Genomic DNA, 72,089 nt, shown 5'->3' with positions numbered 1-72,089 from the left:
TTTGGGCACTTGTACCCCTTTTTTTCATGCCGATGTCTCAAAAAGAGACTGTTGCGTACACCATCCAAGCTTGGGATTTTTTCTTATGTAGTTCTAAGGATATGTGAATTGGATTCCGTTCAACATGGTCCACATGGACATTTATGCTAAAATAATCTTGTTAATAATATTTTCTAATTGAGTTTATTTGTTTTAAGATACCGTATATACTCGAGTATAAGCCGACCCGAGTATAAGCCGAGACCACTAATTTTGCCACGAAAAACAGGTAAAACCTATTGACTCGAGTATAAGCCTAGGGTGGGAAATGCAGCAGCTACCGGTAAATTTCAAAAATAAAAATAGATACCAATAAAAGTAAAATTAATTGATACATCAGTAGGTTAAGTGTTTTTGAATATCCATATTGAATCAGGAGCCCCATATAATGCTCCATAAAGTTCATGATGGGCCCCATAAGATGGTCCATATTAAAATATGCCCCATATAATGCTGCATAAAAGGTTAATGATGGCCATGAAAGATGCTTCATAGAATATTATGCTCCGTAGAATGTAAGCCCGCAAGGGCAGGGTCCTCTTCCCTCTGTATCAGTCTGTCATTGTTAGTTTTGTTTACTGTGATATTTGTATGTTGAGGTAACCCCGTCTAATGTACAGCACCATGGAATTAATGGTGCTATATAATAAATAATAATAAATAATAATAATACAATGCTGCATAGTAGACATAAGTAGGTTAAGTGTTTTTGAATATCCATATTGAATCAGGAGCCCCATATCATGCTCCATAAAGTTCATGATGGGCCCCATAAGATGCTCCATATTAAAATATGTCCCTTATAATGCTGCATAAAAGGTTAATGATGGCCCCATAAGATGCTCCATAGAATATTATGCCCCATATAATGCTGCACAAAGGTTGATGGCCCCATAAGATGCTCCATAGAATATTATGCCCCATAAAATGCTGCACAAAGGTTGATGGCCCATAAGATGCTCAATAGAATAATATGCCTCATATGCTGCTCCATAAACGTTGATGGCCCCATAAGATGCTCCATAGAATATTATGCCCCATATAATGCTGTGCAAAGGTTGATGGCCCCATAAGATGCTCCATAGAATATTATGCCCCATAAAATGCTGCACAAAGGTTGATGGCCCATAAGATGCTCAATAGAATAATATGCCTCATATGCTGCTCCATAAACGTTGATGGCCCCATAAGATGCTCCATAGAATATTATGCCCCATATAATGCTGCACAAAGGTTGATGGCCCCATAAAGTGTTTCATAGAATAATATGCCCCGTATGCTGCGATTAAAAAAAAAATGACAAACTCACCTCTCATCGCTGGGTGCAAGGTGACGGTGTTGCCGTTGGCTCAGGCTACCGGCACTTGCGATATTCACGGTGGAGAGTGAGCCATGCAATATTCACCTGTCCCCGTTCCACCTCCGTGCGCCGCTGTGTCTTCAGGGTCTCTGCAGTGACTGTTCAGGCAGAGGGCACGCACTAACTATGTCATAGCGCCCTCTGACATGAACATCACAGCCAGAGGATGCGGAAGATGGAGCCCGGCGGTGGAACCGAGACAGGTGAATATCGCATGGCTCACCCTCCCCCGTCATACTAACCCCCTCCTGGCGTGGTCTCACTGTATGTCCCTGCTTCTCTGATGGTCTCCGGCGTGGGCCGGCAGCTTGTTTCTGTGTTCAGTGGTCACATGGTACCGCTCATTAAAGTAATGAATATGCACTCCACGCCTATGGGAGTGCTTACAATCTGGCTTCAGACTGCACAATTCCACTGAAACTGCCCTGACTAAAGTCACTAACGACCTAATAACCGCCAAAAGAAAGCGATGTTTGTCCTCCTCCTGGCATCTGCCATTGATACAGTGAACCATTCCTTCTTACTACTGACTTTCTGATCTGTTGACATTACGGAATTGGCCCTTTGTTGGATCTCCTCATACCTAACAGACAGGACAATCAGTGTCTCCCACACACACCACCTTCTCATCCTGCCCCCTATGTGTCGGTGTCCACCAAGGTTCAGTTGTAGGACTGGCACTATGCTTGCACTCCCTCCCTCTTAAAGGGACCACCCGCATCAACCTTAGGTTTTCCCAGTCTATAGCTTGGCAACAGCTATTTAAGGCTTCTCCTCCAATATGGAGGTGACTGAGCTACATTGTTAGTTTGCCTTGCACACTTGCTAGTTGTCAGGTTCCCCAGGTCTGCCAATCTGCTTGTCTACCCTGTACCCGTCTGCTCTTACCTGTCAGTGCTTTTCTGTTCCTCAGCCGGTCCCATCTGCACCCTTGGCTCCAGAGTCCCTACAGTGCCTGCCTGCATTCTTCATCCCTCCTTTGGGCCGTAGCAGCTTACCCACTGTAGGGGGTCAGCTGCCACCTTCTGTAGGTCAGCCATGGAGTAGCACCTGGTGCTACCTCTTTGTCCCTTCTTGGGTTTCAGTTTTTGCCTGCTGCCACTTGTCAGAGTTGGGATTTGGTCGGACACCTAGTTACGCCCCTCCAGGCTTTCAGAGGGATATGGCACAGTGGTTCCACCACCTTGTCCGTTATGGTATCCATCTGCTGGGTTGGCTGTAGTGGAAGAGGTGTCGGTCCACACTATAGTAGTTCTACTCTATTGCAATTGATGTCATTTTGTTGGTGTCTGCCATTAATTTTTGTAAATATTTATACTCCTGGTTGGGTCTCCTTCATGCGTGTTGCCTTAAGCAGTAGGCCTCCAAGACCATCCGGCCTCCTCTTCCTTGGAATCAACTACCCGTGTTACTATCCTTAGATTTTTTTGGCAATAGTAGTCTATGAAATTTATGTGATACTTGTGCCACCTGAGTGTGGCTGAGCATGAAAGCAGGTTGAGCTGTTGCATGTGGTATCAGGGCTCCTAGCACAGGAGGCCTACACTGATCCGTCACCCACCTCGTCTTACTGTGAAGTTCAAATGAAAGCTGTAAATCCTGGCCCAAACCCCCAATACCTCATGCATGGCTGGTTTCTGCAGCGCTTTGCTATAATTTGTACTGTGGGTAAATTGAGACCACTTTCCTGATGTCTGTCGCTTATTTGATGTGTTTTGACATCATTTAGGGCCATTTTAAGGTGTTTTTAAGGTGTTATGCATGGGGGGTTTTTTGCCTCCCATTGACATGAAAGGCATTTGGTTATGTTCGGCAAATATTCGACAAATTAATTGGCGAATATTGCAAATTCGGCAACTGTAATCTGAACCGAACATTAAAATACTGTATTTGCTCAGCTCTGCTCATTACTTACCCCATAGTCAAATTTAATAAAGACACAAAGAAAAGTTCTTTATTTGAAACAAAAACTTCCCTATCCTCTTTCACCCATTTATTCAACAAAATTAATAATAAAAAAGCAAAGTTATACTCACATTTGCAATGATAAGTCGATAACCCATTAAAGACCATGTCTCATGAAGATCCGGATGGTTTGGAGAGCAGTTATATCAGTGTTGTGACTGCTCACCACGTCAGCCGCAACACACTGAGCAGAGCATGAAAAGCTCTGCCTGTGACCAACAGTAATCTTAATGATGTAACTGCCGGTCACAGGCAGAGCCTCTCACCCTCTGCTTAGTTTGAGCCACTTGGCGTGGAGAGGAGTTGCATCACTGATGTGACTGCTCTCCAAACCATCCAGATGGTCTTGGGGCATGGCTATTAATGGATTATCTGCAGATAGGTGAGTATAGCTTGGCTTTTTTAATTTAATTTTTGGTGAATAAATGAGTAAAAGTGTGTTTATTTCAATTTAAGGATTTTACTCTGGGTCTTTCGTACATTTGACTACTGTATGGGGGTTAGTAATGGGGGGTGTCTTATAGATGCCTCTCCACTGCTAACCTGCGGACTTTATGTCAGCGGCCACAAAGCAGCTGACATAAATCCCACAACTATTACCTCACTTGTCACCTCACCAGGGCATGTGGGAAGAGCAAGGATAAGCACCAAAATTATCTTATCGATGCACCATTTCAGGGACTTGTGAAGAATGATTATCTCAGTCTGGGAGGGGGCCAATATCCTTGGCCCTTCCTATACTATTAATATCATCCCGCAGCTGTCTGCATAGCCTTTGCTAGTAAATATAGAGGGGACCCAAGTCATTTTTTAGGGGTTTATGTAGAAGGTGCCTGGTTCATGGCTTCCAGCAGAGAGCAAATTACCTACCAGCTCACTGCAGCAAAATAATTTGCCTTAATGCCCTCATATGCCATACACATGAACTAAATAATATGTATGGGGTCTCGCAATTCAGTTAGCATTTATCTTCCTGTAGATAAGCCAATGCTAGAGGTGTCTGTCAATGCATACTTTGTTCCCTCTACTAAAAACACATAAACACTTACCCAAGCCAGCAGGGCCGGACTGGGACTAAAATTCAGCCCTGGCATTTGAAGTCACACAGGCCCATTTGTCACATGGTGACTGTATAATATCTTTGTACACTTGTAGGTTACAAGAAGTGAGGGGAGTGTAACACGACTATATAACATATAATCACAGCTGTATACAGCATTACAGCTCAGTCCCCATAGAATGTAATACAGCGCAGCCCCCATAGAATGTAATGCAGCACAACCCCCATAGACTATAATACAGCACAGCCCCCATAGATCCAACTGTCATGTGAGGAGTAAGCTACAAGCCATGTATCTTGCAGCACAGCCCCCATAGAATGTAATGCTGCACAGCCCCCATAGAATGTAATGCTGCACAGGCCCCATAGAATGTAATACAGCACAGCCCCCATAGAATGTAATGCAGCCAGCACAGCCCCCATAGAATGTAATGCAGCCAGCACAGCCCCCATAGAATGTAATGCAGCCAGCACAGCCCCCATAGAATGTAATGCAGCCAGCACAGCCCCCATAGAATGTAATGCAGCCAGCACAGCCCCCATAGAATGTAATGCAGCCAGCACAGCCCCCATAGAATGTAATGCAGCCAGCACAGCCCCCATAAAATGTAATGCAGCCAGCACAGCCCCCATAGAATGTAATGAGGCCAGCACAGCCCCCATAGAATGTAATGAGGCCAGCACAGCCCCCATAAAATGGAATGCAGCCAGCACAGCCCCCATAGAATGGAATGCAGCCAGCACAGCCCCCATAGAATGGAATGCAGCCAGCACAGCCCCCATAGAATGGAATGCGGCCAGCACAGCCCCCATAGAATGTAATGCGGCCAGCACAGCCCCCATAGAATGTAATGAGGCCAGCACAGCCCCCATAAAATGGAATGCAGCCAGCACAGCCCCCATAAAATGGAATGCAGCCAGCACAGCCCCCATAGAATGGAATGCAGCCAGCACAGCCCCCATAGAATGGAATGCAGCCAGCACAGCCCCCATAGAATGTAATGAGGCCAGCACAGCCCCCATAAAATGGAATGCAGCCAGCACAGCCCCCATAGAATGGAATGCAGCCAGCACAGCCCCCATAGAATGGAATGCAGCCAGCACAGCCCCCATAGAATGGAATGCAGCCAGCACAGCCCCCATAGAATGTAATGAGGCCAGCACAGCCCCCATAAAATGGAATGCAGCCAGCACAGCCCCCATAGAATGGAATACAGCCAGCACAGCCCCCATAGAATGGAATGCAGCCAGCACAGCCCCCATAGAATGGAATGCAGCCAGCACAGCCCCCATAGAATGGAATGCAGCCAGCACAGCCCCCATAGAATGGAATGCAGCCAGCACAGCCCCCATAGAATGTAATGAGGCCAGCACAGCCCCCATAGAATGGAATGCAGCCAGCACAGCCCCCATAGAATGGAATACAGCCAGCACAGCCCCCATAAAATGGAATACAGCCAGCACAGCCCCCATAGAATGGAATACAGCCAGCACAGCCCCCATAGAATGGAATGCAGCCAGCACAGCCCCCATAGAATGGAATACAGCCAGCACAGCCCCCATAGCCCCACAGCCCCCCAATCCAGTCATCACTCATTGATAAAAACAAAAACAAACACTCTACTCACCTCTCTCCTCGTGCCCCGCGCTGCTCCTGGCTCCGGTCTCAGCAGCCGCAGTCTGCCCGCCCGGTCACACAGCAGGTGCGCGATGATATGATGTCATCGCGCACCCGCAGTGTCAGCGGCAGGCAGAGCGGGGAATGATGGGAGAGGGGGCGTCAGCGGACGCACTCTCCTCCATCATTGCATTCAACTGTACTGGCGTCTATGACGCCGGTATAGTTGAATGCGGGGCCGGGAGTGTGCCGCGAGAGCGGGGGGAGTGTGCCGCGAGAGCGGGGGGAGTGTGCCGCGACAGCGGGGGGAGTGTGCCGACAGCGGCACACTCGAGCGGCCCACTACTGCCATCGGCCCTTCTGGCATTTGCCAGAACTGCCCGATGGCCAGTCCGGCCCTGCAAGCCAGTCGTTCATATGCTTGGGGTAATTTTAAAAGATATTTGTTCCCGTCATCGACCCACAAACATGCACACTTGCCCATGCTGGCATGTTTATTTTCATTTCACAAGCAGCTTGGAGACAAATCTGTCAACAGCCTATCTCCAAGCAAACAAAAGAATGGTCATGATAAAATCCAACAATGTCTAATCCTAGTTTCTATCATCAGGAAAGTCAGAAAATCACTCTATTACAAGGTACATGGATCCTACCACAATTAGTATAAAGCATATGGTATAAGGGCAGCTTAGATCTTGAAACTCCCTTATCTCTATTTACTGAGAAGCAATTTTGGCACTGGAATGGCTGGCTAGTAGTAATAATATGCAATGATGCAACTCGCTTTTCTACGTAGCTTAAAGGGAACCTGTCACCCCGTTTTTTGAAGATGAGCTAAAAATAGCGTTAAATAGGGGCAGAGCTGGGCGTTACATTAGTGTCTTTTGTGTGCCTTTATTACCCACCTATGCTGCTGAAATACCTTTGTAAAGTCGCCATTTTCTGCTGTCACTCACGCTGGTCTGGTCTATGGGCGTGGTGACAGCGCTGTTTCTCCCCCAGATCAGGCTCATCATTCCGTTGGTGGCGTAGTGGTGTGCGCATGTCCAACAGAGAATATCCACTGCCCAGGAGATGCAAAAGAGCGCAGGTAAACGGCTGAATAGCGCAGATCGTGCTCTTTTGCATCTCCTGCGTGAGTGACAGCAGAAAACGGCGACTTTACAAAGGTATTTCAGCAGCATAGGTGGGTAATAAAGGCACACAAAGATACTAATGTAACGCCCAGCTCTGCCCCTATTTAACGCTTTTTTTAGCTCATCTTCAAAAAAGGGGTGACAGGTTCCCTTTAAGGCTCTCAATAACACACTAAAGTTGACTGTACCAACAGATAGTCTAATACATCTATGGGCTTTGCTACTGTCCTCTGATCAATTATGTCAGGGGAGAGAAGGATGGGCTCCATGGATTTCCAACCATTGATCCTCTTGTTTTCCTCAAACAACAGTTGCTGACAGAGAAACCTGGCATTTGTTCTCTCATAGAGAACTCAGAAATGCTAAGCCAAGCAAAGTGTTAGTCTGTGGGGGGGTTTCAGGAGACATAGCTGGCAGCTATCTAATGTATAGAGAGATCTTTGGGTACCGTCTCACAGTGGCACTTTGGTCGCTATGACGACACGATTCATGACGTTCCAGCGATATACTTACGATCTCGCTGTGTTTGACACGCTACTGCGATCAGGGACCCCGCTTTCTTTCGTCGCTGGATCACCCGCTGTCATCGCTGGATCGGTGTGTGTGACACCGATCCAGCGATGTGTTCGCTTGTAACCAGGGTAAACATCGGGTTACTAAGCGCAGGGCCGCGCTTAGTAACCCGATGTTTACACCCTGGTTACCATTGTAAATGTAAAAAAAAAAAAACACTACATACTCACATTCCGATGTCTGTCACGTCCCCCACCGTCAGCTTCCCGCACTGACTGTGAGCGCTGGCCGTAAATTAAAAGCAGAGCACAGCGGTGACGTCACCGCTGTGCTGTGCTTTACGGCCGGCACTGACATAGTCAGTGCGGGAAGCTGACGGCAGGGGACGTGACAGACACCGGTATGTGAGTATGTAGTGTTTTTTTTTTTTTACATTTACAATGGTAACCAGGGTAAACATTGGGTTACTAAGCGCGGCCCTGCGCTTAGTAACCCGATGTTTACCCTGGTTACCCGGGGACTTCGGCATCGTTGGTCGCTGGAGAGCTGTCTGTGTGACAGCTCTCCAGCGACCACACAACGACTTACCAACGATCACGGCCAGGTCGTATCGCTGGTCGTGATCGTTGGTAAATCGTTTAGTGTAACGGTACCCTTAGTCTCATGTAGTTGTCCATACCTTGCCTACACTTTTAGGTCCTGAATATCAAGTCATAACCTTGGAGCACAAAATGATGTGGGCCAGTTTCACCCTGCAAAAGACCAATACCTGTAGAAATGTTGAGTTTGTTTTTCTATAAAAAAAAAAAAAACTGTGTTGAAGCCCTTAGAACAGATGGTATAGCCCAGGTTGCATATCAAAATCCTACTAATATTAACTAATTATCTATGTTAAAAAAAAAAAAAAAGAGGATATGAGTAAACAAATGATTATAATTATATTTTCTGTCACAATCCATTTTTGGATTTGTGGCAGCTCAGGTTCCACTCTGTTTTTAAAAGTAGCTTTTTTCCTTTCAGGACCATTGGGAGTTAATGACAGTTTTTCCGCCAGCTAGCAATCTGGTGTAACTGCAGTGTTGCTAGGTCAGCTGATATGGGTATTGACCACTCCCACCATCCTTTAAATGGTCACCTGATGCATCAGCTGACTGTTGGTGATAGAGTTTCTCTATGGAGACCAGCCTTGCAGGAGCAGCTCTCTGGTGTCAGCCACTTCTGGTGTTTTGGAGTCCTGATGCTGTGCTGTCTGCGGTGTGGAGCTTGGCAGCAGTGTCTGAAAGGTAAGTGCTGTGTTTGCTCCTAGTCCCTTTTGTGTTTGTCACTATCCCCTGTGTGGTACCATCTTTAGTGGTGAGGCTAGCTCTCCTCGCCGGCCAGTGCAATAGCCAGGGCAGTGTGAGGTGACAGTGAGGGACGAGGTTCCTGATGGCGGTGGGGGGGAAGGACCCACTTAGGGCATCAGGGGAGTGCAGGGACAGGTTCAGGTTTGAGCTAAGGGGTGTCCCTTGCTTCATTTCCCTATCGATAGGGCCTTCCTCCCCCTTTTTTCATCCTATTGTTTGTGTGTGTTGCGCCGCTCGCTGACTAACCCCCTGTAGGGTTGCAATACTTATCGTGACATTTTCCCTGTCAAGAGGATTCTTTTATTTTTCTCAACTTCAAAGAATTTAAAAGTGCTGCTTCTTAAACATTTATTATGATATATGGTTAGAGATAGTCTGGAAACAGGTAAGACTGGAAAGCACACCACCAAAACCCCCAAAATCTCAATATTCTTGAATAAAACATTCCAAAAAATAGAAAAATAGAGTTGTGATGCTAGTTACTTCCCAGGGTCAAGCCATGAGTCAGGATAGTCAAGAGTTCAAGGTCAGAAGCCAGAAGGGTACATCATAAACAGAAGGAAGAGACAAAAGCATAGTCAGGTACCATTCTGAGGTCAGAATACCAGGATCGCTGATCAGAGCAGAAGGGGTTACAACAGATGGATGGTCAGAACAAGGTCCAAGGTCATGCAACGAAAAATCAACATACAGAAAACAAGGTACAGAGAAACAAACCCCACCGTATCTGAATGTACAACTGGCAGAGGTCTTTGAGAAACAACTCAGTTAAATAGCCTAGCATTCACCTGGGACAATGAAGATCTGGAGACAGCCAGCACCTCCCAGTCTTAACCCCTTGACCCCCAAGGGTGGTTTGCACGTTAATGACCAGGCCAATTTTTACAATTCTGACCACTGTCCCTTTATGAGGTTGTAACTCTGGAACCCTTCAACGGATCATGGCGATTCTGACACTGTTTTCTCGTGACATATTTTACTTCATGATAGTGGTAAAATTTCTTCAATATAATTTGCGTTTATTTGTGAAAAAAACGGATATTTGGCGAAAATTTTGAAAATTTCGCAATTTTCCAAATTTTAATTTTTATGCCCTTAAATCACAGAGATATGTCACGCAAAATACTTAATAAGTAACATTTCCCACATGTCTACTTTACATCAGCACAATTTTGGAACCAAATTTTTTTTTGTTAGGGAGTTATAAGGTTTAAAAGTTGACCAGAAATTTCTCATTTCTACAACACCATTTTTTTTTAGGGACCACATCTCATTTGAAGTCATTTTGAGGGGTATATATGACAGAAAATACCCAAGTGTGACACCATTCTAAAAACTGCACCCCTCAAGGTGCTCAAAACCACATTCAAGAAATTTATTAACCCTTCAGGTGTTTCACAGGAATTTTTGGAATGTTTAAATAAAAATGAACATTTAAATTTTTATCTCACAAAATTTATTTCAGCTCCAATTTGTTTTATTTTACCAAGGGTAACAGGAAAAAATGGACCCCAAAAGTTGTTGTACAATTTGTCTTGAGTACGCTGATACCCCATATGTGGGGGTAAACCACTGTTTGGGCGCATGGCAGAGCTTGGAAGGAAAGGAGCGCCATTTGACTTTTCAATGCAAAATTGACTGGAATTGACATGGGACGCCATGTTGCATTTGGAGAGCCCCTGATGTGCCTAAACATTGAAACCCCCCCCAAATGACACCATTTTGGAAAGTAGACCCCCTAAGGAACTTATCTAGATGTGTGGTGAGCACTTTGACCCAACAAGTGCTTCACAGAAGTTTATAATGCAGAGCCGTAAAAATAAAAAATCATATTTTTTCACAAAAATGATCTTTTCGCCCCCATTTTTTTATATTCCCAAGGGTAAGAGAAGAAATTAGACCAGAAAAGTTGTTGTGCAATTTGTCCTGAGTACGACGATACCCAATATGTGGGTGTAAACCATTGTTTTGGCGCAGGGCAGAGCTCGGAAGGGAAGGAGCGCCATTTGACTTTTCAATGCAAAATTGACTGGAATTGACATGGGACGCCATGTTGCATTTGGAGAGCCCCTGATGTGCCTAAACATTGAAACCCCCCACAAGTGACACCATTTTGGAAAGTAGACCCCCTAAGGAACTTATCTAGATGTGTGGTGAGCACTTTGACCCAACAAGTGCTTCACAGAAGTTTATAATGCAGAGCCGTAAAAATAAAAAATCATATTTTTTCACAAAAATGATCTTTTCGCCCCCATTTTTTTATTTTCCCAAGGGTAAGAGAAGAAATTAGACCACAAAAGTTGTTGTGCAATTTGTCCTGAGTACGACGATACTCCATATGTGGGGGTAAACCACAGTTTGGGGGCATAGCAGAGCTCGGAAGGGAAGGAGCGCTATTTTACTTTTAAATGCAAAATTGACTGAAATTAAGATGGGACGCCATGTTGCGTTTGGAGAGCCCCTGATGTGCCTAAACATTAAAAAACCCCACAAGTGACACCATTTTGGAAAGTAGACCCCCTACACATCTAGATGTGTTTTGAGAGCTTTGAACCCCCAAGTGTTTCACTACAGTTTATAACGCAGAGCCGTGAAAATAAAAATTCCTCTTTTTTTTCACAGAAATGATATTTTAGCCCCCAGCTTTGTATTTTTACAAGGGTAACATAATAAACTGGACCACAAATGTTGTTGCCCAATTTGTCCTGAGTACGCTGATACCCCATATGTGGGGGGGAACCACTGTTTGGGCAGATGGCAGAGCTCGGAAGGGAAGGAGCGCCGTTTGGAATGCAGACTTAGATGGATTGGTCTGCAGGCGTCACATTGCATTTGCAGAGCCCCTGATGTACCTAAACAGTAGAAACCCCCCACAAGTGACCCCATATTGGAAATTAGACCCCCCAAGGAATTTATCTAGATGTGTTGTGAAAATTTTGAACCCCCAAGTGTTTCACTACAGTTCACAACGCAGAGCCGTGAAAATAAAAAATCCTTTTTTTCCCACAAAACTTATTTTTTAGCCCCCAGTTTTGTATTTTCCCAAGGGTAACAGAAGAAATTGGACCCCAAAAGATGTTGTCCAATTTGTCCTGAGTACGCCGATACCCCATATGTTGGGGTAAACCCCTGTTTGGGCACACGGGAGAGCTCTGAAGGGAAGGAGTACTGTTTTACTTTTTCAACGCAGAATTGTCTGGAATTGAGATCGGATGCCATGTCCCGTTTGGAGAGCCCCTGATGTGCCTAAACAGTGGAAACCCCCAATTATAACTGAAACCCTAATCCAAACACACCCCTTACCCTAATCCCAACGGTAACCCTAACCACACCCCTAACCCTGACACACCCCTAACCCTAATCCCAACCCTATTCCCAACCGTAAATGTAATCCAAACCCTAACCCTAACTTTAGCCCCAACCCTAACTGTAGCCTTAACCCTAGCCCCAACCCTAGCCCTAACCCTAGCCCTAACCCTAGCAATAACCCTAGCCCTAGCCCTAACCCTAGCCCTAACCCTAGCCCTAACCCTAGCCTAACCCTAGCCATAGCAATAACCCTAGCAATAACCCTAGCCCTAACCCTAGCCCTAACCCTAGCCCTAACCCTAGCCCTAACCCTAACCCTAACCCTAATGGGAAAATGGAAATAAATACATTTTTTTTTTCCCTAACTAAGGGGGTGATGAAGGGGGGTTTGATTTACTTTTATAGCGGGTTATTTAGCGGATTTTTATGATTGGCAGCCGTCACACACTGAAAGATGCTTTTCATTGCAAAAAATATTTTTTGCGTTACCACATTTTGAGAGCTATAATTTTTCCATATTTGAGTCCACAGAGTCATGTGAGGTCTTGTTTTTTGCGGGACGAGTTGCCGTTTTTATTGGTAACATTTTCGGGCACATGACTTTTTTGATCGCTTTTTATTCTGATTTTTGTGAGGCAGAATGATCAAAAACCAGCTATTCATGAATTTCTTTTGGGGGAGGCGTTTATACCGTTCCGCGTTTGGTAAAATTGATAAAGCAGTTTTATTCTTCGGGTCAGTACGATTACAGCGATACCTCATTTATATCATTTTTTTATTTTTTGGCGCTTTTTTACGATAAAAGCTATTTTATAGAAAAAATAATTATTTTGGTATCGCTTTATTCTCAGGACTATAGCTTTTTTATTTTTTTGCTGATGATGCTGTATGGCAGCTCGTTTTTTGCAGAACAAGATGACGTTTTCAGCGGTACCATGGTTATTTATATCTGTCTTTGTGATCGCGTGTTATTCCACTTTGTGTTCGGCGGTATGGTAATAAAGCGTTGTTTTTTGCCTCGTTTTTTTTTTTCTTACGGTGTTTACTGAAGGGGTTAACTAGTGGGGCAGTTTTATAGGTGGGGTCGTTACGGACGCGGCGATACTAAATATGTGTACTTTTATTGTGTTTTTTTTTAATTTAGATAAAGAAATGTATTTATGGGAATAATATATATATTTTTTTCTTTATTTAGGAATTTATTTTTTATTTATTTTTTTAAACATGTGGAAAATTTTTTTTAACTTTTTTACTTTGTCCCAGGGGGGGACATTACAGATCGGTGATCTGACAGTGTGCACAGCACTCTGTCAGATCACCAATCTCACTAGAGTGCAACAGGCTTACCAGCGCCTGCTCTGAGCACCTCCCTCCCTGCAGGACCCGGATGCCGCGGCCATCTTGGATCTGGGACCTGCGGCGAGGAGGGAGGTAGGAGACCCTCGGAGCAAAGCGATCACATCGCGTTGCTGCGGGGGTCTCAGGGAAGCCCGCAGAGAGCCCCCTCCCTGCGCGATGCTTCCCTATACCGCCGGTACACCGCGATCATGTTTGATCGCGGTGTGCCGGGGGTTATTGTGCCGGGGGCGGTCCGTGACCGCTCCTGGCACATAGTGCCGGATGTCAGCTGCGATATGCAGCTGACACCCGGCCGCGATCGGCCGCGCTCCCCCCGTGAGCGCGGCCGATCGCGTATGACGTACTATCCCGTCGGTGGTCATACGGGTCCACCCCACCTCGACGGGATAGTACGTCAGATGTCAGAAAGGGGTTAAGGTACCATCACATTAAGCGACGCTGCAGCGATATCGACAACGATGCCGATCGCTGCAGCGTCGCTGTGTGGTCGCTGGAGAGCTGTCACACAGACAGCTCTCCAGCGACCAACGATGCCGAAGTCCCCGGGTAACCAGGGTAAACATCGGGTTACTAAGCGCAGGGCCGCGCTTAGTAACCCGATGTTTACCCTGGTTACCAGTGTAAATGTAAAAAAAAACAAACACTACATACTTACATTGCCGTGTCTATCGCGTCCCTCGCCTTTAGCTTCCCTGCACTGTGTAAGCGCCGGCCCTAAAGCACAGCAGTGACGTCACCGCTGTGCTCTGCTTTACAGCCGGCACTGACAGTCAGTGCAGGAAGCTCTGAGCAGCAGCGCGGATGCCGGGGGACGTGACAGACATCAGAGGGTGAGTATGTAGTGTTTTTTTTTTTACTTTTACAATGGTAACCAGGGTAAATATCGGGTTACTAAGCGCGGCCCTGCGCTTAGTAACTTGATATTTACCCTGGTTACCATTGTAAAACATTGCTGGCATCGTTGCTTTTGCTGTCAAACACAACGATACACGCCGATCTGACGACCAAATAAAGTTCTGGACTTTCAGCAACGACCAGCGATATCACAGCGGGATCCAGATCGCTGCTGCATGTCAAACACAACGATATCGCTATCCAGGACGCTGCAACGTCACGGATCGTTGTCGTTCTCGTTGCAAAGTCATTTAGTGTGAAGGTACCTTTAGATTGGATGACCAAGCTGTCAATAAACACACTGACAGCTCAGCATGCTCCTGCACCAGATTGGATGGCTGAGTTGTCACTAACTGCATCCCAGACACACTAAAGTGTGGAACAGTGAGAAGAATACTTACCTTTAAAATCACCAGCATAATAAATTACGGAATGTGGATTAAAGATTAAGGAGGTCAGAAACATTAGATGAATGTTGGTGAAACCTGCAGAACAGTATCAGGTTCAACAATCTTATAGATTCAGCAATGTGCTTAGCACCCACGATGTGACACTTTCCAGCTATACATATTCAATGAATGTCCATTGAACAACGACTTTTGATAGATTGTTTCACCATCTATTGTGTAAGAATATTATCTAACCAATAATGAAAGTCTTTGTGGCCTGCAGCTCCTGTGCCACTGTGGGTAAAGTGTAATTTAAAGGGAACCTGTCAGCAGGTTTCTATTATGTAATCTGAATACAGCATGAGGTAGGGGCTAAACCACAGATTTCAGCAATGCTTCTCTTATCAAGCTCCTGTTTTTGTTTGCAAACAATGATTATTTTAGCACCAAGAGCTTATCTTTGCTCTGACTAGCTAGTCTGTGATCTCTAGTCCCACACCCCCTCCTGTGTTAGGCACCTCACAGTCTATGGTCTTGTTAATGGGGAGCCTGCTGACAGATTCTCTTGAAGCCTAGTAAATGCAAAAGGTAAACAGTGGCATTAGACAAGATAAAAAATGTAAAAACATGAGAAATATTCCACTCTCTTAATTCTTACAGTTGTGTTAAGTTGGGGTAATGTTGAAATCTCTGATGACATTTTTGAAACGAACACTGGATAACCTATTTGAAGGAATGTGTATTTGGTGACTATGCTTGCAATTCAAGATTTCCCAATGTACAATATAATCTTGTCCAAAAAATACAGGAGGCGATAATAAGGTTACTTTCACACAACAGGTTTTTGCCGGCAGGCACAATCTGACGAGTTTTGAAAAAAACAGATCAGTTTTTTTTCCGCCGCATACGTTTTTTTTGTCATAGAGTTGTATTAGCCCCGGATTGCACCTGATGGCCACACGTTTCATCCGTTTCTTGCCGGATCCGTCAAGAAAGCTGTTTCCGGTGGACGGAGAAAACGTACAGAGGAACGATTTTTTTCTCTCTCTCTCCTTTTTTCCCTGGACCAGGAAGTCCAAACTCTATCCCCGGGTTAATTAAAAAAACGGATCCGTTGCATCAATTTTTCACAATTTGCAAAGAATCAATTTTTTCAAAAGTTCCCCGGATCCTGCCTGACGGCAAAAAACTGATGTGTGAGGCTATGTGCACACGCTGCAGATCCGCAGCGGATTTTATGCTGCGGATCTGCAGCAGTTTTCCATGAGTTTACAGTACCATGTAAACCTATGGAAAACAAAATCCGCAATGCACATGCTGTGGAAAAAAACACCCGGAAACGCACCGGTTTATATTCCGCAGCATGTCAATTCTTTGTGCAGATTCCGCAGCGGTTTACACCTGCTCCTCAATAGGAATCCGCATAAAAACCACTGTAAATCCACAGTGCGGTTTACCTGCGGATTTACCAAAATCAGTGCGGAAAAATCCGCACACCATTCCGAAGTGTGTGCACATATCCTAAAAGTAGCCTAAGGCTTCTTTCACACTTCCATTGTTTGGCCACCGTCGCAATGCATCGTTTTGGAGAAAAAACGCTTCCTGCAAAGTTGCCCGCAGGATGCGTTTTTTCCCCATAGACTTGCATTAGCGACGCATTGCGACGTATGGCCATACGTTGCATGCATCGTCCACTGGATGCGTCGTGTTTTGGTGGCCCGTCGTTTCGAAAAAACGTTTAAGGGAACATTTTTTCGTATGTTGCATCCTGCAATATGGACTGCGCATGCCCGGCCAGAGATCGCTATCTCCTCCCCGCGACTTTAGAATGAGCGGCGGACGCGTTGAAAAACTGCATCCGCTGCTCACGTTTGGCACAATTTCACCAACGTCCGTCGGTACGTCACGCCGATGCTTTGTGACTGCCGAGTACCGACGGAAGTGTGAAAGAAGCCTAACACCTCAATTATAGCAATTATAGCTTCAGCTGCTATTCACATTACAACAATTCAAAGTAATTTTTTTCAACTTTTGGGGTATGGATGTTTATGGGTATTTAAGCTGATAAAACAATTAAATTGCAGCACCATGAAAGAAAAACCATAAAATCATGGAAATCACAGGAACGATAGACATGTTAATGATAAAAAAATAGAAACAAAATTTTCAAAACATCTCAATTTAAAAACTTAATAAGAGCAACATTTGCTGAAATACACACACCCACACATGCTATCAATGAGGTTATTAAAAGCTGTCTGAGAAATATTCTGCAATGCTGAATGCACTAGGGCATGGTAATCATCAAGATCAGCTGCTGGTAGCTCCCTTTGCAATTTCGATGAATGATTTCCAGATGTGTGTGATGGGAGACAAACTTGGAGGCACTACAGGCCGTGATAGCTTGTTCAGGACATGCTGACTGCCCACATTAGCACAAGCAGCATGCATCCAGGTATTGTCGTGTTGAAAAACCGTTCCTGGGACAATTTGGAGAAGTAGCCATTCCACTGGTTCCAAGATTGATCCATTCTGTGCTGCAAGTGAAATTGGATGTCATATGCCAAGACTTAAAATGTAGTCATGGGCAGACCCGTGGATGTTCATGTCCATTGGGTTCGGCCAAACAGTAAAAAAAAGTTGGTTCGGGTACCAGAATGGTACTCAAATTCAAACCCGAATCCAGACCCCATTTAAATGAATGGGAGGCCCGAACATCCGGCGTTTCCCATGTTGTGATCTGTGAGTCAGTGTTTGAAACACCAACTCTGAATTGCCTGCCTGTCAGAGCGCTGTGGTTCCCACGCTGTCACACAGATCACAGCTTGTGAGCCAACAGCTGTAACCAGTAGTAAAAAAGTAATCACCTGTCACAGGCAACGGCTGATGAGAGTACTACTCTCATCATCATACACCTGGTCATTGTATGATGATGAGAGTATTCACCAGCCAGTGCCTGTGTAATAAATAAATTAAATATAAAAATGGCATAGGGTCCTTTCTAATCTTGATAACCAGTGCAGGTAAAGCTGACAGCTGCAGACTGCAGCCCCCAGCTGTCAGCTTTTTCTTGGCTGGTTATCAAAAATAGACGGGTGGCAAGGCACCAGCATAACACCTGGCATGGGGTCTACTCCATTTTTGACAACCAGCCAAACTTAACTTGGGGGCTAGTATTCTCAGACTGGGAAGGGGCCATGAATATTGGCCCTCCTCAGCCTAAAAATAGCAGCCCACAGAAGCCCCAGAATAGGTGCATCTATTAGATGCAATAATTCTGGTGCTTTGTCCATCTCTTCTCACTTGCCTTGGTGTGGTGGCAAATGAGGTAATAGTTGTGCAGTTGAGGTCAGCTGTTTTATGGACAATGACATCAAGACCAGGGATTAGTAATGGAGGAGTGTCTGATAGACTCCAGCTATGGGCTGCTATTTTTAGACTGGGGTGGACCAAAATTCAAGGCCAATTATGAGTCTGAGAATACCAGCCCCCAGCTGTCTGCTTTAGATTGGATGATGATAACCGTGAGGAACCACATGCCATTTTTTAAAATTATTTATTTAAATAATTAAAAATAATGCATGGATTGGAGATGCCTCTATTTTTGATAACCAGCCAAGATAAAACTGACATCTGAGGGATGCAACCTTGCCTGATTATCAAAGATGGAGGGGGGACCTAACGCCATTTTTTTAAATTATTTATTTAAATTAATTGAAACCGCACTCTTTGAAACCTGGCTTCTGGAAACTGAGGTAATGTCAGTAAGGTTATCTGTTGTGAATTTGGATTCTGGGCTCCCCCGGTGGCTACTGGTGGAATTGAACTGGTGTTTTCATCTTCTCTGTTCACCTGTTCCCATCAAGATGTGGGAGTCGCTATATAACCTTGCTGCTCTGTTAGTTGCTTGCCGGTCAACAATGTTATCAGAAGCCTCTCTGTGCTTGTTCCTGCTCCTAGACAACTACTAGATAAGTTGGACTCTAGTCCATGTTTGTTTTTGCATTTTTGTTCCAGTTCACAGCTGTAGTTTCGTTACTGTGTCTGGAAAGCTCTTGTGAACAGGAATTGCCACTCTGGTGTTATGAGTTAATGCCAGAGTTTTAAAGTAATTTCTGGATGGTGTTTTGATAGGGTTTTCAGCTGACCATGAAAGTGTCCTTTCTGTCTTCTGCTATGTAGTAAGTGGACCTCAAATTTGCTAAACCTATTTTCATACTACGTTTGTTATTTCATCTTAATTCACCGCCAATACATGTGGGGGGCCTCTGTCTCCTTTCGGGGTATTTCTCTAGAGGTGAGCTAGGACTAATATTTTCCTCTGCTAGCATTATTTAGTCCTCCGGCTGGTGCTGGGCATCTAGAATCAACGTAGGCATGCTACCCGGCCACTGCTAGTTGTGCGTTAGGTTTAGTTCATGGTCAGCTCAGTTCCCATCTTCCAAGAGCTAGTTCCTATATATGCTTATGCTATGTTCTCTTGCCATTGAGAACATGACAGTTTGACCGGCCCACTAAAGGGTTAAAATCCTTGGCTGAGAAAGGAGAGAAATTAGAAGTCTGCTGAGAATTTTTTTTTTTTTTTTTTTCTCTCTTTGAATGGCTCTGTGTCCACCTGTTTGTAATGGATCTTCAGAGTGTAACTGCAGGTTTGAATAATCTCGCCACGAAGGTACAAAATTTGCAAGACTTTTTTTGTCATGCACCTGTATCTGAGCCGAGAATTCCTTTGCCGGAATTTTTCTCGGGGAATAGATCTGGGTTTCAGAATTTTCGAAATAATTGCAAATTATTTTTGTCCCTGAAATTTCGCTCTGCCGGAGACCCTGCACAGCAGGTCAGGATTGTGATTTCCTTGCTCCGGGGCGACCCTCAAGACTGGGCTTTTTCATTGACACCAGGGGATCCTGCGTTGCTCAATGTGGATGCGTTTTTTCTGGCCTTGGGGTTGCTTTATGATGAACCTCATTTGGAGCTTCAGGCAGAAAAAACTTTGATGTCCCTATCTCAGGGGCAAGATGAAGCGGAAATTTACTGTCAAAGATTCCGTAAATGGTCTGTGCTTACTCAGTGGAATGAGTGCGCCCTGGCGGCGACTTTCAGAGAGGGTCTCTCTGATGCCATTAAGGATGTTATGGTGGGGTTCCCTGTGCCTGCGGGTCTGAATGAGTCCATGACAATGGCTATTCAGATCGATAGGCGTTTGCGGGAGCGCAAACCAGTGCACCATCTGGCGGTGTCCACTGAGAAGTCGCCAGAGAGTATGCAGTGTGATAGAATTCTGTCCCGAAGCGAGCGGCAGAATTTTAGACGGAAAAATGGGTTGTGTTTCTATTGTGGTGATTCTACTCATGTTATATCAGCATGCTCTAAGCGCACTAAAAAGCTTGATAAATCTGTTTCCATTTGCACCTTACCATCTAAGTTTATTCTATCTGTGACCCTGATTTGCTCTTTGTCATCTATTACCACGGACGCCTATGTCGACTCTGGCGCCGCTTTGAGTCTTATGGATTGGTCCTTTGCCAAACGCTGTGGGTATGATTTAGAGCCTTTGGAGACTCTTATTCCTCTGAAGGGGATTGACTCCACCCCATTGGCTAATAATAAACCACAATACTGGACACAAGTAACTATGCGTATTAATCCAGGTCACCAGGAGATTATTCGCTTTCTGGTGCTGTATAATCTACATGATGATTTGGTACTAGGATTGCCTTGGCTGCAATCTCACAACCCAGTCCTCGACTGGAGAGCTATGTCTGTGTTGAGCTGGGGATGTAAGGGGGCTCATGGGGATGTACCTGTGGTTTCCATTTCATCATCTATTCCCTCTGAAATTCCTGAGTTCCTGTCTGACTATCGTGACGTCTTTGAAGAATCCAAGCTTGATTCGTTACCTCCGCACCGAGAGTGCGATTGTGCCATAGATTTAATCCCGGGTAGTAAATACCCTAAGGGTCGTTTATTTAATCTGTCTGTGCCTGAACATGCTGCTATGCGAGAATATATAAAGGAGTCCTTGGAAAAGGGACATATTCGTCCATCGTCATCTCCCTTAGGAGCCGGTTTTTTCTTTGTGTCAAAAAAAGACGGCTCTTTGAGACCATGTATCGATTATCGGCTTTTGAATAAAATCACTGTAAAATATCAATACCCATTGCCGTTGCTGACTGATTTGTTTGCTCGCATAAAGGGGGCCAAGTGGTTCTCTAAGATTGACCTTCGTGGGGCGTATAATTTGGTGCGAATCAGGCAGGGGGATGAGTGGAAAACCGCATTTAATACGCCCGAGGGCCACTTTGAGTATTTAGTGATGCCTTTTGGTCTTTCAAATGCTCCGTCAGTTTTCCAGTCCTTTATGCATGATATTTTTCGCGATTATTTGGATAAATTTATGATTGTGTATCTGGATGATATTCTGATTTTTTCGGATGACTGGGACTCTCATGTCCAGCAAGTCAGGAGGGTTTTCCAGGTTTTGCGGTCTAATTCTTTGTGTGTGAAGGGTTCTAAGTGTGTTTTTGGGGTACAGAGGATTTCCTTTTTGGGATATATTTTTTCTCCCTCTTCCATTGAAATGGATCCTGTCAAGGTTCAAGCTATTTGTGATTGGACGCAGCCCTCTTCTCTTAAGAGTCTTCAGAAATTTTTGGGCTTTGCTAACTTTTATCGTCGATTTATTGCTGGTTTTTCGGATATTGCTAAGCCATTGACCGATTTGACTAAGAAGGGTGCTGATGTTGCTGATTGGTCCCCTGACGCTGTGGAGGCCTTTCGGGAGCTTAGGCTACTTTCACACTAGCGTCGGGAACAACCCGTCGCTGCGCGTCGGGCCGACGTTCCCGACGCTAGTGTGGTCTCCGCCGCACAACGGGGGCAGCGGATGCATATTTCCCACGCATCCGCTGCCCCATTGTGATGTGCGGGGAAGTGCGGGGAGGTGGGGGCGGAGTTCCGACTGCGCATGCGCGGTCGGAAAAAGCGGACCGTCGGGAGCAAAAAACGTTACATGTAACGTTTTTTTCTCCCGACGGACCGCTACCATACGCCCAAACGCCGCCAAACGCATTCACCATTTTGAAATGCGTCGCAAATGCGTCGCAAATGCGTCGCTAATGTTACTCTATGACGAAACAACGTATCCAGCAAAAACTTTTGCTGGATGCGGCGTTTCGCAAAAACGACGCATTTGCGACGTATTGCAGTTAACGCTAGTGTGAAACTAGCCTTAAGCGCCGTTTTTCCTCTGCCCCTGTGTTGCGTCAGCCTGATGTTGCTCTACCTTTTCAGGTTGAGGTCGACGCTTCTGAGATCGGAGCTGGGGCAGTGCTGTCGCAGAAAAGTTCTGACTGCTCCGTGATGAGGCCTTGTGCCTTCTTTTCCCGTAAATTTTCGCCCGCTGAGCGGAATTATGATGTTGGGAATCGGGAGCTTTTGGCCATGAAGTGGGCTTTTGAGGAGTGGCGCCATTGGCTTGAGGGGGCCAGACATCAGGTGGTGGTATTGACTGACCACAAAAACTTGATTTATCTTGAGATCGCCAGGCGCCTGAATCCTAGACAGGCGCGCTGGTCATTGTTTTTCTCTCGGTTTAATTTTGTGGTGTCATACCTGCCGGGTTCTAAGAATGTTAAGGCGGATGCCCTTTCTAGGAGTTTTGAGCCTGACTCGCCTGGTGACTCTGAGCCCACAGGTATCCTTAAGGATGGAGTGGTATTGTCAGCCGTTTTTCCAGACCTGCGGCGGGCCTTGCAGGAGTTTCAGGCGGATAGACCGGATCGTTGCCCACCTGATAAACTGTTTGTTCCTGATGATTGGACCAGTAGAGTCATCTCTGAGGTTCATTCTTCTGCGTTGGCAGGTCATCCGGGCATTTTTGGTACCAGGGATTTGGTGGCAAGGTCCTTCTGGTGGCCTTCCCTGTCACGAGATGTGCGAGGCTTTGTGCAGTCTTGTGACGTTTGTGCTCGGGCCAAGCCTTGTTGCTCTCGGGCTAGTGGATTATTGTTGCCCTTGCCTATTCCTAAGAGGCCTTGGACGCACATCTCGATGGATTTTATTTCAGATCTGCCTGTTTCTCAGAAGATGTCTGTCATCTGGGTGGTGTGTGACCGTTTCTCTAAGATGGTCCATTTGGTTCCTCTGCCCAAGTTGCCTTCTTCTTCCGAGTTGGTTCCTCTGTTTTTTCAAAATGTTGTTCGTTTGCATGGTATTCCTGAGAATATCATTTCTGACAGAGGGACCCAATTCGTGTCTAGATTTTGGCGGGCATTCTGTGCTAGGATGGGCATAGATTTATCTTTTTCGTCCGCTTTCCATCCTCAGACGAATGGCCAGACCGAGCGGACTAATCAGACCCTGGAGACATATCTGAGGTGTTTTGTGTCTGCTGACCAGGATGATTGGGTTGCTTTTTTGCCATTGGCAGAGTTCGCTCTCAATAATCGGGCCAGCTCTGCCACTTTGGTGTCCCCGTTTTTCTGTAATTCGGGGTTTCATCCTCGATTTTCCTCTGGTCAGGTGGAATCTTCGGATTGTCCTGGAGTGGATGCTGTGGTGGAGAGATTGCATCAGATCTGGGGGCAGGTGGTGGACAATTTGAGGTTGTCCCAGGAGAAGACTCAGCTTTTTGCCAACCGCCACCGTCGTGTTGGTCCTCGGCTTTGTGTTGGGGATTTGGTGTGGTTGTCTTCTCGTTTTGTCCCTATGAGGGTCTCTTCTCCTAAGTTTAAGCCTCGGTTCATCGGCCCGTATAAGATATTGGAGATTCTTAACCCTGTTTCCTTCCGTTTGGACCTCCCTGCATCCTTTTCTATTCATAACGTTTTTCATCGGTCATTATTGCGCAGGTATGAGGTACCGGTTGTGCCTTCCGTTGAGCCTCCTGCTCCGGTGTTGGTTGAGGGTGAGTTGGAGTACGTTGTGGAGAAAATCTTAGACTCTCGTGTTTCCAGACGGAGACTCCAGTATCTGGTCAAGTGGAAGGGATACGGCCAGGAGGATAATTCTTGGGTGAATGCATCTGATGTTCATGCCTCTGATCTGGTTCGTGCCTTTCATAGGGCCCATCCTGATCGCCCTGGTGGTTCTGGTGAGGGTTCGGTGCCCCCTCCTTGAGGGGGGGGTACTGTTGTGAATTTGGATTCTGGGCTCCCCCGGTGGCTACTGGTGGAATTGAACTGGTGTTTTCATCTTCTCTGTTCACCTGTTCCCATCAAGATGTGGGAGTCGCTATATAACCTTGCTGCTCTGTTAGTTGCTTGCCGGTCAACAATGTTATCAGAAGCCTCTCTGTGCTTGTTCCTGCTCCTAGACAACTACTAGATAAGTTGGACTCTAGTCCATGTTTGTTTTTGCATTTTTGTTCCAGTTCACAGCTGTAGTTTCGTTACTGTGTCTGGAAAGCTCTTGTGAACAGGAATTGCCACTCTGGTGTTATGAGTTAATGCCAGAGTTTTAAAGTAATTTCTGGATGGTGTTTTGATAGGGTTTTCAGCTGACCATGAAAGTGTCCTTTCTGTCTTCTGCTATGTAGTAAGTGGACCTCAAATTTGCTAAACCTATTTTCATACTACGTTTGTTATTTCATCTTAATTCACCGCCAATACATGTGGGGGGCCTCTGTCTCCTTTCGGGGTATTTCTCTAGAGGTGAGCTAGGACTAATATTTTCCTCTGCTAGCATTATTTAGTCCTCCGGCTGGTGCTGGGCATCTAGAATCAACGTAGGCATGCTACCCGGCCACTGCTAGTTGTGCGTTAGGTTTAGTTCATGGTCAGCTCAGTTCCCATCTTCCAAGAGCTAGTTCCTATATATGCTTATGCTATGTTCTCTTGCCATTGAGAACATGACAGTTATCTAACTTCAAAGCGCCCGGTTGTCACGAGGGCAGGGCCACTGTGAACAGAAATAACCTTAGTGTAAGGTCACCTGAGTTCATAGCAGCAGATTCTCATGCTGCTCAGCTCAAGTGCTGGACTGACGAAAGACCGATAGTCCAGCAGTCGGTATTCTGGCATTCATCAGTCCCACACTTGAGATACCATGATACCAGGTGACTGCGAACTCAGATAACCTTAAAGGCTACCAGAGTTCACAGCCACCAAGTCTCCAGACAGCTGCGAGACCTGTAAACTTCATGGGAAACTTTGAGGGACACTTTAAGCTTACTTATGTTTGCAGCTGCTGGAGCACCCGGAGGCTGTGAATTAAAGTTACCTTGGGTATGAATTTTACTATCCTTGCTAATAAATAAAAAATAAATGAAAAAAATGGCATGGGGTTCCCGTAATTTTCATAATCAGCTGAGGGAAAGGCGACGGCTGTGGGCTAATGTTAATATTTGGGAAGGGGACAATAGCCGTAAAGATTCCCAGGCTATTAATATCAGCTCATAGCTGTTTGCTTAGCCTTTACTGGTTATTACAGAGGAGACCCCCCAGCAGATTAACTCTAGCTGCCAATCAATAGTTAATGTTCAGCTATTGGCATAGGCTCTCTAACTTAACTCCTAAGGTCTCTTTTGTATTCCCTGTGTTCTGAATCTGGCTCGAACTCTAAATACTCCTGATTTTGTCTTTGACAAGACTTTTTGACTTTGTCATTGCTTGGCAACTTATCCTGCCTCTGATTGCCACTTCCAGACCACAGCCCTTTCATGGAAGCCATCAACTGGATCTCAATGTAAGATCAGATCCCTGCACAGACTGATGTCCTGGTTTCTCTGGAATCTGCCAAACGGAGTGGCTGTGTCAAGTCTGTTTGAGGTAGCCTTTTTGATCCGGTGACCTCTTACAGACGTAACAAGCAGAGGCCAGTAGATATAGTGACTATATATTAGAAATGAGTAGTCACAAATACTATAAGGGGTGGAGTGTGTTACATATATGAGTGTGTAAATGAGAACGTCATATTACAGTGAATGTACGTACAGCATTAAAAACCAGCAGTCACTCCAATATGAATCAAAACAGTTTTTGATGCCAATTTATGTTTGTGTTACCCTACTTATTAACTTCATATTTGACATACATGTAAAAAAAAAACAACTAATCTAGCTTTTTAATGAATATTACAATTTACTGTTAATTAGCGTACACCTCATATTCTATAGTGAATTCAGTTCGATGCAATGCGATGTGCTGTTACTTCAAGGAATGGAAACGATACCTACTGGGTCACTGGAATATTTATACTAATTTAGGCTTGACATGCAAATTTCTTTTTCTCCCTTTTTCTTAATAAGTCAGCATTGCTCATCTGATTTTGTACGAGCCAAAGGTTTTCTAAAGATTAACTTTCCTCTGTCACATTACATTAAAAGCATGAGGGCCTCAATTAATCAGATTCAAATTTGCGAAACAAAGAAAAGATTTTCTCAGCATAATCAGCAGAAGATCCTCAGTGCTGGAAGCATCTTTTTACATGCTAACCCCTCCTCATTTTATGGCTAGTTTGGATAAACACATAAAGAAGCGCCCTAAAAATCTGGCCTTCAAATCTGAAAGGGAGACGGCAGCGCAACGCATTATGTTGGAAAAGATAAGGGCTGAATGGCATTTGCAGCAATACTTAGTTATCTCTCTAACAATCCCGCAGCCGTGGGCCCCTTGGTAACCGCTTGGCAAATCTCAAAAAGGAATGTGACTATATAGTTTGTGTGTGGATTGTTGAGTCATTATGGCCTCCAAATTGCACAGCAGCTCATTAATCATAGACCAAGATAGGCAATCACTGCAGAAACCTGATGAAAAGGCCGAAGAATAATGCCTGCTAAATCATGTTTAACATGCAGTCATTGCCTGTGCAGATATGAAAAGGGGGGCTGGAGAAGGTAGGAAAAAAATAATTCCTCTTTTAAGAAAGAAAACTTCTACTTATCTTTGATTTGCATTCAGCCCTCCCTCAATGGTCCTTAAGCCTGTTATTTAATTCATTTTCGTACGGAGCCCTATCACAAAGCAGGAAAAAAAATAACCAGGACCTCAGCAGTCTCTGACCTCCAATCCCCTGTCTTTTCTTGTCAGTTTTGTGTCATTTGTGCAGTTGAACTCCAGCAATTTGAAACGCTGACCTCTTCCATAGACAACCTTATTCTCCTTGAGAAAAAGAAAAGGCCTAGGCCTGGTAACCACTCAAGCGAGAGATGGCAAGAATAGAGGAAAGTGGTTGACTCGTAAATCAATTTCCACAGCCCACCCAAAACCCACACACACATTGAGCTGGAATAAAAACCAAGATTAAATAAATGACTGTGCAGCCCAAAGGAAAAAAAAAAATATGATCAGCAAAGAATAGAGGACAATGGTATAGGATGATATATGCATATGGGATTCACAGTGTTGATTCTAGCGGCTCATATTTTATGGACCATTCTTTAAATGTTGCTTTATTACCCCTCGGATATTGAGACGGTGTCTACGGATGTTTGCGTTGTATACGTGAAACGTTTCGCTGTTGCTTCAGTCTATTATTTTCATGAACAGCAATAAAATCACGAAACAACCATATATAGGATAATAATATACAACTAGAATTGTGTGGGCAATTTCTTAGAAACAAAAGCATTATTCTCTCAGAAGTAAACATTTTTCTAAAAAACCCTGGAGCCAAAGATGCTTCATAGAATAGACAAAAAAAAAATAATTAGTTTAATGGCGTGAAGAGTAACCGTCATTTTCATTTTTATTACATAAATCAATAGTGCACGTGAAAATAAGCAACTTTGTAATATATCTTATCAGAGAGATCTGCTGCTTTCTCCTCCTGGGCTGATCATTTATTCTTATTTCATGGATTATATATAAATTCTATATTTAGTGAAGTCAGACTTTCCCATCAATGGGATTCAGGACGACATTTGGTTCTTTTAAAATTCTATGGATGTAGGAGGAGGAAGAGGAGCTACAGACAGACATTCTGTTGTAAGTTCTTCTGAAACAAAGTTCTCCATAGAACTTCACGGGCGCCAAATATCAACTCCTATCTCAGTAATGGGAAAATCTGTTTTCACTGAAGACACATTTTAACAGTGAATTGAGAATTTTGAGAATGATCAGTCCAGAAGGAGAAATAAGATAATGTTTCTGAGATACTAGCTTTAGGAGTAAACTACACCTATTATTTTTTTTATTTTCTATCCCCGTAGCTATAGTTATTTGCACAGTACATATATTTACCAATACAAACTTTCTTCAATTTTCAGTTTTGTTCTGGTTCTCTTCTGAGACATGTGACACCATGTTCTGGTTATCGCAAAAGAAGCTAGGGAAATGGGCAGTCACATGCTGCAAGGGGAACTGGAACTGGAACAGCATTGAGAAAGAAAGGAAAAGTGATCAGTAAGTATATAAAGGCCAAAATAACTACGGCTAAGCGACTACAAAATAAAAAAAACGCTGAAGTGCTAGTTTAAACATAAGGGGTACTGCCATCTCCAAAATCCTAGCCCACTATGCAGTAGGTGTAATAATAATAATATTGGCAAATACCTCCAATTATCTCCTGATAATCTATGTATCCTACCCCATGTGCAGGACATTGGAGTAGCTTAGGTATCCATGGTTACAATCACTAACAGCTAACTAACTAACTGTCACTATGTGAGTGCTCATAACCATGGATACCTAAGCTACTGCAATGGCCTACTACGTTGGGCAAGCAACATAGCAAATCAGAAGAACTATTCAACATTTCTAAATTGGAGGTATTTGTTAATATTATTTCACCTACTGCATATTAGCACAGGATCTTGAAGCTCAGAATACCCTTTGAGGGCCAACTGAGTGTGTTTAAAGAGTCACGTATTAAAGGGGTTTTCTAAGTATAGGTTTTTATGGGCTTGCTGTAGCGGTTAATATTAAAGTCATCTCTAGCTCACCCTCCCCTGCTCTAGAAATGCCTCTCCACTGCTGCTCTCATCTTTGTTGACAAGCTGCAGTTTTGGCATTATGATTAGATCACTCATGAAAGTTACAGCCAATCACTGCGCTCAAAGCTCTCAAGCTGACTTCCTCTACATCATTTCTGAGCCCAGTGATCGGCTGCAGTGGTCTGTAAGTGTAACGTTAGTGCTGCAGTTTATCAAAGAGAGAAGGATCACTGGGGCAGGAGAGGTCATCTGAGTTTATTATTTTCACCTTGAGCAAGCCCATAGCCATTAAAAACACAAAACATCACCACTAAGTGTCACTGGCCCCTTCCTTACTCCTTATAGAAAAATAGGAGACAAAAAAAGCGCAAATAGGGTCTTATCCTCAGCATTGCTTCTAATCAATTATGATAGAACTGCTCACCTGGTGGTACAAAGTAAAGGCGTGTAGTTTGTCAGCTGCTGCAGATCCACAGGTCGGCACTGCGACCTCTTAGAGACATTATAATAGATGAATGTGGATAAAATCCACGCTGCTATGACAAAAATTATGGATCCAGATATAGTTGTAAGGTGTTCGGGTGGTTTATTCAACGTGTTTCGAAGCTCATGGCTTCTTCTTCAGGAAGTTTCCACACAAAGATATGGTGTGGAAACATCCTGAAGAAGAAGCCATGAGCTTCGAAACGCGTTGCAAAAACCACCCGAACACCTTACAATTATATCTGGATCCATTATTTGTCACAGCAGTGCAGATTTTATCCACATTCATCTATTATAATTACTCTAATCATGAAACTCTTGATTTGGATTAATAAAATGCATTTGAGGAGCACATCACTTGCATTTTTAAGCCCTGTACATTGATTAAGAATCTAATTGATCAACAGGGTTAAACTGGCATGGGCTATGGGCCCAATGCACCAATGCCAAAATAATTAGTTCACCCTGCAATGAATGGTATTTTGAGAGTGATCATGCTCACTATTATATTTTCTTCTTAGACAAAAGCTGCTTCTTTAGATAGAAGCACTAAGTAAATAAACTATCATGTACTGCTGTACACATTTTATCCCATTTCCCATTGTTAAGGTCAAATTCAGGATTTTGACTAATGAATTAATGAAGATATGAATTCTCAGTCTCTACTGTCTCAGGTTTCACTACCCAAAATTTTTCTCCATGGTAGCGATCTGTCAACGGTGATGGTTTTAGTGTATTCTCAGTAAATAATACTGAACATTTAGCCTAAACCCTAAAGACTGGCAAGCAGCCTCTCAAACTAGAAAATCCTAGCAATGGTTTATTTGTCTCCGAAAGAAACAATTAGGTGATGTGTGTTCCTTCTTATCTGTATAGTGCAGGCATTTTTATGGCAGTGGGAGGTTCAAGAGTGTAACCTAGAAAAAGATTGATACTATATGGAGCATGATTACCTGATGGGTTTCCTGTTTGCTTAGAAATTACGGCCCCACCAGGATGGACAAAGTCAAATAAATGCAGTAAACAAGAGTTGCTAGAGCTAGAATCATTTCATCTTCTATATATTCTGCTTTGGTCAAATTTAGAGTAAGCTGCACTAATTGGGAACGGCAGCAATTGTAGATCTGTAGGCAACCTTGAGGAACCAACGTTCTCCTGATCGTAGGTGGCCTCAGAAGTAAGACATATTTCACACTTTTATGATATAGCATATGAATTTACAATACAGGGTGGGCCATGTATATGGATACACCTAAATAAAATGGGAATGGTCCACTTCAAAATGGCCACCATGGTCACCACCCATCTTGAAAAGTTTTCCCCCTCCCATATACTAAGGTGCCACAAACAGGAAGTTGATATCACCAACCATTCCCATTTTATTTAGGTGTATCCATATACATGGCCCACCCTGCACGTTTCTCATATGGGAATAGCTTTTAAATCTCTAGGGCAGTCTGCAAGCAATTCAGTAATCATTATAGTTCTCAGTTTTGATCTTGGCCTATGTTATAAGTTCTCATTTTGATATACAATAATATATTAGTGACATTGCCTGACAATTCTATACAATTCGCTTACAATAGCTCCAATCATGAGTAGGGTGCAGAGCCCAATAGAGCTTGGACACCTGTTTTATTACACCTCCACTGCTGCGTAAAGGAGAATGTGCCATCCATACAGAAAGGCTGTGTCGCGAGCATACAACGATGAAGTCCAAAATTGGCTGCATCTAAACAGCATAGCGTAGAGCTTGACTCCACTAGCTATCTCTGAGATTCTCATATGGGCCAAAGAGACCTTTTGGACCCTTTAGTCTCCAGGACTCGGTTGTTATTGTAACGCTATACCCAGTATAGACCTATGTCAGTATTTTCTTTTTTTCCTCTTCTAGTTTATAGACAGGATGAACAGGACTCCTTGATCTTTTATATTAAAAAAAAAAATGTTTGAGAGTCATCATTTTCTCCTACAAAGAATGAGAAAGGAAAGGGGTGAACAATCTATGGACTGTCCTGCTCTGGGAAGTGTGATTTGGTTTTGGTAAATGTAAATCCAGCCACTGCAATCTATATAAAATATAATAAGAAATAAGATTAGAAAAAAAGATCTACACTTTTTTACAGAAACATGGGATGGTTTTTGATGCTAGCATACTAGACTACTGCTCAGGACTCATTTCCTAGTGCACCCCATGAGCAATCTGAGTAGATCAGTAAAATTATCCATAGCATTCATTTTTGGGCAGTGTACAGTAGTATTATTTAGATACAGTATGTCAGTATTATTTGGGAAATGAGTGGCAATATTGTACTTGGAATTTTATGGCAGTTTGTGTAAAAAAAATGGAAAAAGTGTAATGATGCCTTAACCACAGAAACCCTAGCTGGGTCCCTCATTACAGAGATCTATATTTTACTGTGAAATGTTGTGGCATCATTGAGAAAACTTTAAAAAAGTCTTTAAAAAGAAGCTGGGTGGCTACTATTCTGGCTTCTCCCCACCCTGCTTTGAGTGAAATGTGTCTCCCTATTTTCACTTGAGGCTCGCTCACACGAGTGTATACATCGGACTAGGTATGCCTGATGAAGAGAACTAAGTAGTCTCGAAAGCTTGCAATTTGTTACCATCTTTTCAGTTAGCCATTAAAAAGTATCAACCACTGAGGACTCTCAATTCTAAATATTTTACATCGGGCTAGTACTGTCTGATTTATTATTGGATAGCACTCGGACTAATGTTATTTAATGGGGTATTGCTGATGCACTTTTTATACACTCCCAGAATCTGCAAGTGAAAAAATATAGCAGACTGCTGCAATTTCACTTTGATATCAGATGCCACTCATCCAATTCAAACCTATGGGTGTGTAGAAACCATCAGACTGCATTCGGTGACATCTGAATGCAGTCTGTTTTCTGCAGACTCAAAGAAAGGAGAAGATGGAGAAATTGTATTTTTCGTCTTCTCCTCACAGTGTGCTCCAATTCTCTAATGTAAGAGAATAGGATCACACTATGCCGACACTCGGATCAGAGAGTCATTTGCATAATTGGCCGGATTCTCTAGGATGAGAGTCTCTGACTGTCTGACCCTAGCCTTAGAGAGAGACCTGGTGGTAGGGAGCGCACTTACGGACTCTTTTTTCTAACTGCATTTTCTCTGAAACTTCACAGCATTTTAGCAGGGTAATTTGTAAGTACCACTCTAATTCACAGAAAGCTAGCAAAAAGTGGTAAATAATTAAAACATAACTTTTAGTATTTTTCTAAAAAATATGCCTAAAACAGTGCCCTTCTGACACAAAGTGAAAGTGCAATAGACAGTGACACGTATAACATCATAACGATCACACAGATCTAGGATATATTGCCTCACCGCCCATGTTACCTACTACTATGCTATTATGGCGGTAACCAATGACTAATAACAGTAATCCCGTCTCTGAAATAATAATACGTTAGACGGAGTCTGTCTATTGCACTTGCAATTTGTGCCGGAAGAGCACAGTTTTAGGTGTATTTGCATAGGCATCAGAGTCCTACCAAATTGGACAACAACTTTTGGGGTCCAATTTCTCCTGTTACCCTTGGGAAAATACAAAACTGGGGGCTAAAAAATAATTTGTGTGGAAAAAAATGATTTTTTATTTTCACAGCTCTGCGTTATAAACTGTAGTGAAACACTTGAGGGTTTGAAGTTCTCTCAACACATCTAGATGAGTTCCTTAGGGGGTCTAAGTTTCTAATATGGGGTCACTTGTGGGGGGTTTCTACTGTTTAGGTACATCAGGGGCCCTGCAAACGCAATGTGACGCCTGCAGACCAATCCATCTAAGTCTGCATTCCAAATGGCGCTCCTTCCCTTCCGAGCTCTGCCATGAGCCGAAACGGTGGTTCCCCCCGCATATGGGTATCAGCATACTCAGGACAAATTGGACAACATCTTTTGGGGTCCAATTTCTCCTGTTACCCTTGGGAAAATACAAAACTGGGGGCTAAAAAATAATTTTTGCGGAAAAAAAGGAATTTTTATTTTGACGGCTCTGCGTTATACACTGTAGTGAAACACTTGGAGGTTCAAAGTTCTCACAACACATCTAGATGAGTTCCTTAGGGGGTCTAGTTTCCAAAATGGTGTCAATTTTGGGGGTTTCCACTGTTTAGGCACATCAGGGGCTCTCCAAACGCAACATGGCGTCCCATCTAAATTCCAGTCAATTTTGCAATGAAAAGTCAAACGGCGCTCCTCCCTTCCGAGCTCTGACGTGCGCCCAAACACTGGTTTACCTCCCACATATGGGGTATCAGCGTACTCAGGACAAATTGGACAACAACTTTTGGGGTCCAGTTTCTTCTATTACCCTTGGGAAAATAAAATATTGGGGGGAAAGATTATTTTTGTGAAAAAATATGATTTTTTATTTTTACGGCTCTGCATTATAAACTTCTGTGAAGCACTTGGTGGTTCAAAGTGCTCACAACACATCTAGATAAGTTCCTTAGGGAGTCTATTTTCCAAAATGGTGTCACTTGTGGTGGGCTTCAATGTTTAGCCACATCAGTGGCTCTCCAAACGCAACATTGCGTCCCATCTCAATTCCAGTCAATTTTGCATTGAAAATTCAAACGGCGCTCCTTCCCTTCCGAGCTCTGCCGTGCGCCCAAACAGTTGTTTACCCCCACATATGGGGTATCAGCGTACTCAGGACAAATTGTGCAACAACTTTTGCGGTCCAATTTCTCCTGTTACCCTTGGTAAAATAAAACTAATTGGAGCTGAATTAAATTTTTTGTGAAAAAAAGTTTAATGTTCATTTTTTTAAAACATTCCAAAAATTCCTGTGAAATACCTGAAGGGTTAATAAACTTCTTGAATGTGGTTTTGAGCACCTTGAGATGTGCAGTTTTTAGAATGGTGTCACACTTGGCTATTTCCTATCATATAGACCCCTTAAAGTGACTTCAAATGTGATGTGGTCCCTAAAAAAAAAAATGGTGTTGTAAAAATGAGAAATTGCTGGTCAACTTTTAACCCTTATAACTCCCTAAGAAAAAAAAAATGTGGTTCCAAAATTGTGCTGATGTAAAGTAGACATGTGGGAAATGTTACTTATTAAGTATGTTTTGTGACATATCTCTGTGATTTAAGGGCATAAAAATTCAAAGTTGGAAAATTGCGAAATTTTCTAAATTTTCGGCAAATTTCCGTTTTTTCACAAATAAACGCAGGTAATATCAAATAAATTTTACCACTATCATGAATGACAATATGTCTCGAGAAAACAGTGTCAGAATCATCAGCATCTGTTAAAGCATTCCAGAGTTATAACCTCATAAAGTGACAGTGGTCAGAATTGTAAAAATTGGCCCGGTCATTAACGTGCAAACCACCCTTGGGGGTAAAGGGGTTAAAAGTTATGTTTAAAATTGTCTACCACTTTTTACTAGCTTTCACAGCATTTCAGTAGAAAATGTAGCTCTCTGATATGAGGGACCTTCTTGGAAACTGATAAAAAGTTTCCTCTAAAGCCAAAGCTAAAAATTTGATTTTTTGTAAACTCTTTAGTATCTAATATTAGTAACTGTTATTTTATGAGTATGTTTTTTGATCAATAAACGTAACTAAATTTCATGAAATAATAAAAATAATGTTAATCAATACCTCAAAATTTAAAAATAAGCCTTACAAAATTATTTCAAAACCATGCTACAACAAAAATCTCCAGGGTAGCTTGGGCCTAACTCTACAATTCTAGGCACGTTATATGGTTAATGTTCTTGCACTAGGTGTTTTAATACAGCAGGCACAGTCCAGACACAAATATCTCACTGAAAATAGACGCCAGGGATCAAACAGGATTACAGCCTCTGTGTCACTAAGGCCTGAACCATCTTGTCTTTCTTGACTTTCTTTATGACCCATACAGGTGGCCTTATTTTTCATTTAGAATTTTCATCACCACTTAATTAACCATGCATTGTTACCTGGATGAAATAGAAGTCTATCTGGACCATATGGTAGTGTTTAATCTATACTGTCACGGTATAATCCTGTTGAAATAGCTTCCTCTTTCAATCAAAACTGCATTTCACACTTTACCAATATGCGCCTCTTTACTCCTTTCTCTGGAATAATACAGATGTCCAAGTGGAAATTAAAATGGCTCTTTAATCCATCCCCTGGTGATGCAGGGAAAGGTCTATAATCTAATTTAAAGTTTCTTTTTTAAGTCATCACTTACTTTGTCTATGGACACATTGCGTACTTGCTGAACTTTTCAAAATATAGAACCTCATCTCTTCTACTTTATTGGATATGACAGATGGTATAAAATATTTATAGCATCAGAAAAAAATGAAAATTTGCTGAAATTGCCAAATATTGCTTTTTTATTCTCTACCTAATGCTAAAGTACACACTTGCCTTTTTTATATTCATGTGCCAGTATTTTTTGTCCATACTTTAAGAAACAATTTTACAAAGGTGTCTATGTTTAACCCCTTAACTCCTTAATGACCAGAGGTATTTTGTTTGTTTTGCATTTTCATTTTTTTCTCCCCTTCTTCCCAAAGCCATAACTTTGTATTTTTTTGGTCAAAGTGGCCATGTGAGGGATTATTTTTTTTGAACTACACCATTGGTTTTACCATGTCATGTACTAGAAAACAGGAAAAAAATTCCAAGTGCAGTGAAATTTCAAAAAAAGTGAAATCCCACAATTGTTTTTTGCTTGGGTTTTTTACTAGGTTCACTAAATGCTAAAAAATGACCTACCATTTTGATTCTCCAGGTCATTACGAGTTCATAGACACCAAACATGTCTAGGTTCTTTTTTATCTAAGTGGTTAAAAAAAATTCCAAACTTTATTAAAAAAAAGTGAGCCATTTTCCGATACCCTTAGCGTCTCCATTTTTCGTGATCTCGGGTCGGGTGAGGGCTTATTTTTTGTGCGCCGAGCTGACGTTTTTTAACTTTTTTAACTTTTTAACTAATTAATTCTAATGTATTGTCGCAGCAACCAGAAACGTAATAAAGGAGTTTTTACTTTATTTCTTGCTACACCGTTTAGCGATCAGGTTAATCCTTTTTTTATTGATAGATTGGGCGATTCTGAATGCGGCGATACCAAATATGTGTATGTTTGATTTTTTTATTGTTTTATTTTGAATGGGGCGAAGGGGGTGTTTTGAACTTTTATATATTTTCTATTTTTAAAAACTTTTTTTTTTTACTTTTGGCATGCTTCAATAGTCTCCATTGGAGACTAGAAGCTGCCACAACCCGATCGGCTCTGCTACATACAGGCGATGATCAGATCACCTGTATGTAGCAGAATACTTCATTTGCTTACAGCAAGCTGGCAGTGACAACCTTAGAGGTCTCCAGGAGACCTATGGTTGTCATGCCAAGGAACCGGTGACCCATGATCACGTGACTGGGGTCTCTGATGGGCGGATTTCCGGTCCGATGGCTGGAAGCGTGAGATTAACAGCAGCATTTAATGGGTTAATAGCTGCAGTAGATCACGATTTCACCCGCAGTTGTTCCGGGCACTTGGCAGCTGTTCAAAACAGCTGGCATGTACCGTGAACGATGTGTGCTCACTGGCACAGCCCACATCAAAGGGAGGGAGTCTGACATCTGCGTAAATGTACATCCGATGTTGGAAAGGGATTAAGGACCGAGCCAATTTTCACCTTAATGACCAGGCCAAGTTCTACAATTCTGACCACTGTCACTTTATGAGGTAATAACTCCGGAACACTTCAACGGATACCACTAATTCTGAGACAGTTTTTCTATGACTCATTGTACTTCATGATAGTGGTATCATTTCTTTGATAAGACTTGTGTTTATTTGTGGAAAAAAATGAAATTTGGTAAAAATTTTGAATTTTTTTCAATTTTCAAATTTTAATTCTTATGCCCTTAAATAAGGGAGATATATCACACAAAATGGTTAAAGGGAACCTGTCACCTGAATTTGGGGGGACCGGTTTTCGGTCATATGGGCGGGGGTTTTGGGTCTTTGATTTACCCTTTCCTTACCCGCTGGCTGTATGCTGGCCGCAATATTTGGTTGAAGTTCATGCTTTTCGGCTTTGCCCACAGATGGGCAAAGCATACTGCGCGTGCGCAAGGCAAGATTGCCTTGCGCAGGCGTGTACTACGGAGGACAGAGCATGAACTTCAATCAAATATTGCGGCCAGCATGCAGCCAGCGGGTAAGGAAAGGGTAAACACCCAAAAACCCCGACCATATGACCGCAAACCTGTCCCGCCAAATTCAGGTGACAGGTTCCCTTTAATAATTAACATTTGATACATGTCTACTTTACATCAGCACAATTTTTGAAACATAATTTTTCTTTATTAGGAAGTAAGAAGGGTTAAAAGTTGACCAGCGATTTCTCATTTTTCCAACAAAATTTATAAAACCAATTTTTTAGGGACCACATCACAATTAAAGTGACTTTGAAGGGTCCATATGACAGAAAGTACCCAAAAGTGCCGCCATTCTAAGAATTGCATCCCTCAACGTGTGCAAAACCACAATCAAGAAGTTTATTAACCCTTCAGGTGCATCACAGGAACTGAAGCAATGTGGAAGAAAAAAATTAACAATTTCATTTATTTCACAAAAAAATTAGGGTAGACCAAAATTTTTTTATTTTCACAAGGGTATCAGGAGAAAATGGACCCCAATATTTGTTGTGCAATTTTTCATGAGCACACTGATACCTTAATTATGGGGGAAATCTACTGTTTGAGTGCACTGCAGAGCTCGGAAGGGAAGGAGCGCCATTTGACTTTTTGAATGTAAAATTTGCTGGAGTAATTAGTGGACGCCATGTTGCGTTTGGAGAGCCCCTGATGTGCCTAAACAGTGGAAACCCCCGACAAATGACCCCATTTTGGAAACCACACCCTTCAAGGATTTTATCCAGGTATAGTGAGCATTTTGAGCCCACAGGTACGACACAGAATTTGATAACATTAGGTCATCATACTGAATATGTTGTCACTAGTATTGAGTGCAAGTGCTCGCTACTCCAGTTTGCATCAGGTGCTGAGATATGCACTGAATATCGCCAGGGTTCAAGTCCCTGCCCAGCATGTTTCGCTGCTGTTAGACACCCCAAAAACACAAGCAGGGTTTCACGATACTCCGCGCATATTCGAGCACCCGCTGCAAACTCGAGTACCAGGACTTGCGCTCTGAGTAACGGAGATGATGTGATCGGGCACCGGAAAATCCAGCCCTGATCATGTTCTCCTGGGTCTCAGCTACCCCGTTTGAGATTCCAGAGATGTTACAACTCTGGGGAGCGATGCTGCATTATTACTGGTCACAGTTTGAAAACGGCGATGAGGGAATAAGTACCCATAGCGGCCACAGTTTTAATGTGCATTGGCGGTCGTTAAAAAAGGGTTAAAAATGTTAACTGTTGAGAAAATCAATGAGGAAACATTAAAGCAATACTCAAACATAAAACGCTACACCTATGTAATAAAATACCATAAATTAAATATTTGAAAGGTAGGTTTTCATTGTTTAACCCCTTAAAGGGAATTTGTCAACAAGATTTCACACTCCAAACTATATATATAAGACAAGTTCAGCAATACCTTTACATGTCCAAAGCTCATGTTCCAGCCATGACTTATCTTGCCACGATGATTACTGCAGCCCTGAAAATAACAAGGTCACATATAATGTATATACATTTGTCTCCTGAATAAAAAATATCCCAGACTTTGCCCCTGAATACAAACATACGCAATCCCTGAAGTCTCATGCAGGAGTTGCTTATTTTCGCCTTGCAGTTTTACAACAGATTTAAATCTGCAGCATGTCAATTTTTGCAGCGCTTTTGCAGCAGATTCCACCCAAACTAATAAGTGGGGCAAAATCTGCAACAAAAATGAATGCAAAAAAACACAATAAAAACACTTTGTAATGAATTGTGGGGTGTGACAAGACGCTATCAGGGTCTAACAATGAATTGGCGGTGGGGGTGGATGCTATCAGGTACTTAGCATCCTCCACCACCTCCCTATTCATTGCACGACCCTGACAGCATCTTCTCCCACCCCACCATTCAATATAACGCTATCAGGGACTCAGCATCCTCCTCCACCACCACTTAATTTCAAATCCATATTAAATGGCCACCTCCCCCTCCACTTGTTTTACAAGTCACTGAAGTTCTTCTAACCCACTGACCTCTCTGTACATTCCCACAAGGTATCTGCCTTCTTCTTCTTGACAGGAATTCTGAATGACACAGGCACGCGCAGTATGCTGATGTAATCAAGTCTCGCACCTGTATTACAGAGAAAACGCTGGGCAGGAAGCGAAAGATGGGTTCCTGCAGCTCCGCTCCCATTTTCACTGCCTTTGATCAGGTAATCTGACTGGCCATATTGACCTCATTTTTATCTACCCTGCAAGGGCTCCGTGATCAAAATTGTTGGTACCCCTCGTTTAATGACAGAAAAATTTCACAGAAATAACTTGAATCTGACAAAAGTAATAATAAATAAAAGATCTATGAAAATGAACAAATAAAAGTCAGACATTGCTTTTCAACCATGCTTCCACAGAATATTTAAAAAAATAAAACTCATGAAATAGGCCTGGACAGACATGATGGTACCCCTGAAAATAACGTGACAAAAGGGACATGATAAATCATGGTGTGTCCACTAACTAGCATCACAGGTGTCTACAACTGTGGAATCAATGAGTGGGCCTGTATATAGGGCTACAGATACTCACTGTGCTGTTTGGTGACATGGTGTGTATCACACTCAATATGGACCAGAGGAAGCGAAGGAAAGAGTTGTCTCAGAAGATTAGAAAGAAAATTATAGACAAACATGTTAAAGGTAAAAGTTATAAGACCATCTCCAAGCAGCTTGATGTTCCTGTGACTACAGTTGCACATATTATTCAGAAATTTAAGATCCATGGGACTGTAGCCAACCTCCCTGGACGTTACCGCAGGAGGAAAATTGATGACTATTCAAAGAGATGGATAATACGAATGGCAACAAAAGAGCCCAGAAAAACTTCTAAACAAATCAAAGGTAAACTTCAAGCTCAAGGAACATCAATGTCAGATCGCACCATCCGTCGATGTCTGAGCCAAAGTGGACTTCATGGGAGGAAATGACCAAGGAGGACACCATTGTTGAAAAAAAATCATAAAAAAGCCAGACTGGAATTTGCCAAACTACATGTTGACAGTTAGGGTTGTCGGAACGCACCGAATATATTTATTAGGTGAGATAGGTGCGTTCGCAACCCGGGATCCACCGTGTAGGAAAGAAGCTGCTGCTAAGTAAGGCGGTGAAGTAAACTAGTATAAACGAACTCTGTTACTTCACAGAGCCCGTAGTAAAGAGAACGCTGTGCCCTGTTTAGCTCACAGGGGACACAGCTACTGAGTTGAGCCGACAGTGGTCATACAGTCCAAACCAAACACGCAGCTCCTCTCCAGTGGAGCCGGAATTCTAATGGCTATTAGCCAGCCCTGAATTCACTCATAAAAAACTCCTCGCCGGAGGTGCCAGCATTCTATGGGCTTATTTCAGCCGGTTCCCTGACCACACACACGACCACACTGGCGCTGAGCTCGCACATATTTGATACTAGTGCATGGCCGTGTGGTCATGAGAACCTTTTATAGCTGCAGCAACTTCAGGACCTTCCAAGAAGGACCAATGGAAGACTGCCACAGAACTTGATCAGGTTCAGGACCTTCCTGGAGGACCAATGGAAGTTGCTGCAGTACCTGAGCATGTGACCCTTGATCTTACCCTGGGCATGCTCAGTGTGTGCAAAGCAGGACTTAGTCCCAGAAAAGCCTGCTCGCCGCAGACCAGTGCAGGGTACAATAGCAGAGCCTGGAGAGGAAGCAGTAACCCTTTGCACAGTATCAGATTCAGTGAGACGCTGGGACCGATGTCTCCGCTGAGCAAGCTCCACTGCGGCTGATGCAGAATGGGAGACTGCAGCAGACATGGTTTGAGATTCCCCCTGTGCAGTGGTGGGAACTTGACTCCTAACATTGACAAGCCAAAAAGCTTCTGGGAAAATGTCCTATGAACAGATGAGACAAAAATTGAACTTTTTTGGCAATGCACATCAGCTCTATGTTTACAAACAGAAAAATGAAGCATATCAAGAAAATAACACTGTCCCTACTGTGAAACATGAAGGAGGCTCTGTTATGTTCTGGGGCTGCTTTGCTGCATCTGGCACAGGGTGTCTAGTATCTCTGCAGGGTACAATAAGATCTCAAGACTATCAAAGGATTCTAGAGAGAAATGTGCTGCTCAGTGTCAGAAAGCTTGGTCTCAGTCGCAAGTCATGGGTCTTGCAACAGGATAATGACCCAAAACACACAGCTAAAAACACCCAACAATGGCTGAGAGGAAAACATTGGACTATTCTGAAGTGGCCTTCTATGAGCCCTGATCTAAATCCTATTGAGCATCTTTGGAAAGAGCTGAAACATGCCGTCTGGAAAAGGCAACCTTCAAACACCAGACAACTGGAGCAGTTTGCTCTTGAGGAGTGGGCCAAAATACCTGTCGAGAGGTGCAGACGTCTCATTGACAGTTATAGGAATTGTTTGATTGTAGTGATTGCCTCAAAAGGTTGTGCAACAAAATAGTAAGTTAAGGGTATCATCATTTCTGTCCAGGCCTATTTCATGAGTTTTATTTTTTTTAATTCTGTGGAGGCATGGTTGAAAAGCAATGTCTGACTTTCATTTGTTCATTTTCATAGATTTTTATTTACTATTACTTTTGACAGATTCAAGTTATTTCTGTGACCATTGTGGGTTTTTCTGTCATTAAACGAGGGGTGCGAACAATTTTGACCACGTGTGTATATCCGCCGCTGTATTGCTGTTATCTTAATTACACAAAAAATAAAGCTGTCTTATCACTTACACTACATGGTGAACTGTGTAAAAAAAACTATACGCTATACGCTGAGCACTTACCTCAGAGTTTCAGTCTAAATCCCTCAAAAACGCAATTCAGATGAAACCCCCGATGCTACCATTCGCTGCAGTTAGATGGAGATACTTTGTACTCTGTCTGGCTTATGATCCAGTGGTGTCTGTATTTTCAGATTTCTTTTTAAAAATGTGTGGTTGCTGTGTGCAAGAAGAAGGGACACTGCTGTAACAAATGCCAGACAGAGTCCAAAGTGCATCAGCAGGAGTTCATCACTAGAGAACTAGTAAACCTGCTGCCAGCTAGTCCGCCATATTCACACATAAATCACACCCACCACTGATTGGCAGCCTTCTGTGTACATGGCACAGGGGTAGAAACCTGTCAATCAGTGGTGTGGGCGGGTTTAGACAGAGCTCCACATTCAGAGAACGCCTAAGTCTGCAGCATTGAAAACTATAACTTTATCAAAATGACAGCAAGCAGCCCAGTAAGTGATGCATTGTTGAAATCAGGGTCTCCACCTCTACATTATATTTCCCCCAGATGGGGTAGTGAAAACATGTTGACAGATTCTCTATATTAAAAAGGCCCATATCTTTTGAACCATATGACAAATTTTGAAAAAACAAAAATCATCATACTTCAGGGAGCAGCAGGTATAACACAAGAACAAAAACTGGACACTTTCAACAAATTGACAGGTCTCCTTTAAAAGAGTGTCCTGAGTTTGACTATTGATACCTTGCCCATGGGATAGGCTGGCAATATGAGATCAGTGGAGGTCCAACTCATGGCATTCCCACTGATAATCTGAAAAACGGTCGTGTGACCCTAGCCTGTCATAGATCTAATAGTAAAGGTAATGAAGCTTAAAAAAAAGTCTATATAAATTTGATGGTGTAAAAATAAAAAATATGGCTAACAATAATTTTACATATATGTGATGTAGATGTTTGAGTTTTCCTCTTTTGAGTCTTTAGACTTTGCTTAATTATTTATATTTTTTTTAGAGGCAGAGCAACAATGGCAAAAATGAATAGCAAAACTGCTAAGTTATTCAATAAAATTTCCTCTAGCAGTTTAGGAACAACAGAAGACAACCCTTGGGGAAACAATGATGGTAGCCATATCAGTTTTCAATCAGCTACAATATTTGAACAGTTTTCTAAAATGGTAGAACTCAATGGTGTTTTGCATGTGCTTTTTTTTACTAGGACATGCTATTTTACTAGTTTTACAGGACTAACACTGTGGCGCTCCATTGGGCAACCGTCCAGATGTGTAGGGAGACATTTACAATGCAAGGGTTGCACAACATTAACACAAACACTGGCTCTAAAACTGACCCATGACCATAAAAACAAACGGCCAGTAGCTAACTACATGACCCTATTGTAAGGGACAAGCAAACAGGAGGGGCAAAAACACCAAGACAGTCACAGTCCACATAGAGATTAAATAGTTACTGTAGAAGAAGTGAAACCTTAACACGCTTCATAGCCCTATAACAACAACCATCACATTAAAAAGACAGCTGATTAATTCAAGGTATACAAAAATTGAGTTACAAATGTAATCAGGACTGTAAACCTCCACCAGATACGTACTGTTCAATCCTTCTTATGCTGAGTACGCGCCTAAATTAAAACTCTGATACCTGCTTTTCACTTTGTTTTTAAATACACAAAGGGCCTGATTTGTTATTGCATCTGCTCCTGTTTTCGTCTAGTTTTCATGTTTTGAACCTTTTTTGGATTGTACCAATTTAATCTTTTCATTTGTGCCTTTTTAAATTTTTTTTATATGTGTTCACCTTTTTTCTTAGTTTACCACTGTGGGCATGGTTTAGGGTATTTTCTTTAAATATTTTTCTATCTTACTCACTTATGTAGCGCCATTAATTCCACAGTGCTTTACGGACATTATCAGCACTGTCCCAATTGGGCCTCACAATTTAGACTCCCTATCAATATGTCTTTGGAAAGTGGTAGGAAACAGGAGAACCCAGAGGAAACCCACGCAAACATGGGAGAACATACAAATGCCTTGAAGATTTTGCCCTTGGTTGGATTTGAACACAGAACCTTGGCGCTGCAAAGCTGCAGTGCTAACCAATGAGCCATTGTGCTGCCAGATGTTATCATATGTTTAATAATTTGAAGTTTTTCAAAAAGTTGCTAATTTACTGCAAATGTGAGCATTCACAATTTTAAGATTAATTTGTTGCAATAAAAATCAACAAATACCACAAGATTAAAAAAAAAATAGCAAATCATCAATTACCCTCAAAATGTTCCTTTTAACAGTGGATGAAAAATAAATAAACTTTTAACCATCGGTAATAATTCTCTTTACAGTTTTCCTACTTGTAGAACTTTAGAACTCTAGAACTTTAGAACTCTGTGACAACTATTTCAAAGTTAGTAAATTCACTTCATAGGTTGTGATTATCGGTGTTGAGCAGTGGACCACTAGAATCTAAACCTGAAATGGAGCATTGTGAATCACACTTTATTTCCCTGTCATGTGGATCATAATTAAAACAAGCATTACTGCTAACAGAGAAATTAACATTTGAAAATAAAGGGCTTTGACTTGTAATCTAAAATAAAGGCTATTTTCATTGCTTAAAATGTTTCTATGAATTATCACAATTTTCCATGCTCTCCAGTGACAACATGTAATGGTAACTATTCTTGTTCCCATAAAGGCTACATTCAGCTTGCCGTACAGCTTAAGCACTTAAGAACCAAGCCATTTTGTGGGTTAATGACAGGACCTCATTTTTTAAAATCTGACCAGTGTGCATTTTTACGAGGTAATCCTATTGATTCTGAAACTGTCTTTTCGTGACATATTGTACATTGCGATAGTGGTAAAATTTGTTTGATATGACTTCTGTCTATTTGTGGGGGTGCACGCGTCACAGAAGATAAGCGTCATGATACAGCAGTTATTTCATGGCAGTTAGTCAGGGCAGGAGTCAGGTAACCCACACTCTGTTCTCCCTTTTATCCATGTGCTTTATTCCTATCCTTCTATGCTCCCTTGCAATGCACATTCACTGCCCAATCCCCCCTCCACCACGACTCATATACATCAGCTCCTCACTGCTTCCATCTCCCATGTACAGCTCCCATGCACTTCTCACCTTCCTGAAAAACCTCAGCCCATCTTACCCAAACACACTGCACAAAAAACTTCAAACATTTCAAAAAACTACTTGCTTTTTATCTTGTTACTCCTACTGATTTCGGGGGACATATCCCTGAACCCCGGTCCCCCATCCCCCAACCTCAACCGCTACCCTACCTCATATCAAAACCATACTAACCTTATTAATATTACTTGCACTCCCTTATCTCTCTCTTTCAATTGTGCCCTTTGGAATCCATGGTCTGTATGTAACAAGCTTCCTTTCCTGCACAACTACTTTCTGAACAACTCTCTCAATCTGTTGGCCCTCACTGAAACCTGGATCCAAGACTCTGACACTGTCTCCCCTGCTGCCATTTCCCATGGTGGCTTACAATTCTCCCATTCCCCAAGACCCACTAACAGACCTGGTGGTGGAGTCGGCATACTCTTGTCCCCCCAATGCACGTTCCAGGTTATACCCCCCAGTTCCTTCACTTTCATTCCCTTCTTTTGAGGTCCACACCATCAGGCTCTTCTGTCCCCTCTCCCTCAGAGTAGCGGTTATATACCGGCCCCCAGGCTCACCCACCCACTTCCTGGACCACTTCTCAGCCTGGCTGCCGCACTTCATGTCCTCAGAACTACCAACCCATATCCTGGGAGACTTCAACAATCCCATTAACAGCCCCACTTCCACATCTGCATCCCAGCTTCTATCACTAACCACTTCCCTAGGCCTCTCACAGCTCTCAACCTCTGAAACACACAAAGACGGTAACACCCTGGACCTGGTCTTTGATCGGCTCTGTTCAATCTCTTACCTAGATAACTCACCACTCCCCCTCTCTGACCACAACATTTTCTCCTTCACATTCACAACTCCTCACCCACCCCAGCACCCTCCTACCTACCACACATTCAGAAATCTACATGCCATTAACCCTCATACACTTTCAGACTCCTTACACTCATCACTGTCCCCAATCTCCTCTTTTTCCTGTCCTGATCTGGCTGTACATCACTACAATGACACTCTTAGAAGCACCCTAGACCAAGTAGCTCCCCTCACCCTCAGAACCTCCAAACACAGAGTGAAACAGCCCTGGCTCACATCGCAAACCCAATTTCTCCAGCGATGGTCCAGGTGTGCTGAACGCTTAGGGAGGAAAACTCACACCCCAGAAGACTTCATACACTTCAAATTTATGTTAAGGACCTATAACTCTGCCCTTCACCTTGCCAAACAGACCTACTTCACCACTCTGATCTCATCACTATCCAACAACCCCAAGAAACTTTTTGACACCTTTCACTCCCTCCTCAGGCCAAAAGCACAAGACCCTATCACAGACATTTGTGCTGATGACCTGGCCTCCCACTTTATAGAGAAAATAGACAATATCCGTCAGGAAATCCGCTCCCAGACACCAAGTGCAATGACTCCCATTCCTCCCTGCATCTCCCCTGGCTCACTCTCCACATTCGATCCCATCACAGAAGAAGAAGTCTCCAAGCTCCTCTCCTCTACTCGTCCGACTACATGCACCACGACCCCATTCCCTCACACCTCCTCCAGTCTCTCTCTCCAGTCGTCACAACTCACCTAACTACAATCTTTAATCTCTCCCTCTCCTCTGGCATTTTCCCCTCCTCCTTCAAACACTCTATCATTACTCCATTACTAAAAAAACCCACCCTTGACCCATCATGCGCAAACAACTACAGACCGGTCTCCAATCTCCCCTTCATCTCAAAACTCCTGGAGCGCCTAGTCTACTCCCGCCTTACCCGTTACCTCTCCACTCATTCCCTCCTAGACCCTTCACAGTCCGGGTTCCGCCCCCTACATTCAACAGAAACTGCACTCATCAAGGTGACCAATGACCTTCTGACAGCAAAATGTAACGGTGACCACTCTCTGCTCATTCTCCTCGATCTTTCTGCAGCTTTCGACACTGTTGACCACCCTGTTGTGAATTAGACTTTTTTGGCTCCCTCTTGTGGTCACTAGTGATATGACTCTGGGATTGTCTTTCCTCAGTTTGGCACCCACCTGGGTCGTTAGTCCAGGGGTGTTGCTATATAAACTTCCTGGATTCTCAGTCCTGTGCCTGGCATCGTTGTAATCAGTTCCTTTCTGTTTGCTCCTGTCTGCTGGTCCTGGATCTTGCAAAATTAAGCTAAGTCCTGCTTCCTTGTTTTTTGGTTATTTGCACAGCTCTTATTTTTTGTCCAGCTTGTACTAAATGTGATTCCTGATTTTGCTGGAAGCTCTAGGGGGCTGGTGTTCTCCCCCCGGGCCGTTAGACGGTTCGGGGGTTCTTGAATATCCAGCGTGGAAATTTTGATAGGGTTTTTGCTGACCGTATAAGTCATCTTACTATATTCTGCTATTAGTCAGTGGGCCTCTCTTTGCTAAATATCTAGTTCATTCTTACGTTTGTCTTTTCTCCTTACCTCACCGTTATTATTTGTTGGGGGCTTGTATCCAACTTTTGGGGTCTTTTCTCTGGAGGCAAGAAAGGTCTATCTTTTCCCTTCTAGGGTTAGTTAGTTCTCCGGCTGGCGCGAGACGTCTAGAACCAACGTAGGCACGTTCCCCGGCTGCTGCTATTTGTGGTGCTAGGATTAGATATATGGTCAGCCCAGTTACCACTGCCCTAAGAGCTGTTTTTTTTGTGTTTGCAGACTTGGTATGTACTTTTGAGACCCTCTGCCATTGGGGTCATAACACCACCCTCTCCTACTCTCTAGGCTCCAGTCACTAGGCATTAAGGACACTGCTCTCTCCTGGTTCTCTTCCTATCTTTCTGAACGCTCCTTCAGTGTTCTGTTCTCCGGCTCCACTTCATCTCCTCTTCCTCTCACTGTCGGGGTACCTCAGGGCTCAGTCCTTGGCCCCCTTCTCTTCTCCCTCTACACGGCCCCAATTGGACAGACCATCAGCAGATTTGGCTTTCAGTACCATCTTTATGCTGATGACACACAACTATACACGTCAGCCCCTGACCTTACCCCCGCTATACTACAGAACGCCACTGACTGTCTGTCTGCAGTCTCTAACATCATGTCCGCTCTCTATCTGAAACTCAACCTCTCCAAAACTGAACTTCTTCTGCTCCCGCCTTCTACTAGCCTCCCTAAATCTGACATTTCCCTCTCCGTGGGTGGCACCATAATAACGCCTAGGCAGCAGGCACGCTGTCTGGGTGTTATGTTTGACTCCGATCTCTCCTTCACCTCCCGCATACAATCTCTTGCCCGCTAGTGCCACTTACACCTAAAGAACATCTCTAGAATCCACCCTTTTCTCACCATGGAGACAACAAAAACTCTCACTGTCGCCCTAATCCACTCCCGTCTGGACTACTGCAACTCTCTATTAATTGGCCTCCCCCTCACGCGACTTTCCCCTCTCCAGTCTATCCTTAATGCAGCAGCCAGGGTCGTCCATCTGGCTAATCGTTACTCGGACGTGTCCGCTCTTCGCCAGTCATTACACTGGCTGCCCATTCATTACAGGATACAATTCAAAGTACTTGTTCTCACCCACAAAGCTCTCCACAGTGCGGCACCCCCTTACATCTCCTCCCTCATTTCTGTCTATCGGCCTAGCCGACCGCTGCGCTCTGCAAACGACTTTCGACTAACCTCTGCACTAATCCATACCTCCCACTCCCGACTCCAAGACTTCTCCCGTGCTGCGCCAATCCTCTAGAATGCTCTACCCCAAGATATTAGGACCATCCACAACTTGCATAGTTTTAGGCGCTCGCTCAAAACTCATTTGTTCAGAGCGGCCTATCATGTTCCCTAATCAGTCATTTTATGTTTGTGTGTGTGTGTGTAGCCCATTCACTATCTCCATCTACCCCCCACCCCCTGAAGATGGCTGGACCATCTTTGTAAATACATCATTGTAAATACACACCTGTACTTTGTATCTCCCCACCTTGATGTGATTAAACAGTGGAAACCCCCCACAACTGACAATTTTGGAAACTAGACCCCCCAAGGAATGAATCTAGATCTGTTTTGAGTACCTTGAACCTCCGGATGCTTCACAGAAGTTATAACATAGAGCCGTGAAAATAAAAAATCACATTTTTCCAAGAAAAATGTTCTTTTAGCCTCAAATTTTTTATTTTCACAATGGTAATGTGAGGAAATGGACCCTAAAATTTATTGTGCAATTTGTCCTGAGTAAGCCTCTGCTCCATATGAGGGGGAAAACTACTGTTTGAATGCTTGGCAGGGCTCAGAAGGAAAGGAGTACTGTTTGATTTTTTAAACACAAAAATGGATGGAATCTAGAGCGGATGCCATAATGCATTTTTAAAGCCCCTAATGTGCCTAAAGAGTGGAACCCCTCCACAGATGACCCCAATTTGGACACTAGACCCCTCAAGGAATTTACCTAGATGTGTGGTGAGCACCTTGAATCCACAGGTCCTTCACAGAAGTTAAAAATGTAGAGCTGTGAAAATATATGCATGCATGACAGGGCTCGGAAGGAAAGGAGCACAGTTTTAATTTTTGAACACAGAAAAGGCTGGTATCGAGAGTAGATACCATGTCACATTTGGAGAGCCCCTGATGTGCCTAAACCATGGAAACTCCCCACAACTGACCACATTTTAAGAATTAGACCCCTCACGAAGCATATCTAAATATGTGAAGAGCACATTAATCCCCAGGTGCTTCACTGAATTTTATAGCATAGAGCAGTAGAAATGATCAATCACACTTTCTCCACATAAATGTGCTTTTAACCCCAATTTTTTTATTTTCACAAGGGAAGCAGGAGAAAATGCACAGTACATTTTTTTGTACAAGGTCTCCTGAGTGCGCCAATATCCCATATGAGGTTGAAAACTAATTTTAATGCACAGTGCAAAGTTTAGAAGGGAAGAAGCGCCATATTGGAGATCAGATTTTGCTGAAATGGTTTGAGGGAGCCATGTCACATTGGTAGGGCCCCTGAGCAGAACAGCAGAAACCCCACATAAGTTACGTCATTTTACAAACTATACCTCTCAATTAATTTATCCAGGGGTGCAGTGAGCATGTTGACACTACATGTGCCTCACAGACATTTATACCATTTGGCGGTTAAGAAAGAATAATTAAATTTTTTAGACTAAAATGTTGTTTTAGCCCTACATTTTTAAATTTTGGAAGGGCTAAAAGGAAAAAATTAACTTCTCAGTTTGTTGTGCAATTTCTCCTGATTGTGCCAATACCCTACAATACCCAAGGAGAGCCATATTATAGTGCAGATTTTACTGTTATGGTTTGTGGGTGCCATGACCCACTGGGAGAGCCTTTGAGGTGCTAGAACAACAGAATTCCCTCATAAGTGACTCCATTTTACAAACTACACCTATCAATTAATTCATCTAGGCGTGCAGTGATCATATTAACAGCACAGGTGAGTTACAGAATTTTGTACCATTGGGTAGTAAAGAAAAAATAATACATTTTTGACCACAAAGATTTTGGTTTAGCCCCAGATTTTAAATTTTCACACTGGGAAATAGGTAAAACTGTCACAAAAATGTGTCACATTACATACGTGGCTGTACAGTAGTGCTTAGCCACATGGTGGGACATGAGAGAGACAGACAGGTATTTGCCTCCTGGTGTGCATATTTGCCTAGAATAGTTTGTGGACTCCATATACAAAGCCCATAAGTGCAAGAAGAGCAGAATACCTCCTCAAATGCCCCCATTTTGGAAATGATACCCTTGCCAAACATGTGGACCATAAATGTGGTTTAGACATATTGTGGGGCTCAGAAGGGAGTGGGCATTTGGATTTGGGAGCTCAGAATTTGCAGGATTTCTTTTTGGGGGTAAGGTGCCTTAGTGCTTTCCAGAGCCTTTCAACCACCAGTAACGTGGAAGCCCACTATATTTCCATTGATAGGTAACAGATCTGAATGGGGACTTTCTTTTTTTGTGGATTGAGATTAATCTTTTATTGATAACATTTTACATAATGTTTGGGATCACATTTATCTGGCTCTCTACGCTGAGCACTTACAGTACATCAGGATTTCCATCTAAATCTCCCAATGTCGTGATTCAGATGAAACCCCTGACAGATCCATTCACTGTAATGAGACAGCAGAATTACTCTGGACTCTGTCTGGTCTCTGTTCAGCCTTGTCCTTGTTTTCAGAAGTGCACAAAACTGTGGTTGACTACGCTTTATGCACGCCCAAAAAAATTGGCACTGTCAGATCCATCTGCCTCATTATAGGGAATCTTCTGCCGGGGGATCCATCTGAATCACATTTTTCAGATATTTACATGGAAACCCTGGTGCAAGCGCTAAGCGCAGAGTGCAGGATAAATATGCACCAAGCCTTACTGCGATCCTTGGGAGGCAGCATAATTAAATCAACAGCATGTGAAGAATTGGTTTTATTTATTTGTTACACCGTTTCTCATGCAGTATAAGTGATTAGTCGACTTTATTCTTTGGGTCTGTGTGATTACAGTGATACCACATTTTTCTAATTTTTCTATGTTTGTCTACTGTCACACACTAAAAGATTCTTTTTTTGCAAAAACTAGTGTTTGCATTGCCATATTTTGAGAGCTTTAATTTTTCTATATTTCACTTTTATGTACATTTGTCTTTTTGATATCATTTTATTCCACTTTTTTCTAGCAGTATGATGAAAAAGCATAGTTTGCCACTTTTTTTATGCATTCACTGAAGGGGTTAACTAGCGTGACACTTTTATAGATCAGGTCATTCCAGACGTGGTGATACAAATATTGTGTACATTTTTGGTTTATTTTAATTTTACATGAAATGTGTATTTATTAGGGTAGTATATATATATATATACAGTATATATAATATATATATACTGTGTATCTACTATATAATTGTCTAACGGTCACTTCCGTCTTTCTGTCTGTCCTTCTGTCTGTCACGGTTATTCATTGGTCGCGGCCTCTGTCTGTCATGGAATCCAAGTCGCTGATTGGTCGTGGCAAAACGCCCACGACCACTGCCACGACCACTGCCACGACCAATCAGCGACGCGTACAGTCCGGAAAAAAATGGCGGCTCCTTACTCCCCGCACTCACTGCCGGGCGCCCACATACACCCCTCCAGTCACCGCTCACACAGGGTTAATGCCGGAGGTAACGGACCGCGTTATGCCACGGATAATGCACTCCGTTACCGCTGCTATTAACCTTGTGTGACCAAGTTTTTTACTATTGACGCATCCTATGCAGCGTCAATAGTAAAAACATCTAATGTTAAAAATAATAATTAAAAAAAAAAAAGATTATATACTCACCTACGCCGCCTTTCCCGCTCCTCGCGATGCAAGCGGCGCGTTCCGATGGCAAGGATGGTCTGGCAGAAGGACCTGCCATGACGTCACGGTCATGTGACCGCGACGTCATTACACCCTGGGACCGAAAGCTGCCGCCTGCACCCCACACAGGCGACAGAGCTACAATGCGCCTGCGGAAGGTGAGTATATGTTTATTTTTAATTTTTTTAACCTGTGTCATACGTGGCTGGGCAATATACTACATGGGCTGTGCAATATACTACGTGGCTTTGTGCTGTATACTACGTCACTGGGCAACATACTACGTGGCTGGGCAATATACTAAGTGGCTCTGTGCTGTATACTATGTCACTGGGCAATATACTACGTCACTGGGCAATATACTACGTCACTGGGCAATATACTACATCACTGGGCAATATACTATGTGGCTCTGTGCTGTATACTACGTCACTGGGCAATATACAATGTAACTGGGCAATATGCTATGTAACTGGGCAATATACTACGTGGCTGGTCAATATACTACGTGGCTGGGCAATATACTACGTGGCAATATACTACGTGGACATACATATTTTAGAATGCCCGATGCATTGGAATCGGGCCACCATCTAGTATATATATAAAAAGGTAACCTTCAGGACTCAATAAGTCACAAAAATCCGTAAGAGTTACGTGGAGTTAATAAAGAAGTCAAAGTACCCAAAGTCAGTCTATAACCATACGAGACAAAATGATAATAATCAGAGGCACAATAAGTAAGAACCACGTGGATACTTAGAAAAAGACAGTAAACCTTAAAGGAGAAATCCCTAGGGATATAAAGTCATCACACTATGAGCACATAATGTACATCAGAGTGAATAGTGGAAAACTAGGAAGTACCTGTATATTACAAAAAAGAAAAAAAAGAACAGAAAAAAGGGGAAAAAAAGGGGGAAAAATACCTGCATTTAAAAGGTTACATATGACATCATAGAATCCAAGGATACCAATGGAAAAAGTCAGTCAGGCTGAAGAAACAAGATTTAGGGAACAAAATATTATAAAACCAAAATAAAGGTATAGTGGGAATTAATACCTGTATATCAAGCGTACGTAGTATAAGATGTATTAATAGGAACACCTAAAATGCTGCAAAAAAAAAACAACCATATGCCAATTCATAATCGGAGTGGGAAGATGGAGTGATCACTTAGCAGAAGCAATAATAATGAGGGAAAAATAACGAGGGAAATAACAAGGAAAATATATATACACTGTATACTTTTTTTTTATTATTTTGTTTTTTTTTATATTTTTCAAATTTTTTTTATCTGCCTCTGTGGGACTTTCACTTTTTTTTTACTTTGATTGCAGGTATAATTCATTGTAATGCACCACCATTGCAATGCATTATACCTATACAGAAACTTCTTAGACCATGCTTAGATTAGAAACGCATCGGAGTGTTTTTCTATCTCCAGTGTATGGATTTCAATTGTTTGATACTTACGGAATAAAGTTGGAAGATTTTATCAGTTTTTTGGATGTGCCGATCAACTTTACTTTTCTTGAACATTTGCTATACTCACCTATGAATGCTCCGGCACTACCTCTCAGCTACTGCCACTCGTCTTTGCTGAGAGGCTACAGTGATGACATCACGACTACACTGCAGCCAATCACTGGGCTCAGTGGAGATGGTAATGTAAAAGGCACAAGAGCACAGGACCCAGTGATTGGATGATTGCCTACAACTTTCATTGCACTATAGTAGTGATGTCACCACTGCAACCTGCCAACAAAGATTCGCAGCAGCAAAAAGCCTTTGCTTGAGCACCAATTTGAGAATATAGCAAATGCTATTTTAAACATCCCCAAGCCCATAGGATAAAAATGTGATGACAAAAAACCCCTTGAAGAAACATTTGAAGTATAAAGATTTATTTTCAACCCAACAGAGTCTGATGGTAATACCTAGAGAAACACACGCAACAAGATGTTGGACTATTCTAATGGTGGGATGTCACTGCACAGAAGAAAAGGTGATCTTTTTGTCCTTTTCCCTCCCAGGGCAGAAAAGAGGGCGTATGTGCAATTTTCTACGGTAATTTTTTATTTTCAGACTGTTTGACAGCCTGGGTGAGGAATGCGTTAATGTTTTCTGACAGGCGACCTCTAATTGTTAAATCTTTTCTTTGGCTTTTTTTTATTATTCTGTGAAATCCCAACTCAGGCGAGCAGAAAAACAAAGTGCTGCACTATTGAAATGGGCGCCCGCACTGCTCAGAGCTAAAGGGGACAGTATTATTCATGAAGATTTCCAGCTCTTTTTGTCTTTTAACTAACCTTTGAGTTGGATCACAAGACTGGCCAGTCTCCCTTTCTCTAAAGGCGGCTCTGGCAGGCAGACAATGGAGCCAAACTGTTTTTCCTGTTAAAGAGATAACTGCCTTTGGGTTGTACATGCTGAAATTAATCTCCAGCCGCACAGAAATAATTTCTCTTTCTGTTTTTTTTCCACCTCTTTCTTACATTTCTTTATTCTAGTCACTTTCCAGAGATTATCACTAGGAAACTGAGCGGCGCAATAGGAGATTTCAGAATGGGGACAATAAAGACCTTTTCATTACGAAAGCCGTCCACACAGTGGGATTTAATTCAGCTTCTGATATACATGTATGTAATTTTTCAGGAAAATGACGGAACGGGCACATATACTGGTGCGTATATTACGCTATTGAGGTTTACCAATTTATTAAGTATGCTTGCTTGTCTACTTGGAATAATCTCAATATAGGTTTTATTATACTATTGGTATAGGTATGTTGGTGCAGATATAAAATTATTAGACATTTTTAGCATATAGATGCCCATTGGTTTATGCCTAATAGCCTAAACATTGACAAGATTAACAATAATTTTTATTTCGACAAATGGAAAGTTTACGGTTAATTCACGTGCTGGAAAAATTTCTAAAAATAAAAAACCCATTGCATTATAAAACGTACTAAACGCAATATTTTTGACCACTTAAAGGAGTTCTCCCTACATTAAAATATAGTATAAAACCAAGATAAAAGCAGAAAAAGCAAAAAACCCTGCAGTAAATATGCAGCAATAGTGCATGAAAATAATATGGGGTCCTTATTTAATGTAGTTTTGATTAAAAAAATGAAAAAGCCATCCCACCATGTCATGGTAGTATGTATGGATTCAAGGTGAGAAAAAAAAATACAAAAAATAACCTATTTTCACCTTGCAGACTGGTGGCTACTTATACAAGACACAATCTATATAAGATAATTGAGGAGTAGAGATGAGCAAATCTGTTCGGATTTCTCCTTATTCGGCAAGCTATAGCGCTTACCGAATAAGCTACAGCAGGAACCCGGATACCTGGAGCGCTCCTGCTGATCAGCTGTCCGGCGCCACAGCTGCATGTGTCACGGTCACAATAAATGCATGGAGAGCCCAACAAACAGGCTCTCCATGCATGTGTTTTGACAGTGAAACAGCCGCGACACATGCAGCTGCGGAGCTGAACATCTGATCAGCAGGAGCGCTCCAGGTATCCGGGTTCCTGCTTTAGCTTATTCGGTAAGCGCTATAGCTTGCCGAATAAGGAGAAATCCGAACAGATTTGCTCATCTCTATTGATGAGACATTCAAGCCCAATTTAAAAACATTTCAATGGTTTGGCCACTTTATCTCTATTTTAAAGGTAATCCAGGGTGACAAAATAGAATTCACCTTAACATAATTTCATAAACTATAAAGGTTCACATCCATAGTAGCATTTTCAATTGTCACAGCAATCAGGAGTGTATGGCCTGCCTCTGGATCCTAATGCAACCACATGATAATGCCTCTTCCATGTAATCACAGATTAGGGGGCATGGCTTGCTCCTTGCTTGTTATGCAAGCCAGCCAACTGATCAAGAAGGATGCCCTGTTTCTTTCCCTCCTTTGTGCTCTGAATGCCCAATCCACAATGTGATCTATGCTTCGCTTTTTCAAAGCTTTTTTTGATAGTCATAGCTTTCTTCCATGCTCCTGAACATGCAACAGACAAGCTGTACAGATGCAGGTTGCAAGAGACAGCTCAACAAGCCAAAGGATGAAAAAGGCTACCTTGGACAAACTAGGCACAAGCCACTCCTTCTGACATATAGCAGGGGAATTCCGATTTTCACCCTTTAATCCCTGTACAGGAATTTGATCTTACGATACACTGGATTATTTTCATGGAAGGGCTGCCAGCCACAGGAGCCAACCAGAGGAACAATGGGTCTTCACGAGGGGTCAAAATTGAGAAGTCATGTCAGATTCAAAATCAGAAGGCAAGCAGGTGGTCAAAATACAAACTGAGGTTAAACAACTAAAAATACAAAACAGCAAAGGATCACAGCGACCAGGTCTAGATGAACTAACTAAATAGCTGGCCACTACAAACTGTCGTCTGGGGTCTAATTAAAATGGAGTCCTGCTCATGACTCCCAGCAGAAATTTAAATACATACCAGTTCCCTGCAGCAAAAAAAACAAGTGGACGGGAAAGAGACAACTAGTCTCAGCAATCTAAAAGCTAAACTGCCCCATGTTGTTGATATTCAACAGTAACCATGGTATTAGATCGGCATTGCCTAGCAGTCAGGCCAGGAGTTGCAGTAGTATGTTAAGACACCCAATCTGACACCATGACAGTGTATATGATGTTTAATTAGCTCCCTGCCTGACACATGACAGTGCACATTATCACAGTCATGGCTTGTTCAGCATTCACTCGCAAACTGCATTTGCACAGCTTGTTTGTGACATGTCCAGGAGCATGAAGAAAAGCTATGAGGGTATGTGCACACGTCAGGATTTCTTGCAGAAATTTCCTGAAGAAAACCGGAAATTTTCTGCAAGAAATCCGCATGGGTTTTTTTTGCGTTTTTTTCCCGTTTTTTTTTCGCGGTTTTTTTTAGCATTTTGCAAGCGAAATTAGCTTGCAGAATGCTAAAGTTTTCCTGACTGACAGGTTGGTCACACTTGTCAAACATAGTGTTTGACAAGTGTGACCAACTTTTTACTATAGATGCTGCTTATGCAGCATCAATAGTAAAAAGATATCATGTTAAAAACAATAAAAAAAAAAAAAAAATGGTTATACTCACCTTTTGCAGACAGCCGATCTCCTTAGCGGCTTCCATTCCTATAGATGGTGTGTGCAGGACCTTCGATGACGTCGCGGTCACGTGACCGCGACGTCATCGCAGGTCCTTCACACACACCATCTATAGGAATGGAAGCGGCAGCATGCACCGCTGAGAGGCGGGAAGACTCCGGGGGCCATCGAAGGTGAGTATATGACTATTTTTTATTTTAATTCTTTTTTTTTCCCCAATTATATGGTGCCCAGTCCGTGGAGGAGAGTCTTCTCTCCTCCACCCTGGGTACCAACCGCACATGATCTGCTTACTTCCCGCATGGTGGGCATAGCCCCGTGCGGGAAGTAAGCAGATCAATGCATTCCTAGGTGTGCGGAATCCCCGCAATTCCGCAAATTTAATGAACATGTTGCTTTTTTTTCCGTAATGCGATTTTTTCGCGAAAAAAATGCAACATTTGCACAAGAAATGCGGAATACACTGAAAATAATGGGAGGCATATGTAAGCGTTTTTTTCGCGTTCTTTTCGCGTTTTTATCACGTTTTTATAGCGAAAAAACGCAAAAAAAATGCGAAAAATACTGAACGTGTGCACATGGCCTGACTGTCACAGAAAAGCTGTAAAGAAGCAGATATAAATCACACAGGGGATGGGCAGGCAGATAACAAAGGACAGAATTGTTCACATGGTCTAGCCCAGCAAGGTAAACAATAATAGCCAGTATTAACCCCTTCATGACCGGAGCTTTTTTCATTTTTGCGTTTTCATTTTTCGCTCCCCTCCTTCCCAGAGCCATAACTTTTTTATTTTTCTGTCAATATGGCCATGTCAGGGTTATTTTTTGCGGGATGAGTTGAAACTTTGAACGGCACCATTGGTTTTAGCATGTCGCATACTAGAAAACAGGAAATAAATTCCAAGTGCGGTGAAATTGCAAATAAAGTGCAATCCCACACTGTTTTTTTGCTGGCTTTTTTGCTAGGTTCACTAAATCCTAAAACTGACTGGCCATCATGATTCTCCAGGCCATTACAAGTTCATAGACATCAAACATGTCTAGGTTCTCTTTTATCTAAGTGGTGTAAAAAATTCCAAAGTTTTCTTTAAAAAAAAAAACAAAAACGCAATTTTCCGAGACCGGTAGCGTCTCCATTTTTCATGATCTCTGGTTGGATCGGGGCTTTTTTTTTTTGCTTGCTGAGCTGACATTTTTAATGATACAACTTTTGTGCAGATATGTTCTTTCGATTGCCCGTTATTTCATTTTAATGCAATGTCGTAGCGACCAAAAAAATGTAATTCTGGCGCTTTGATTTCCGGACCAGCGACCGGAAGTGCATTTAAATGCCCGCTGTCAGAGTTATAATGTTTCATATCATTTCTCAAAACCTTACGTGATAGGAAAAATCTTAAGTCATTTCTGAAATCAACGTGAAAAAATTTATCAGGAACACTCAAAATTGTCCGAGGGACAAAACCTTTGTAACACAGTGTAATCGGACCAAACAAAATTCAAATTCGCTCTGTTTAATTTTCCTAGAAAATTGGACTGGCAAATAATTTTTTCAATGCAATATTCCTGTTTACGATCTGGGGTCTCTCCAGATCCAAAAGGGTAATAAATGTACCACTCACTTCTGGGGATTGGGGCAGGAGATTCACCTCAACAGACCGGACAGTGAGCAGGGAACAGCAGGAGTCGCTGGAGGTAACCAGTCGGCAAAAGGTTAAAGACATAAAAGAAAGGTACCTCACTGCTCGCCTGTCACGGGGAAACTAGGTGAGCGAGAGCTAAATACGCAGGCTCCTGCAATTTCCCTCAGACTAGGGAAATCCTGACTGACCCTCTACCTGGAGTTTACACTGATGGTGTGCATGTCCAGGCCTCGAACCTCACCCTAACTCCTGTAATAACCCTAGGCTGATACCTCCGCCCTCCACCCAGTGAAGAGGTAATATTCCAATACCCACAGATAGAACAGACAAGGATAAAGGAAAATATACACCACGCCGCAGTCACACAGGAATACACTATAAATGTGCAGGGCAAAATAAATACAAATATAGGAAGGAGTAAATAAGACAGAGGAAAATACACCACCAGCAACGAATCTCCAAACCAGCTCTCCACTCCAGACCGAGATAACAACGCACAAGAGAGAAGCTATAATCGGCGACGCCCAATGAACAGGAGAACTATTTAAAGGCCATGGGAATGGCCCAGCTTCCAATCCGAGGATCAGGTAAATTAACCCCGGAACAGCTAGACAAAATCTAGCAGACGCCAATGAGCAAATAGTGGTCAACAGCGGAATTACCTCTGTCTGTCGGACGACCTAGTCTGAACAGCATCCGACATGACAGTACCCCGCCTTCTACGAGGGACCCCAGGGCCCTCACGGCTTATAGGACCCGGCTTGTCTGGATGCCAACGATGAAAAAACCTGACCAGCCGATCCGCATGTATGTCCGAGGCTGGTACCCAGGACCTCTCCTCAGGCCCATAACCACGCCAGTGTACCAAGTACTGTAAAGTGTGACGCACTACACGAGAGTCAACCACCTTGGAGACTTCAAACTCCAAATTACCATCCACCAAGACTGGAGGTGGCATAGGCGCTGCGTCCACAGAACCCACCACTTTCTTTATAAGAGACCTGTGGAACACGTTGTGTATCTTATACACCGTAGAGAGCTCCAATCGGTACGTTACTTGGTTAATGATGGCGGTGACCCTAAATGGACCAATAAACCGTGGACCCAATTTAAGGGACGGTATTTTGAGTCTTATATTTTTTGTGGATAACCACACCCAGTCATCCACACTCAGGTCCGGACCTGGCACACGCCTACTGTCAGCCACACGCTTGTACCTAGCACCCACACTCAACAGGCGCTGCTTAACTCTCCTCCAGACTGATGACAATTGTGTCCCCAACTGGTCCTCCTCTGGAACGCCGGAAGAGCCCCTCTGACTCAAGGTACAAAATTGAGGATGTAGCCCGTAAACACAAAAAAACGGAGACTCCCCAGACGACTCCTGGCGGTGATTATTGATGGCAAACTCAGCCAAAGGAAGAAAGGTAGACCACTCCTCCTGGTTATCAGAGACAAAACAGCGTAAGTACTGTTCCAAATTTTGGTTCATACGCTCAGTCTGACCATTTGACTGAGGATGAAACGCCGAAGAATAAGATAACTTGATCCCCAGACGTGCGCAAAAGGCTCTCCAAAATTTTGCCACAAACTGAGACCCCCTATCAGACACGATGTCAGACGGAACCCCATGAAGTCTGACCACCTCCTGCACAAATACCTGAGCCAGAGTCTTAGCATTAGGCAACGAAGGCAAAGACACAAAGTGCGACATTTTAGAAAACTGATCAACAATCATCAAGATGACCGTGTTCCCAGCTGATGAGGGCAAATCAGTGATGAAATCCATGGAGATTTCCATCCAAGGCTTACTAGGTACCTCAAGAGGAAGTAGTGTGCCAACAGGAAGGGAGCGAGGCGTCTTAGCCCTTTCGCAAGTGGTACAAGCTGACACGTATGAGACCACGTCCTGTCGGATCTTGGGCCACCAAAACCGACGTGACACCAACTCCAAGGTACCTCTAACCCCTGGGTGGCCAGCCAGGACAGCATCATGATGCTCCGCCAAAACCTTTAGACGTAGATGAAGCGGTACAAAAGATTTGTTGACGCGAAGCTCAGATGGTACCTCCTCCTGAGCCTCGGCAATCTCAGCCTCAACCTCGGTAGTGAGAGCCGAAACCACAACACCCTTTTGGAGGATAGGTACTGGATCCTCCCGAGGTTCTCCCCCCGGAAAACACCTGGACAGAGCATCTGCCTTAGTGTTTTTAGACCCCGGTCTGTAGGTGACCACAAAATTGAACTGCGTGAAAAACAATGCCCAGCGAGCCTGCCTGGGGGACAGACGCTTGGCTGACTCCAAATACAGCAAATTCTTATGATCGGTAATAACAGTAACCTGATGTACCGACCCCTCCAAGAACTGTCGCCATTCCTCAAAGGCCAACCTAATTGCCAACAACTCCCTGTTGCCGATATCGTAGTTACGTTCGGCAGACGACAGTTTCTTGGAGAAATAGGCGCACGGACGTAAACCACTCAAAGATGAGCCTTGAGATAGTACTGCCCCCACACCAACCTCAGACGCATCGACTTCCACAACAAAGGGTTTAGATACATCTGGCTGCACAAGAATGGGGGCTGAAACAAAACTGTTCTTAAGAAATTCAAATGCGCGCACAGCAGCCTCAGGCCAAACGGAGAAATTGGTACCCTTTTTAGTCATGTCAGTTAGCGGTTTAGCAATGATGGAAAAATCCTTGATAAATTTCCTATAGTAATTAGAAAACCCAAGGAACCGCTGAAGTGCTTTCAGGTTATCAGGACGTTCCCAATGCAGCACCGCCTGCACCTTAGCGGCATCCATTTTAAACCCAGAAGCAGACACAATATAACCCAAGAAAGGCAACTCTTGAACAGAAAATACACATTTCTCAAGTTTAGCATACAGCTTATTCTCTCTGAGAAGCTGTAACACCTGCCTGACATGATCTAAATGAGCATCACGGTCGCAAGAATATATGAGAATGTCATCTAGATACACGATAACGAATTTCCCCAAAACATGCGAGAACACATCATTGATGAAATGTTGGAACACTGCAGGTGCGTTAGTCAACCCAAACGGCATCACCAAAATTTCAAAATGACCCTCAGGGGTATTAAAAGCCGTCTTCCACTCATCACCTTGACGGACTCTTATGAGGTTGTACGCCCCCCTGAGGTCAAGCTTGGTAAACCACTTAGCACCTGCCACCTGGTTGAACAAATCTGGTATCAGAGGCATAGGGTATGGATCACGAACCGTAATCTGGTTCAACTCCCTGAAATCCAAACACGGGCGTAATCCGCCATCTTTCTTCTTCACGAAGAAGAACCCTGCTGCCACAGGCGAGGATGACGGCCTGATGTGCCCTTTGCTCAAGCTTTCAGCAATGTAATCTTTTAACGCTTGTCTCTCCAGACCGGAGATGTTAAACATCCTTGCTTTAGGCAATTTGGCCCCTGGTTTAAACCTGATAGAAAAGTCATAAGGACGATGTGGCGGCAACTCTGAACAACCCTTCTCAGAGAATACATCCACAAAATCCAGAAGTGACTCCGGAACGCTTGAAGTCACCGCAGCCACACATGTGACCAGGCAATTCTCCTGGCAGAACTCGCTCCACCGAATTATGTCCTGAGTTTTCCAGTCAATTACCGGGTTGTGCATAGACAACCAAGGAAAACCCAAAACCACCTGAGCAGGAAGATTCCTGAGCACCTTACATGTAACCCGCTTGGAATGTAGAACTCCTATGTGGAGTTTCACCTCAGCCACAAATTCAGTTATCTCCCCCTGAGAGAGAGGAGCAGCATTGATGGTGACCACGCGGATAGGATGAGACAGTTTTTCAATCCTAAAACCTGCTGTGCGCGCAAACTCCTCATCAATGAGATTTGTGGCTGAACCACTATCCACAAAAACAGTAATTGGCAGCTCACTGCCAGCAATAAAAACCTTAGCAGGGAGCATGCATTGAGAAACCACCATGGAGGATATACATAAGCTCAGATTGGACTCCTCCACACCCTCTGAGCCTAGCAGTTTTCCGCCGTTGCGTTTTTCTTAGACAGCAGAGGACAGATGTTAATAAAATGACCAGTTTTACCACAGTAAAAACAGGCTCCCTGCTTCCTGAGCTCAGGAGCCTGACGCTTGACATGTGACACCCCTGCGATTTGCATAGGTTCCGTGGGCTCACCTGCAGCAACCTCACGTGAACCTAAACCTTCTCCCACAGGCGGCATCTCATGCTCCCCCTGACGCAAACGACGATCTATGCGGACAACCAGACTCATGGCGGAATCTAGAGATGCAGGAGTCTCGTACATCAGAAGGGCTTTTTTAACCCTTCCAGAAATCCCATGTATAAACTGACTCCGCAATACTGGATCATTCCACTGTGTATCGATCGCCCAGTGACGAAATTCAGAACAGTAATCCTCTGCAACTCGCTCCCCCTGGCGAATAGTGCGTATCTTAGATTCTGCTAGAGCCATTCTTTCAGGTTCATCGTAGACTGTCCCAAGAGAAGAAAAAAAACTCTCCACAGAGTCAAATGCAACAGAATCAGATGGCAAAGAAAACGCCCATGCTTGGGGATCCCCGCTTAACAAAGACAACACCAGACCCACCTGCTGAGCCTCATTACCCGAGGAGATTGGGCGCATGCGGAAATATAGTTTGCAAGCTTCACGAAAAGAAACAAATTTACTGCGTTCCCCAGTAAATCTTTCAGGCAAAGGAAATTTAGGCTCAGCAACTCTTCCTGTCGCTCCAGCCTGCACATTAGCTACTGCTAGTCCCTGTTGCTGCACTGCCCTCCTCAACTCAGTGACCTGTAGGGACAGCGCCTCCAACTGGCGGGTTATGGAAGTCATGGGATCCATGACAAGACAAAAAAAAAGAAACCCCTTTTTCTTTATTTTTTTGTTGTTGTTGGGCCGATTATAATGTCACGGGGAAACTAGGTGAGCGAGAGCTAAATACCCGGGCTCCTGCAGTTTCCCTCAGACTAGGGAAATCCTGACTGACCCTCTACCTGGAGTTTACACTGATGGTGTGCATGTCCAGGCCTCGAACCTCACCCTAACTCCTGTAATAACCCTAGGCTGATACCTTCGCCCTCCACCCAGTGAAGAGGTAATATTCCAATACCCATAGATAGAACAGACAAGGATGAAGGAAAATATACACCACGCCGCAGTCACACAGGAATACACTATAAATGTGCAGGGCAAAATAAATACAAATATAGGAAGGAGTAAATAAGACAGAGGAAAATACACCACCAGCAACGAATCTTCAAACCAGCTCCCCACTCCAGACCGAGATAACAACGCACAAGAGAGAAGCTATAATCGGCGACACCCAATGAACAGGAGAACTATTTAAAGGCCATGGGAATGGCCCAGCTTCCAATCCGAGGATCAGGTAAATTAACCCCGGAACAGCTAGACAAAATCTAGCAGACGCCAATGAGCAAATAGTGGTCAACAGCGGAATTACCGCTGTCTGTCGGACGACCTAGTCTGAACAGCGTCCGACATGACATCACCTTTCCGACAGTCCCTACACATCCCTGTTAGCTGTCTAGTCCTCCATGACTCAATCATTTTATCTCTCTGGCCCAGTGTATGATTCACTGTATGATTGCTAAATAGGTCCTGGAGAATGCCGCCTGAACTCCAAAGCCTACCTGTGGCCAGAAACCCCAGCTTACAGTAAACAACTGGATGGACATATGATGTGAAATAGGCTCGGAAAGCGGTACATTGGGCGGGGAGTAGCGAGGATGTCCACAGAAGTGAACAGTATGTTTTTTTTCTTTTTCGCCTTTTGCCAGCTCTGCACCGTTCAGCAATACAGCAACCTCAGCTGGCAGCATTTGTAGCTAAACTCGCATGGAGTGAATTACAAAACAATCTATATTCTCCAGAATTCTAGTAGAAACTTACCCATCTCTAATGCTACTATGAACATACACAAAACAATGAGCTTCCTGTATGTCTCAATTTGTTTAAATTATTTTGTGTTATAAAGCACTAATGATATCTTAAATGATTGATATTGTGGGTATTATTACAGTGGTAGGTTGTATTTACACATAGAGCTCTTTACTATTAAAAGTTGTAATATTGTCCAATAATATCAATGGACTGGGGTTGCTTTCGTCTTATGGTCAACAATAAATCTATCTAATGTGTAAGCCAGCTTAAATCCCAACACTGATTTGAACAAAACTGAGAAAAGCAATAGACATACCCTAAATAATACAAATAGATTGGAATGTTGTGAACAGTTAAAATATTCCTGGTCCATCCACAACACAAAAACTCAGGAAGAAGGAGCATTTGCTTTAGGTATCAGTATGGAGACTTTATGGCTAAAGAATGTAAATAGACATGTACGTAGCAAGATAAGAAAGTCTGTAGAACAGATTCTTCCACTTTCCCTGGTTCTGAAGACATCATGATAAAAGTGCGTTTGTGCTATTTAATGAATTACCAATTTTCTATTCAGAATTATTCTTGGATTTAGGGAAAGGAACGGTACATCCCTAGACTCAAAAGGTAATGTGTAATTTTTATTGGAATGTTTAATGAATTATAGTGATCGAAAATGATACTGAACCTTAATCTCCACTGAATATTTATAGAAAAACTTCAGTTTGCCCACTATTCCTAAAGGTAACACATGTTAACAGCTAACCCTCAGGCAAACATTATTCCAATTGTAACAACGATTACCAAGAAATTCAGTCCTGGCAATCACTACAATCCTGTCTGGGAAGGGTACATCTTTTAAAACTGATCTCCTTGTCAAAACTGTTCTAATTTTTCTAAAGCGTGCTAGTATTACTAAATATATCTGACAAATAGAAATGCATAAAAAGTGTTTTGATTATTTATTTTGAAGGTAATTATTTCTCATTGCATAAGTAGATTAAACTTTAGCAGGCTAAATTTTTAGGAAGTCTCAATCTTCCAAATCTTAGAGCATATAACCTTGTAGCAGCGATGAGATGTGCTTTTGTTTGGATAGGTATATGACTACAGCCTTACAATTACAAGATGATGCTGTTTTTTGTCGTTCTTTTAATCCTGTTTCATTACTACATTTATCATCTCCTGAATTTCGATATAATTCCTTCATTTGGAACACAAAGCCTGCAGGGCATCTAGAAAACTTTGCAATTGGCAGTGAATTGAAAAAATATATACATCCCTGTTAGAATTCCAGGTTTTTGTCATGTAAAAAAATCATACTAAGGAAAATCATTTCGGAACTCTATCCATTTTTAATGTTACCCACACTCTGTACAATTTGAATTGAAAAATAAACTTAAATCTTTTCAGATTGAATAAGACAAATAAGGAATTAAAATAATGTGGTTGCATAAATATGCATATTCTTAAATTAATTTCTGGCAAAGTACTTTTTGAATTTAGTAAAGCATTTAATCTTTTTGGCTAGGAGTATTAAAATGGCTCATCTAGGATTGACAATCTTTTCCTAATCTTACAGTAGTGCTTCAAATCTGTCAGATCGAGAGGGTATCTCCTGTGCCCAGCGCCCTTTTCAGGTCAACCCACATTTTTTCAATCGAATTTAGGTCCGGTAATAAGCTTGGTCATTTCAGAACTTTGAACTTCTTCTGGCAAAGCCATTCTTTTGCTGATTCGGAGGTATGCTTAGGGTCATTGTCATGCAGAAAGATGACATTTCTCTTCACCTTCAGATTTTTATAACTCCTTATGGGTTAAATAAATAAAAAAAAAAGATGATGTGACTGTCAATCTGAAGCACTGTTAATAGCCCCGCCCTCATAAAAAAACAAATAAGATAAATAAAAATATTTGATACTGTGATGCAGCGGTAGGACCATACGCAGTGAAACGGCAGTGACCCAAGCAAGTTCAAACAAAATATTCCTTTATTGTGTTACTTCACACAGTCTATGAGCAATGTACAGTAAACGGCTTCTTCATCCAGACCAATGGAAAATACACAGTACACGGCTTCTTCACACAGTCCATTAGAAATATACAGTAAACAGTTTCAGTTTGCAGTCCCTACACAGGCCAAACTTCCTTTTGTCCAGTTTCCCTGGGGCAACCGCACACCGTTATCAAGTCTCTACTCACGCTGTGCACCACACGCTATCCTCCGGATTGCAGCCTGGCAAACATAAGACAGCCTGGGATGCAGGGTGTCAGTCTCTTTGGTTCCTTTTGCCCCTGTGTTGCTCCATACAGAAAGAGCTCTGCAGACTACTGCTCTGTCTGCTTCCAAGACCAACACTGACACACCTCCCCCTCTACTACAGGGCTTTTTAATCAGTCACTGCTTCACCATTCTAATCACAGCTACACCTGTGACTGCCATACGCCCTCATGGCCTCACTACGCCTACCTGCACATTCTGGAGAGCACAAACAGCCCCCCTAGCTGTAACAGGGGTCACTGCCTCACATATCCTCCCCCCTGTTCATACCTGTGGGGTTGAACATATGTTACCCTGTAAGGGCACGAGACAGGGCATCTGCATGCCCCTATGACATCCCCGCCTGAAACTACACTAAGAATCCAAAGTAGGGACCGGAACCATCAATTGGCGCATGCATCCCTCCTCTTTGCGTTTCTCCTCCATATTTCATTACAGGTCTACACACCCCATTCTCCATTGCAGAAGCCAAGCCCTCTTTTCTGATTAACTGCAGATTTGGGCCAGTTTTGGTTAGTCTCAACCTTGTTTATTTTGGGTACACTAACCCCGTAGGTCATTCTGTCACCTAAGTATCTGCTTTCAGGCCCCTGGTACCGTTTCCTCTGTACTCTTACCCGTGCCTCAGTGACTATATCACGCCACAGACCGCGCCGGCAACTCTGAGCATATGTCTGTATGTCGCACCCGAACATGAGCATCCCAACACTGCTGTCTAGCGAGTGCTCTGTCTAATTTACCCTGACCCCCGGCCCCATCCTTGACCAGTGTCAGAGGGTTCCTCGTGCGCACGTCCCAAGTTGCCTCCGCAACCATACACTCCCGGCTCTTCTCATACCTGCATCTTTTATACCTGCATCTCAATTTGGGACCCTGGATCTGAGCTGTTCCGACCTTAGCAGGGAACACCTCCAGCAATGGGGTCCCCACGACCTCTACTGCCACAACCTCTAGGGGTAGCCTATCGGGGTTACACTCTAACCATAAATTGGTGACCCCTGTGGCAGACCTCTTAGGATCGTCGGGATCTATGCCCGAAACAACATCTTCAATTTCTCCTGCCATTACCTCTAGGGGAAGCCTATCGGGATTACACTCTGTCCCTAGATTGGCAACCCCTATGGCAGGTATCTCAATAGCTTTGGGTTCTGCACCTGGTACCTTTTCAGCGAGAGTGTTGACCCTGGTCTCCCACAGGGACCAAAACAGGGGAAAATCTCTCCCCAACACAGCCCCATATGGAAGGGTCTTTGCCACTCCCACCGCATGCTTAATGTCCCCACACGGTGTGGAAAAATTAACCCCCGTGGTCAGGTACTCCCGGATTTCCCCGTGGATACCCATCACCTCCACTTTCGGTGCTTTGGGGTTGTCCCCGACAACAAGGGACAGATGGACCAGAGTCACTTTACTTCCCGTGTCCAGGAGAGCCTCTGTTCGGCACCCATTCACAAGTACCTGGCACAATTCTGGTTCGCTGCCGGCTGTGCCCGTAGTGGTGATTCAGATTGGCTGGGCACAAATAGACTCCTGACCCGTGTTCCCGCAGTCCATGGGCTTAGATGTCACCGGACAGTTACTAGCCCCATATCCGGGCTCTGGTGCAACATCCTGAGTGGGTTTATACCGCTCAATCAACTCTATCAGCAGTTCCAGGTTGCCTAGGTCCCTCAGCCCGACCCAGCACTGCATGGCGGCCGGCAGAGCCCTCACCATCCGGTCAGCCATGATTCTCTCCATCATCTCATACGGGGAACAGAACTCAGGCTGGAGCCACTCCTCCACCAATTGCAATAAGTCATTTGCTTGAGACCTGGCAGGTGAGTCTCTACATAGGACCACTGGCACACCCAATTATCGCGCTTTACCTTTGGGGTCTCTTCAGAACTCTGCTGTTTGCCCCTCACATTAGGGGTCCCCTCTTTACATCGCTGAAGCTCTGCTAGCTCCCTCTGCAGTGCCTCGTGCTGCTGCCACTGCAGCTCCTGCTGTTGCAAAACCTCTTGCTGCGACCGTTGAAACTGCAGCGTCTCTTGCTGAAGCCTTTGCTGATTGAGCACAACCTGCTCCAAAAGTTCCTCCATTTCTCCAGCAGACTTGCACAACGATCTGCAGCACTCTCTGGGGTATGCTTTAATTCACATGGCCCGCATTCTTTCCACCATATGTGAGGCAGCGGTAGGACCATACGCAGTGAAATGGCAGTGACCCAAACAAATTCAAACAAAACTTTCCTTTATTGTGTTACTTCACACATTCTATTAATAATACACAGTAAACAGCTTCTTCATCCAGACTAATGGAAAATACACAGTACACGACTTCTTCACACAGTCCATTAGAAATACACAGTAAACGGTTTCTGTTTGCAGTCCCTACACAGGCCAGACTTCCCTTTGTCCAGTTTCCCTGGGGCAACCGCAGGCCGTTACCAAGTCTCTTTACTCACGCCGTGCACCACACGCTATCCTCTGGATTGCAGCCTGGCAAACACAAGACAGCCTGGGATGCAGGGTGTCAGTCTCTTTGGTTCTTTTTGCCCCTGTGTTGCTCCACACAGAAAGAGCTCTGCAGACAACTGCTCTGTCTGCTTCCAAGACCGCCACTGATACACCTCCCTCTCTACTACAGGGTTTTTTAATCAGTCACTGCTTCACCATTCTAATCACAGCCACACCTGTGACTGCCATATGCACTCATGGCCTCACTATGCCTCCGTGCGCATTCTGGAGAGCACAAACAGCTCCCCCCAGCTGTAACAAGGGTCACTGCCTCACAGTACAGAAAATTAATTTTTTTTAAAATGTATTTAGTAATTCTTTGTGTTAAAAATAATGAAAATTATAAAAATAGACACTTATTTCTTTTATTTTTCTACTGTTATCACTAGATACCAACAAAAAAAGATGAAAATATGCAAAATAAGCATGAATATCTGTACAAAAAAGAAACTTTTTTATGGCTCTTAAAACCGCATATACAAAAAATCCAAAAATGTGCCTGGTTAGGAGTAAAAGAATCCAGTCTTAACATGGTAAATTGTCTCTCATAAATGATGACATTTGCTTACTTATTTAAAAGTCTGAATTAGAATGTCTTTATAACATTGATATTGGGATTATCATTTTATGAGGTCAGCTAGAGTTGGACTCATAGAACACTTATTGCTAGTGTTGAGCGATACCTTCCGATATTTGAAAGTATCGGTATCGGATTGGATCTGCCGATATCCAAAAAATATCGGATATCGCCGATACAGATACCCGATACCAATACAAGTCAATGGGACACAAATATCGGAACGTAATAGGGAGTGATCCTGGATGGTTCCCAGGGTCTGAAGGAGAGGAAACTCTCCTTCAGGCCCTGGGATCCATATTCATGTAAAAAATAACCCTCAGACGGCCCCTGGCTCTCAGCGGTGCAACCGGCAGCCTCCGTTCCTAAGAATGCAGTGAGTGAAGGACCTTTGATGAAGTCGCGGTCACATGAGCGGTCACGCGACCAATCACAAGACCGCGACGTCATCGCAGGTCCTACACTCACTGCATTCTTAGGAACGGAGGCTGCCGGTTGCACCGCTGAGAGCCAGGGGCCGTCGGTGGGTGAGTATATCCATATTTTTTATTTTTATTCTTTATTTTTTACATGAATATGGATCCCGATTCCGATTTCCGATATCCCAAAAATATCGGAACTCGGTATCGGAATTCCGATACAGCGAATATCGGCCGATACCCCATATTTGCAGTATCGGAATGCTCAACGCTACTTATTGCAATATCTGAAAAAAATTCACAAAGTTATTTAGCCATCAAAAGTTATATAGATATTCTTTCAAGGCTTTTAGTAAGAAAACCAAGTATGAAATTTCGTAATGTACGCAATTTGCATTTTTAAATTTGGTGACAGATCTGCTCGTTTTAACCCTTTTATTCCCTATCTTATTTTTACCTTCTTGACCGGTCAAATTTTAAAATTCTGACGAGCTTCTTCTTATGAGGTTACAACTCTGGAACACTTCAACATATCCCAGTGATTCTGAAACTGTTTTTTACAGGATATGTTGTACTTCAGGGAAGTCATACATTTTGGTCAATATGATTTGTGTTTTATTTCTGAAAATATAAAAAATTTGACAAAAAATGCAAACATTTAGCAATTTTCAAAGTTTGAATTTGTATGCCCTTAAGGTCTCATACCCATCACCAGCATCGGACTGGAGCACCTTGGGCCCACCAGAGAAAATCATTCTTGGGGCCCACTATGTTGCTACATAGAAATAAA

General features: G+C 43.1%; 1 long non-coding RNA gene across 1 annotated transcript; it reads left to right on the top strand.

Annotated features, from left to right (window-relative positions):
- Nucleotides 1-28,608: 28,608 nt before the first annotated feature.
- LOC143773759 (uncharacterized) lies at nucleotides 28,609-54,889 on the top strand. The gene is made up of 3 exons (XR_013215354.1): nucleotides 28,609-28,696; nucleotides 39,623-39,758; nucleotides 54,740-54,889. It is a non-coding gene; the product is annotated as an uncharacterized LOC143773759 (long non-coding RNA).
- The last annotated feature ends 17,200 nt before the right edge of the window (nucleotides 54,890-72,089 follow it).

This window comes from Ranitomeya variabilis, chromosome 5, assembly GCF_051348905.1.
Source record: "Ranitomeya variabilis isolate aRanVar5 chromosome 5, aRanVar5.hap1, whole genome shotgun sequence".
Classification (NCBI taxonomy): Eukaryota; Metazoa; Chordata; class Amphibia; order Anura; family Dendrobatidae; genus Ranitomeya; species Ranitomeya variabilis.
The sequence above is the reverse complement of the archived record's forward strand: the minus strand, read 5'-3'. Positions and strand labels throughout refer to the sequence as shown.